The sequence below is a fragment of the Miscanthus floridulus genome, chromosome 7 (genome assembly GCF_019320115.1).
Source record: "Miscanthus floridulus cultivar M001 chromosome 7, ASM1932011v1, whole genome shotgun sequence".
NCBI lineage: Eukaryota > Viridiplantae > Streptophyta > Magnoliopsida > Poales > Poaceae > Miscanthus > Miscanthus floridulus.
In genome coordinates this window covers 114,037,070-114,108,128 of record NC_089586.1, presented here as the reverse complement: position 1 = coordinate 114,108,128, position 71,059 = coordinate 114,037,070, and the positions used below count along the sequence as shown (strand labels likewise).

General features: G+C 45.9%; 5 protein-coding genes across 5 annotated transcripts; 3 read left to right on the top strand and 2 right to left on the bottom strand.

The window, feature by feature from the left end:
* Positions 1–27,135: 27,135 nt before the first annotated feature.
* On the top strand, positions 27,136–28,161 carry LOC136467623 (uncharacterized). The gene has a single exon (XM_066466385.1). It carries the CDS (start codon positions 27,359–27,361, stop codon positions 27,947–27,949), a length of 591 nt encoding a protein of 196 aa, XP_066322482.1. The 5' UTR covers positions 27,136–27,358; the 3' UTR covers positions 27,950–28,161.
* A 2,445-nt stretch (positions 28,162–30,606) lies between these two features.
* Positions 30,607–32,527, top strand: LOC136467625 (large ribosomal subunit protein eL31-like). Its single transcript, XM_066466386.1, has 2 exons — positions 30,607–31,003; positions 32,076–32,527. Exons 1-2 carry the CDS (start codon positions 30,741–30,743, stop codon positions 32,353–32,355), a joined length of 543 nt encoding a protein of 180 aa, XP_066322483.1. The 5' UTR covers positions 30,607–30,740; the 3' UTR covers positions 32,356–32,527.
* Positions 32,528–32,636: 109 nt separating this feature from the next.
* On the bottom strand, positions 32,637–34,916 carry LOC136467626 (probable glucosamine 6-phosphate N-acetyltransferase 2). The gene is made up of 2 exons (XM_066466387.1): positions 34,273–34,916; positions 32,637–33,264 (listed from the first exon to the last, which is right to left on the bottom strand). The coding sequence occupies exon 1, from the start codon at positions 34,784–34,786 to the stop codon at positions 34,295–34,297; it is 492 nt and encodes a 163-aa protein (XP_066322484.1). The 5' UTR covers positions 34,787–34,916; the 3' UTR covers positions 32,637–33,264; positions 34,273–34,294.
* An 18,049-nt stretch (positions 34,917–52,965) lies between these two features.
* Positions 52,966–56,727, top strand: LOC136467621 (uncharacterized). Its single transcript, XM_066466383.1, has 4 exons — positions 52,966–53,683; positions 55,472–55,755; positions 55,839–56,066; positions 56,183–56,727. Exons 1-4 carry the CDS (start codon positions 53,185–53,187, stop codon positions 56,669–56,671), a joined length of 1,500 nt encoding a protein of 499 aa, XP_066322480.1. The 5' UTR covers positions 52,966–53,184; the 3' UTR covers positions 56,672–56,727.
* Positions 56,728–56,880: 153 nt separating this feature from the next.
* Positions 56,881–60,694, bottom strand: LOC136467622 (uncharacterized). Its single transcript, XM_066466384.1, has 7 exons — positions 60,416–60,694; positions 58,913–59,086; positions 58,697–58,789; positions 58,517–58,585; positions 58,031–58,237; positions 57,387–57,512; positions 56,881–57,270 (listed from the first exon to the last, which is right to left on the bottom strand). Exons 1-7 carry the CDS (start codon positions 60,668–60,670, stop codon positions 57,118–57,120), a joined length of 1,077 nt encoding a protein of 358 aa, XP_066322481.1. The 5' UTR covers positions 60,671–60,694; the 3' UTR covers positions 56,881–57,117.
* Positions 60,695–71,059: the final 10,365 nt, after the last annotated feature.

Sequence of the window (71,059 nt, the reverse complement as noted above, 5' to 3'; positions counted from 1 at the left end):
ATGTGGGTACCAACACAAGAAATGGTTTCAATGACTTTGTTAGTGACTGCTTAAAGCAAGAAAAGAACAACAATGTTTATGCTACATCCAAGACTCGCAAGAGGGCTTTTGAGTCAGGTCCGTCCCAGCCAAGGGCCCCGATGGCAAATCATTCTGCGTATCATCCACCTGCCCCTAGTGCAAGGTTTAGGCCACCCCAATGGAGGAATCAGAATGCCCAACAACCTCAAAAGAATTAGAAGCCATTCAAGATGGCGGTGCCACAAGCCAAGACCAGACAAGGCAGTTCATCTGGAGCTGCTACTCAAGTAAGAGGACCATGTTTCAACTACAATCAAACTGGGCACTTTGCGAAGTTTTGCCCATATCCCAAGAGGCAGCAGACTCAGTACCAAGCTCGTGTGCACCACACCACCATTGATGACATCTCGGAAGGAGAGCCCATGACAGCCGGTATGTTTTCTATCAACAATCATCCTGCAGTCGTTTTGTTTGATTCTGGATCATCGCATTCATTCATAAGTCAAGCATTTGCAAGAAAGTATGAGCAAAATATAGTTGAATTGGAATGTGCTTATCGGATTAGTTCAGCTGGGGCTGATCTGTTAACTAATCAGATAATCTGGGGGATAACCCTATGTATAGCAGACATGCAGTATATGCTTAACTTGATAGTTATGCCAGGACTAGTTCTGGATGTGATTATAGGAATGAACTGGATGACTAAGATGGGAGTAGTAATTGATGTGGGAGGAAGAAGCATTTCTCTCAAAGAACCTATTGGAGAAGGTACATTTCAAGTAACCTTACCTCGGAGAATAGATTTGATTAGTACAACTTGTGCAGTCCAAACTACTCCTTTAGCCAAGATTTCGGTAGTGTGTGAGTTTCCGGATGTGTTTCTAGATGAGTTACCCAGTCTTCCACCAGACAGAGATGTTGAGTTTGCCATTGAGTTAATCCCTGGAACACCACCGATCTCAAGAAGGCCTTATCGGATGCCTCCAAATGAATTAGCCGAGTTGAAGAAACAACTCCAAGATTTGTTGACTAAGGGTTTGATTCACCCAAGTTCATTAGAATGGGGATGTCCAGCACTGTTCATGAAGAAGAAGAAGGATAACTCCTTACAGATGTGCATGGACTACCGGCCACTGAATGCGGTAACAATTAAAAACAAGTATCCTCTACCTCAGATTGACATCTTGTTTAATCAATTGTCCAAAGCCAAGGTGTTCTCCAAAATAGATTTGAGATCAGGGTACCATCAGATCAAAATTAGACCACAAGATATACCCAAAACCGTGTTCTCCACCAGATATGGTTTGTATGAGTATCTTGTCATGTCCTTTGGTTTGACAAATGCTCCTGCATACTTTATGTATCTGATGAATTCGGTCTTTATGCCAGAGTTGGATAAGTTTGTGATTGTGTTCATTGATGACATTCTAGTGTACTCAGAGAACGAACAGGATCATGAAGAGCATCTAAGAATTGTCTTGACTAGACTCAGAGATCACTAGCTATATGCTAAGTTTAGCAAATGTGAGTTCTGGCTGAAGACAGTTCCTTTTCTCGGTCATGTGCTATCTGAGAATGGAATCTTAGTGGATCCTAGTAAGGTACAAGAGGTTATGGACTGGAAGGCACCAAGCACAGTTCATGAGGTTCAGAGTTTTCTTGAATTAGCTGGTTACTATCATCATTTTATACCAGACTTCTCGAAGATTTCCAAGCCAATGACAAGTTTGCTACAAAAGGATCATAAGTTCGTTTGGACAGAGGAGTGTGAGGTAGCTTTCTACACCTTACGGAATTTGCTAACCACTGCTCCTGTTCTGGCGCAACCGGATATAGAGAAGCCATTTGATGTGTTTTGCGATGCATCAAAGAATGGTTTAGGATGTGTTCTGATGCAAGATGGAAGGGTCATTGCTTATGCCTCATGTTAGTTGAGGAAGCATGAGGTTAACTATCCTATGCACGATTTAGAGCTTGCAGCTGTTGTGCAAGCTCTAAAGATTTGGAGACACTACTTGCTTGGGAATGTGTGCAATATCTTTATAGATCATAAGAGTCTCAAGTACATATTTACTCAGTCTGAGTTGAATATGCGACAAAGAAGATGGTTAGAGCTAATAAAGGATTATAATCTAAATGTGCACTATCATCCGGGAAAGGCAAATGTTGTGGCAGATGCCTTAAGTAGGAAGTCGCATTCTCTTGTTGTGCAACCATTGTTTGAAGATGGGTTCAATTTGTTGCATCCTACGGTGTTGCATAGTATCCAGGTTAGTTGTACCTTGGAAAGCAAGATCATTGAGGGTCAGAAAATAGATAAGGGAATATTCCATATCAAGGAGAAAATAAAGAAAGAACCGTCCAAGCACTTTAGAGTGGATGAACAAGGAGTGTTATGGTTTAATGACCGTCTGGTTGTACCTAAAGATCGAGAGCTCAAGAACAAATTGATGGATGAAGCTCATCACTCTAAGCTATCTATCCATCCTGGAAGTAACAAAATGTACCAAGAATTGAGACCTTGTTATTGGTGGACAAAGATGAAGAAGGAGATTGCAGCGTATGTTGCTCGTTGCAACATGTGTTGTAGAGTGAAAGCTCTTCACATGAGACCCACAGGAATGTTGCAACCTTTGTCAGTACCAGATTGGAAATGGGATGATATAAGTATGGATTTTATCACCGGTTTCCCCACCACACCAAAGGGGAATAATTTGTAATTGTAGATCGCCTTACCAAATCCGCTCACTTTTTACCAGTCAAAACAACATTTTGACCACCTCAGTATGCTGAGAAGTACATTGCAAAGATTGTCCGATTACATGGTATACCAAAGACTATCGTGTCTGACCGTGGGTCACAGTTTACCGCTCATTTTTGGGAGCATCTTCATAAAGGTTTGAGTACTAGCTTGATTCGGAGTACAACTTACCACCCACAGACAGATGGACAGATAGAGCGAGTTAATGCTATCCTAGAAGATATGCTTAGAGCCTGTGTGTTATTGTCTAAAGGTTTATGGGAATCATGGTTACCTTTGGTAGAGTTCGCTTACAACAACAGTTACCAAGAGAGTATCAAGATGGCTCCATTTGAAGCATTGTATGGCAGGAAATGTAGGACACCATTGAATTGGGTTGAGCCTGGAGAAAGAAGGTTTTACGAAATCGATTTTGTTAACGAGGCTGAGAAAAAGGTTCGTATTATCAAACAAAACATGAAAGTGGCACAGTCACGCTAGAAGAGTTATGCCGATAAGAGAAGGAGACCACTTGAGTTTGAGGTAGGTGACTACGTTTATCTGAAGGTTACTCCAATGAAGAAAGTACAATGGTTTGGAGTAAAGAGAAAACTTGCTCCTAGATTTGTAGGACCGTACAAGATCATGGAGAAGAAGGGACCCATGGCTTATAAGTTACAGTTACCAGAAGCGATGGGTTCGATCTTCCCAGTCTTCCATGTATCATAGTTGAAGAAGTGCTTGCGTGTTCCAGAGGAGAGAATAGAACCTCAGAGCAATCAGCTCAAATCAGACTTGGAATACCATGAGCAACCAGTTCAAGTTTTGGACACTAAGGACCGAGTCACTCGAAACAAAGTGGTGAGAACATATAAGATACGGTGGAGTCATCACGATGATGGTGATGCAACGTGGGAAACAGGAGAGTATCGTCAAAACGCTTATAAGGATTTTTATAACAAATGGTTCATAACTCAAAATCTCAATGAAAAATAAGGCGAGATTCCACGCTCACCTTGGCGTGACTAGGCGCTGGGCGGAGGGGTACCGCCTTGCCTAGGGGTGTAGGCGGATGTTGGGCAATGAAGGAGGAAGGGAGCAGCGAGCGGAGGTCACCGGTGGGGGAGGAGGAGCGGCGCGCGGCGGGCGAAGGTCGCCGGTGGGGGAGGAGGGGCAGGTAGCAGGCCCGTGCGTGTGCGGGCGGCGCGCCGACCAAAGAAGGCTGAGAGAGAGAGGTGCATGAGAGGATCTAGTGGCGGCGGTGGCTGTGCAGCATCAGGACTGTGGGAGAGACCGAGCAGGAGAGAAAGAAGGTTGGAAACTTTGGGCTTTGGGCTGTTTTCAGAGGAGAAAGAAGGGATAAGGTGCTAGGGGACTTGGGCTTTGGGCTGTTTTCTGTTTTAAGGGCCTTTCGCTTTAGTGAAGTCCACTTATCTCATGTTTTCTTTTTCTTTTTTTCAACATATATGTGTGTATTAGCCACCGCCTAGAAAACGCCTAGGCGCACTTAGGCATGCCTAGGCGCTAGGCAACGGGTCTCCGCCTAGAAACCGCCTAGCGCCTAGAAAAACATTGCAAAATCTCGGGACGAGATTCTTATAAGTGGGAAGGGCTATAACACCTCGGTGTTAAGCATGCATTACCATTTCATCCCATGAGCATAATCATCATCATCTCATGCATAAGCATCATTCATGCATTTCATTTCGAAAGAAATGAAGTATTATTTCATGTGGTGCTTGAATTGATTGAAATTCATTTATGTTTAAAACAAGGTGAAATGCCATGCTCATGTTTGGATGCCATGATTTCTTATTTTGATCACTAAGATAGCTTATAAATATTTAGGATACAATTTGGAGCAAAGTTCATATTTAAATTTTTGCCAAATTTTGCTTTTAAAAATAATTCTTCAAAATTATGGTTTTGAATTAATATTGATTTTTATTTTGTAATTTAAAATCTATTTGGAATTTGACTTTGGTCATAAAAGCAAAGTTGTAGATCTTGAAAAATGGAACAACTTTCATTTTTACACCAACTTTTGAAACTGCTTTGAAATTGCTCAAAATTTACATTTATTGGGATAGGAATAGAAAATAATTTAAAAAAAAAGATCAATTTCACCTTAGTGGGCCTCGCGCCTCACTTCGTGGCCCAGACCGCAAGCTGGCCCGGCCTGCCCCGCGCCGCGCCCGACCGGCGTCAGGCTGCAGCCGCCGCGTGGCCGCCGAACGCCGGCGACGGCGTACGGGTGGCACCCCGGTGGGCCCCGCCACTCCACGCGCTCGGCTTCACCTACCCGACCGCGCCGCGCTCCTCCCCACTCCTCCACTTCGCTCTCTCATCCGCCAGCACAAGCAGTAGCCTGAGCACTCACCTCCGCCATGCGCCATCGCCGGAGTTGGCAGTTTCGGCCGCTCCAGCTCGCCAGGTCTAGCTCCATCTTGCCCTGAGCATCGCCTCCACCTCGCGCACCACATGCTCACCTCGGTAAGCCATCGGAAGCTCTCCTTCCCCGAGAATCCCTTGCTGGAGTCGTGGTCGAGCTCACTAGAGTACTCTACTCCATGGACCTCGCCCCTCTGTCCTCCTTCTCGCTCTCCCTTCACGCGCATGAGCACCGCCCGAGCTCGGTGAAGCTCCCACGCCACTTCTCGCGCCACCTCTCGGCCGGAGATGGCCGGCCGATGGTGAGCCGCACCACCATGCCGCCATGGCCACCGGCTAGCTCGCTCTCGAGCTCCTTCGACCCTGTCGCTTGCACTAACGTGTCTGCCTTGGCAAGGTGGTCACGTTGGTGGTGACCTCGTCGCCGGCCACCTCACCGACGGTGAGCTCACGCCGGTCAGTGCAGCCTCCTCTGCCTTAGGGGCTAGCAGGTGGGGCTGGCTGACCCACGGGGGCCACTGTCAGCCATAGGGGTGCACGCTTGGGTAGAAATCCAGGTGGATCTAGCAGTTTTGAACATGGATTTTCAGAAAGAATTTAAGAAATGATTTTCAGATTTCTATTTAAATGCTTTGGAAATTTATAACTTGCTCAAAATGACTCCAAATTTGTTGAAACAAATTTTGTTGTGTTACTTGTCACCAGATCTACATGATAAAAATATTGCATGTCATTTTTGAGATATTTTAATGTAGAGCTTTATTTAATTCTTGATATTGCTGATATCTTGTGAAATATGTAGTAAATACTATATGTATTAGAAAAATATGATTCCAAATTGGTTAGTCTATTCTTGAGATGTACTTTCTGTGAAAAATATATGTCATGCAGGTTATGTGGAAAATATGGCTAGGTAGGTTATGTGTATTAATCGCTGATTTCTTGTAAAATTGCTAGGGCTAAAAATATGAATAATATATGTAGGTGAAACTTTTTGTACAGTGATTGTATGCTATGAAGATCATGGGAAAAATACCAAATCTGTTGTTTGACACTTTTCGTAGTACAAAGTATTTTCATGCTCAATTATCCACCATAGCTTGTCATTTTTGTGTAGGCTGTTATACTTATCTAAATATAATGAAAATTTTATGGTAGTCTACTTAGAGTAGTACTATGCTACTGTAATTTTCTCAGATTTTTATGAGCACCAAAAATATATGTTGCTGTTGTAGCCCTAGTTTAACATGAAATAAATAAATCTTCTTTAACGCGTGATTAGTTAATAATGTTGCTTTGGTGTATCTTTGAAGCATCTTAGATTGCTGTGGTGACTTGGCATGTTAGTACTGTGGTTGCAGTAGTAGTATAGTAGTACCTGTTCTTGAATGATATTGGCTACCTTGTAGAAGGGCTTTACTTCTACTATGCCCAATACAGTTGAACATGTTCATCTACATTTCATGTATCATGATCATTACATGTCATATCTTCGATGCACCTATGCATTAGCACTCATACCTCTGCATCATACAGGATCACAGGAGGAGTTGCTAGCAGTAGTTCAGGAAGAGCAGACCGGGATAGATCCATAAGAAGTCCAGGCACAGGAGGTACCAGAGGAAGAGGAGTCAGGAGAGGACTTGCCCGAGTGCGTGGATCATTAACCTAGTTTGTTCGAACAAGGAAAGCCTCCGAAGCATTCTAAGTCTCCTAATTTATAAAAGTAATTCTTTCTATGTATATGAGTTTATATATTGTTGCATTAAGTGGTAGGAGTTGATTGAAACTGTTGATGCATTTATTACTATCCTTGCCTACCTTACTACCTTGTTACCCTGTTAGGTTAGGATCGAATAATTGCTTCGTCTTGCTTAGACCAGTAGCGATCGGTGATAATCCGATCACCTACATTATAGGTGGTTACTAGAAGAATTTAGCTATGGAAAGAATGATATCCTGGAATTAACCATGTATGATGGATAATTGGAGACCAGACGGAAAAAGTTAGAGGCAACCAGATAGGGTTCTGGGGTGCTGTTAGTTTCCATCTGTGTCGATTAAGGACTGATTGTTGCTCGTCTCTGTTGTCATGTTGAATGCATGCCTCACATTTAGCTGGCCGAATAAATTACCTTTCGACCGTGAAGCTAGTGACACTATTCGAGCCAGGATAAACCCAGATTGGCAGACTGGTGCTGAAGGGGGTATGATGGGGATGCAAAGAGTGAGCCCAAGGTGCGTCCTGGCAGTCAGGCGGTCCCTGGGTAGTGTGGTCCCAGCAGTTATCCCATGGCTACTTGGAAAGTGTCATTGGTGATCTAAGCGACCCTAATGGGGGAAGCATGGTTTGTGTGAGGAATAAATCACCAGCTGGTTAGGAATCGATTCGAATCGCCATCGCTTTTGGATAGTGAGCACTTGACTCGAGCTACGGCATCGTAGTAATTATTATGGAACAAGGATGGTTATCTAGATGGTATGGGATATGCTAAATCTAAATTGGTAACTGTATGTTATTGATTAATCAAGTGATTGCTATAGTACAGGTGCTTACCTAGATGGATAGGTTATAATAAAGATGATGCAAAGTACTTAAAATGGTTTGTTCATGATAGCTTATGCTTTTCGCAAACAAGTCAGCTAGCCCACTAAAGAAAGCCTTGCATAATCCTTGGTGTCATTTTATTTTTGTTTAAGATGGGTAAGTTTGGTTAAGTACCTTCTCATACTCAGGGCATTGTTCCCATTGTTGTTGCAGATGGTCAAATGTACTATGGTTATTGCATTAACTGCCTATACCCGGCGATGGGTGACAACTAGGATCAAGGGCAATGGTCACTCTGTATCTCTCCTCTAATGCTTTTGTTAGAAATGGCTACCTACTGGCACTGTATTGGAACTAAAAGTGTGTGTGTGTGACTTGAAAACTATTTGCTTCCGCTATTTCAGATTGAACCTGGTTTGTAATAACTTTATATTCTAAACTCTAATGTATCCTACTGTCATTACGAACTTTATGTAACATGTGACGGTACTTGCTAAACTTGTACGATCTTAGTTTGTATGTCGTTTGGTTTGAAATCCTTTGTGGTTTCATGGACTACCAGGTTATACAGGCTTAAGTTTGATAAATTATCTGCTTCGGTGGATGATTTCCTTACTTAATCTCGTATAATTGGTCGGTTCTGTTACAAGTTTGTGGTTCTTCCTGTAGCATCCTGGCTATGGATGACCTCGCTAAGGGGGAAAGACATCACGACTGTCACAGGGTGTGACTCAAAGTAGTGGCGTAGCTTTCTCTTGGTGATGAGGACGGTGTAGAGGAGTTTCTAGATTTGGGAGTAACGGGCTTTGGAGTTGGATAGCACCTCGCTGATAAAATACACAGGGCCCTGTACCTTGAAGGTGTGCCCCACTTCCTCTCGCTCTACCACTAAGGCGGAGCTGACCACTTGTGTGGTGGCCGATATATACAGTAGGAGGGATTCTCCGCTGCATGGAGGAACTAGGACTGGAGGTTTAGTTAGAAATTGCTTAACCATGTCAAGCGCCTCCTGAGCCTCAGTTGTCCACTCGAAGCAGTCAGATTTCTTTAGGAGTCGATAAAGGGGGAGTCCTCGTTCGCCAAGGCGCGAAATGAATCGGCTAAGGGCGGCAAGGCACCCTGTGATCCGCTGAACCCCCTTTATGTTTTGGATTGGGCCCATCTTTGTGATCGCTGATATCTTCTCCGAGTTGGCTTCAATGCCGTGCTCAGAGATGATAAAGCCGAGCAGCATGCCCCTTGGAACCCTAAAAACACAATTTTTGGGATTGAGTTTGATGTTGTTTGCCTAGAGTTTCGCAAAGGTTTGTTCAAGGTCAGCGATAAGGTGGTCAGCTCGCTTGGACTTGACTATGATGTCATTAACGTAGGCCTCAACGGTCCGCCCGATGAGGTCCCCGAAGCAATTAAGCATGCAGCGCTGGTAAGTTGCCCCAGCGTTCTTCAGACCGAACAACATTGAAATGTAGCAGAATGATCCGAAGGGGGTGATAAAAGATGTCGCGAGCTGGTCGGACTCCTTCATCGCGATCTGGTGGTAACTAGAGTATGCGTTAAGGAAGCAGAGGGTTTTGCACCCCAAGGTGGAATCGCCTATTTGGTCTATTTGTGGCAAAGGAAACAGATCCTTTGGACACGCCTTGTTGAGGCCTGTGTAATCGACACACATTCTCCTTTTCTCACTCTTTTTTCGCACAAGAACAGGATTTGCTAACCACTCTGGGTGGTGTACTTCCCTAATGAACCCAGCGACTAACAATTTTGCTATCTCTTCACCGATGGCTCGGCGTTTTTCCTTGTCGAAGCGGCGTAGGCATTGCTTCACTGGCTTGGAGACTAGGAGGATTTGGAGGGTATGCTCAGTGACCTCCCTCGGGATGTCCAGCATATCCGAGGGTTTCCATGCAAAGATGTCTTTGTTATCGTGGAGGAAGTCGATGAGCGTGCTTTCCTATTTAGAGGAAAGTGTGGTCCCGATGCGGACTTTTTTGCCCTTGGAGTTGTTGGGGTCCAAGAGGACCTCCTTGGGTCCTTCCACTGATTCGAATGACCCGGATGACCTCTTTGCATCGGATGCTTCTTCAATGACCTCTTCCCTGAGGGTGGTGAGCTCTTTGGAGGCGACAACTACTGTGGCATGGCCGCAGCATTCAACTTCGCACTCGTAAGCATGATGGAAGGAGGTGCTGATGGTGATGACCCCATGGGGGGTGGCATTTTTAGCTTGAGGTACGTATAGTTGGGGATAGCCATGAACTTCGCATAGCATGGTCGTCCCAGGATGGCATGGAAAGTTCCCGGGAACCCCACTACGTTGAAGGTGCGGGTCTCAGTACGGTAATTGGACCGATCCCCAAAAGTGATGGGCAGATCGATCTACCCTAGTGGCATGGCCGGCCTACCAGGCACGACGCCATGGAAAGGCGCTCGAACAGGGCGGAGGTTGGTTCGGTCGATGCCCATCTCGTCGAGCGTCTTGACATACATGATGTTGAGGCCGCTGCCTCCGTCCATCAGTACTTTCGTGAGCCGCTTTGGGCCGACGATCGGATCAAGAACAAGAGGGTACCTTCCCGGGTGTGGGATGACATCTGGATGGTCGGTCCGGTTGAAGGTTATGGCAGATTCCAACCACCGGAGGAAAGCAAGCGTGGCTGGTCTGGCTGTATAGACCTCATGGCGCGTGACCTTCTAATGGCGCTTGGAGTCATAGGCCACTGATCCTCCGAAGATCATGAGTGCGCTGGTCGACGTTGGGAAGGCGTCATCCTTCTCCTCTATGTCATCTGTAGTGGGGGTAGGTTTCTTCGCCTGCTCCCCTTTATTGAGGCCCCCGGACAAGTATTTGCGTATGAGGCCGCAATCTTTGTATAGATGCTTGGCCGAGAAGGCATGGTTTGGGCATGGCCCCTCGATCATTTTCTCAAAGTGGTTCAGAGCACCCTCCATAGGCTTCTGGCCACCCTTGCGATCGGCTATGGCCATGAGCAAATTGTCGCGCTATTGCTTCTTATTCTTTCTTTTGGCGGGATGGTTGGAAGCACCCTTGCTGGCATCCTCGTCCTGCCTCACCTTGTCGTCGGAATGGTCAAAGATGGCTCCGACCGCCTCCTCTCCTGAGGTGTGGCTGGTGGCGATGTCCAAGAGCTCCTTGGTGGTCCGCGGGCCCCTACGCCCTAGCTTGTGTACCAGAGACTTGCAGGTTGTCCTAGATAGGAAGGCTCCTATCATGTTGGCATCGGCGACGTTAGGGAGCTCGTTGCACTGCCGAGAGAAGCACCAGATGTACCCATGGAGGGTTTCATCGGCCTTCTAGCGGCAGTTCTTGAGGTCCCATGGGTTTCTAGGGCATTTGTATGTGCCTTGGAAGTTTCCCACGAAGATCTCTGTCAGATACGCCCAACTTTGAATGGCGTTGGACGGTAGGTGCTCCAACCATACTCGTGCCGAATCGGCCAAGAATAGTGGGAGATTGCGAATAATGAAATCGTCATCACTCGCACCACCGGCCTGACATGCAAGCTGATAGTCTTCGAGCCAAAGCTCGAGGTTTGTTTCCCCAGAATATTTAGGGATGTTGGTAGGTGGTCGATACCTTAGCGGGAACGCAGCGTTGAGGATGTGTCGGCCGAAGGCCTGAGGGCCTGGCAGGCCGGGGCTCGGGCTTCGGTCCTCGTTGCTATCATAGCGTCTGCCACATTGGGGATGGTAACCATGGCGTGCTGCCTCTCCATCGTCGCCGTGGGCACATTTGCGAGCGTCGATGGTGCTGCATACGTCACGGTCATGGCCGAGGCGTTGATGCACCAGGATGGTGGAGGGCTGCTTGCCGCCTGGCAGTGTTTGGTGAATGGACACGTCCTTGGTGGGGCGCACTGAGGGTGTGCGCTGGCTGGTGTTGGGTTCGCATCATCGAGACAACGAACTTTTCGTCTGCTGCACCGCCGCACGCTTGAGCAATGTGCGAATTTCTCGACGGGCACGACGATCCTCGGATGTCGCCGCCTTCGGAAGGCCGTGCAGCAAGGCCATCACTGTGGCGATGTTTTGGCTTGCTCGAGCAAAGTGAGGAAGGCCCTCGTAATCAGTGAGGATCCTCTGATGTATGGTGCGGGCCATGGCGCGTGCGCGCCCACCGCCTTTGTGGCGTTCAATCTCGCGATTGATGTCCGCGTACTCCTGGATGAGCCCTTGTCCGGCCTCATTGATCTCCAGCTTATGGGCTCTCAGCTGCTCCATCCCCAAATGAGATGGGGGTGTTGCCTCCCCCTGGATCCACCGACAGGGTCGTTTGTCGGGGTAGCCTCTTCCCTAGAGACGTCCTCGACGTGCCCCTCGAGGGTCCGTGCCATGAAGCACTCTCGGGAAGGGTGATGGCTCCCCCTGCTGGAGTTTGAGCTAGAGAATGATCCTGGCTCCTCCGTGAGGAGCCTATGGAGAGTCTTCATATTAGGTTCAATTGTCCCCCATGAACTCGCTATCCGTGGGCGGCTGAACCATCCACAGTGCCAAAAGGTGGCCAGCGGTCGCCGTGGTGTTGCGGAGACCGAACAGAAACACTGTCGGGGCACTCTGTATGGGGCCTTCTGGAAATAGGGCGATGTTGTGCGAGGCCTCCCTAGATAACTGGGGTCCAAGGGAGTTGCTTAGTGGGCCCTCAAGCCTCAGACGGCTAAGGTTGATGAAAGGGAGAGACTGTGCGGCCATGTGGGTCAGCGCCAGTTCTCCTCCTAGTGTGATGATGAAATCTAGGTCGCCGAAACGCACATGTGCACTTGGGGCCCAGCTGATTGCGTGGGTGGCCATCCAAGGCCTGATTTGGAACGCACAAATTCCCCTACCTGGCGCATCAACTATCGATGTTTTGTACAAGCACCGGCAAGTAAATTTATAGTAATGCGTGTTAGGCTCGGATGGTGCGCTAAAGGACACAAGATTTATACTGGTTCGGGCTGAATATCCCTACATCTAGTTTGTTGCTGCTCGTGTTATTAGCACCGTGAATGGTTCATAGTAGGGGATACAAACGATCAAGAGAGGGATAGGTCCCAAGTCTCTAATGGAAGGGTTGAAAGGAGGCCAAGAGCTTGGTAGCAGCTTGACTCTGTGTGTGTGTCTTGTGTCGTTCAGTCTCCCTTTGTTGGAGGAAGTGCATCCCCTTTTATAGGTGAAGGGGATGGTTTTACAAGGGTGAGAGCTTAGGATGTGTGCTCTACCTAGCCTTGTGGCTCACGTCTACCCAGCTCGGTTACCCATTCTGATGGGTGTGAAAGGATGATAAGCGCCTACAATACTGTCAATGCCTCTGTAGAATGTTAGGTCTGTTATAGAATGTTGCCCTACGTAGGGTACGGGCTGTAGTATAGTGGTTTTGACTTATGAGCCTCCCCTAGCCTTGCTCCACACGCCTTCTGGTTCCTATGAGTCTCTGTTGAAGGGACACATGGTCAGGGTTCGGAGTAGCGCCGTGGGCAAGGTCTTCTGATTTGGTGGACCTGAGGGGTCAGGAAGCGGGCGTCGCTCCCTTAGGTCCATAGCGTGGTGATGGAATATCCGTCATTCATGGAGATAGCAAATCCTTTTTTGGAGCATAGCGGTTGTCCTATATCTTCATCAGGTTCTGTGTCCCAGAGCTAAAGGCGGCGCCTACAACTCTATAGGGCGAGGAGCACGCGCCTGCAATACCTTTTGGGCTCTACAGCGCCCGGAAGGGTCTAAAGCACCTGTCCAGTTGCTCCTTGGTAGTACCTTTCCTGCCAGGGTGTAGGGTATGGTCCTTGAAGCCATGGTTGACCCGAACGTCCTATCTTGCTCTGTACCCATCATCATAAGGGAACGGGAGAGAAGTTATCAGGTAAGATGAAACCAGTCTTTGGACATCAAACGGGGCGAGGTTCATCCTCGGTCATTGGGCGAGATAGAGTCCAGTCCTTATCTCTTGGGTGTGACCGAGCCCACCCCTCGGGGGTCGGGCGAGGCGGAGTCTATCCCCCAACCCTCGAGCAAGGCAGAGCTGTCCCGAACGCGTTGGGTGAGGTGGAGACAAGCCTTCAGCCCTTGGGCGAGGCAGAGCTATCCCGAAGGCGTCGAGTAGAACAGAGGCTAGCCCTTAGCCCTCGGGCGAGGCAAGGCTAGCCCAAAGATGTTGGGTGAGGCGGAGACTAGCCCTTAGCCCTCGGGCGAGGCCAGGCTAGCCCAAAGGCGTCGGACGAGATGGAACCAAACTTCCATCATTCGGGCAAGGAACATAGCGGCGCCCTTGTCCGTCCAAAAGTTTTTAACGTTCGATGGTTATTGGTTCCACCTCCTGGGGTACCCTAGTATTAGGTCCCCAACAAATAGGAAACACAAGTCGACTAGATGGCTTGGCCACTGCCGAACCCATCACTCTTACCATCGAGGTAAAACCGGTGCCCAGGTCGATCGGACGCCTCAACACCGCTGCTGAAAGATAAGCATTCTCACTTGCTTACTTTATGTATTAATTCCATTACCGAGCTTCCGACCCCAGTGATGGTAGAGGGTCAGGAATTGCTCAGGGGCTGGTGGGGTGTCTATTCACTAGACATTCTCTTTGCCCAACCCCTCCTTACATTTAAAAAACTAGAGGCACAGTGTGCGGGTACAAACTTTGAGTAAGCCTAGTTGGACCGCTAAGACCCTACGCCCCAGCTACCACGGCGTTTTTATCCACCAACACAATCAGAGCCCTTGTCTCCGCACTCCAAACCTTAACCTCCACCTTCACGAGAAGGATTTGGAGGGGCCTACCTATAGAATCTCCATTAGAAAGATGTTATTAGGTCACCCAAATTGATCAAATGGCTTGTGCTGCTGCCAAATGACAGATACGGAGGAATGGGAGTCTCATGCACTGTACACCAAACGTCGGACCCGAACCTCGCACGGACATATTTGGTAAAGAGCTCCTAGAACCCGTCACTCATGCCATCGAGGTAACATTATCACCCCCCGCTTTTTCTTAAACTATGATCATTTATACATTCATCTATTTAATCATCTCGAACATCCGAGCATTGCACATGCGATTGCCGCATCACAATGCTTCGTGTCGCGTCACGAAGTAGTAGTCATCTCATTCGATGTGAATGGCAATTGATCGAGGTTCGAAGGTTGGCTCATGAAGGGTTTGAGGCCATCTCATGTCAAACAAAGCTAGGGGAGAAAAACCAAGATGATCCCCAGTGGCCTTGCCCGACCCTGCTCAGAAGCGGACAGGGGCATCTTGACCCTTCTCGTTCGATTCTAACCTCGAGCCAACCCTTAGAATCTCCATCGAGGAGAGGCCAATAGGCCACCTGATCCTATTGAACGACTCAGGCATCTGCTGGGGGTGGGTTAAGAAGTAGTGGAACGCCACATGAGGGCTCTACTAACCCCGTCAATGGATGACGGACCCAGATTCCACTCGAACATAACCATTAGCGAGCTCATCAAGCGCAACACTCAAGCCATCGAGGCAAGTGTCGTTAGCTCAGCCCCCCCGGTTGTAGAAACTGAGGATGGGGTGATGCATGATTCATGGCCGACCCCTACCGTACCCCCACAAGGCTCGGGGGCTCGAGCCACACAATCCTAGATCGAGAGGCCAAGGTTCGAAGGCCAAATTGCAAAAGCCCTGAGGTCACCTCATGTCGAACAAAGAGCTAGTGGAAAACATAGATGAGCCTTAGCGGCCTATGCCCATCCCGCTTAGAAGCGAACAAGGCCATCTCAACCTTCTCGTTCGATCCTAGCCTCTAGCCAAGCCCATAGAATCCCCATTGAGGGAAAATCTGTTGGAAGGCAGGTTAAGGAGCAACAGAATGCCCCCTGAGGGCTTTGTCGATCCTGTCACAAGTGATGGAACCAGATCCTGTTCGAACATGCCCGCTAGCGAGCTTGCCAAGCACATCACTCGAACCATCAAGGCAGGTGGCATTAACTCAACCCCTCTGGTTGTGAAAACCGTGGATGGGGTGATAGTCACAAAAATGAGCCTACCCTTGACCGAATCCCCACCATGCGTGGGGGCTCGAGGAAGATCGGACTTACAAGGATACCTAACGCACGGTCGTAGAATAATAGCTAAGATCCTAGGGCAAGGGTACGTGCGAATAAAAGAGATGCATTCTCCTAAGTTTCGCTGTCCTCCCCTCGATTTTCAGTGACATCCAACCCCAGCAGCGGCAAAGGGGCAAATCTCACTCGGGGGCTGATAAAGGTATAAGTATACCTTTTCTGAAATAGTCACCGCATCAGACCTCTTCCTCACATTAAGCCTAGCAGCAAAGTTTGCGGAAACAAATAAACTATGCGTGCCGAGTTGAACCGCAAAAAACCTATGCCTCGACGGCTATGGTATCATTGCTCACCAGCGTGGTTCAAAGTTTTTTCCTCTTATGCCTTGAGCCCTAACAAATGGATGGGGTAGAATGCATGAGCCTTTCTTTCGCACATAAAAAGGGAAGAAAAACAAGTTCAATCAAACAAATCAAATAAAACAAGTTATGAAATTGTTTTCATGATATATAAGGATCTGCACTTGTCCACAGGTTACAAAAATGCATATCTAGCCTATTTGTCTAACTACCCCCTCTGAGGGAGAATTATATCTTCAACCTTGTCACCAGGTTCTATGCGATAGGAGCCACCGCATTCTCTATTTCATCCAACTCGGAGGCTTCATAGCCAGGCGTGAAGCCAAGGCTCATTGTCTCCAAGTCGATACTATCGGTGTAGTGGGAGCGGGCGATGGCGAAGGCTTGGGTAATCCTAGAGCAAAGAGCTTCCCTCTCGAGCTGGCGCACCCGTGCCATGATATCTATGACAGTAGAGGCCGCAAGCGAGCTAGTTCCCTCTAGTTGCGCCACCTCTAGGTCATTGAAGACCACCCCGATGGCAGTGCGCAGGAGATCATGCTCATCGCTCTCTGCTTGAAGAATCCCCCACATCTCGACAAGCTCCATGACCAGCCTGGCTGAGACACTCTCAGCCTCAAGCCTTAGGCTACCGTGGTTCTAAGATAAGCCCGGAGGGAGCTAACCCTCTGCCGTGCCTCATCATGCTCTCGGACAACCTGGTCACACTCCTCGCAGGCCGCGCCATGCTTCGAGCAGATCCTCTCTGTAGTCTAGCATAGCTCGTCTCGATCCTTACACAGCCAGGCTATCACCTTAGCATCTAGGCTCGCCCTCTACTAATGTAGACGGGGGTCCCGATCTTCCATTAGGTTCAAGATAAACAATGATTTGTTCAGAGAGCGACACACCGATCCGGCTTCAGATCACAAAGGTCCAAACCCTGCAACCTTAGCACCACGTCTCCTCTAGTTATCAACCGTGTCACAATCCGGTTGACCTCACCAAGAAGGCTAATCCCTGCTGTGAATCGAAGAACACAAGCAAGAACAAGATAAAAAGCAACTCAATTAAAGTAACAATTGCAGATGAATGATTAAGCACTCGAAGTTGGGGTCTTGCAAACCGATAACGACGACTGTTCAATGACAGATTGATCTAAAACAAAACCCAAAACCTAAAGTAGGTGGTGGCTACTGATTATATAGCCTAAGGGACATCCAAGGATCCCTCTTCATGTCCTAAAAGTGTCCCAACACATTACAAGGCCCAACAGCCCAAAAGAAGGTGTCGCAGCACCCTGGCAGATTCTAGATGCTGACTTGTTTCGACGATTCCCGTTGATTCTAAAGAGCTTTTGACATGAAACCACTTGTATTGGCTTCCTTATCAAATTATCTTTCCATCCATATATGGATCATCAAAAATGGAGTCCAGATGCGTCCTGGGTGTCCATTTTATTGTAGACTGGTCCTGACGGTCGAGGCAGACTCGAACTCGGATTGGACTGGGCCTCTGGCTTGGCTTGGACGTCCTTGCTGGCCTCCTAAGGTGGTGGCCAAGGAGGAGGACATCCAAGGGCTTTCTTGGTGGGTTCTCCAAGTCCTTGGGGTGTGCTCCCACTTGGGCTAGGGTCCTAAGAATGAATAACAAGCCCATAACGATAGTGTAGCTCCCAGCAGAAACAGCGACAGAATATATTGGTGATTTGGAGGTCTTTCCGATGTGATATTGAGATGGAACCAGATCTATTTGAAAGCTTATCAAATAAGATTTCCATCAAGTGCTCATTGACCTCGATCGCACTCCGAATGGATGAGTTATGGCCTTCCCAATGAGGCACTGTCGGGCTACCGACGAACCAAAAGTTCAACTTTGATGAACTTCCATAATGAAACACATTTGAACCTACAATCAAATAGTGACATGTACATGTGGAACCAAGGCAAATTATAACCAAAGCCACTATGCAAATGTAGGAACGAGCGCACCTTATAATCATTGTTCATATCCGAAGGTGCCATGTTCTCATCATCCTCCCCTTCTTGACAACAAACCATCCTCGGTTTGAGCTTAGCTGGTGGACAAGTTGTCGATAGTAGCCAACATTGCTCCCCTTCTTGAAATTTAACATGTTTCTTTATAACAAAACTAGGGGAACTTGACATGACAAGATTATAGCAATTGCAATCCTTTGGTTGATCATACTTTTGCACAATATAAGGAGATTTCAGATTTGAACAAATATAGACACGATGCACCATATACTCTCCTTTACAATTATATTTTCCAATAAAATGATATGTATGTCTAGAGAACCATGGCAAATCAGCATATGCATAAAGTTTCTCCTCTAAAGAACTAAGATTACACGGAACATCAAATTCAATGTAACCCAAAGTATTTAAAGAAGACAACAATTTTAGCTCATCAACTTCACTAGCATTATGAATAACAAGTCTATTTTCAGCACAAGTGCTCATTTTCAGCACACATATAGCATGATCATTCTTCAATGATTGCATGGGTATAACATAAATATCATCATGCAAGTCATCTTCGTCATAAGAAACATCAAGCAAATCATCTTGTGACAAAGGTAAATCAAGCGAATGCTCCACTAAAATTTGCTCTATCATAGCATGATTGGTGGAAAAATTTAGCACATCAAGAGAACTCTCACCTTCTATGAGTTTAGCATCATGGGCATTACCTTTGCTCTCATGTTCAGCAGGGGTAATAGTTGATGGTTCTAAATTTTCACATGAGGCTATGAGCTTCTCATTTTCTGTCACGTCATCCTTGCTCTTTTCTACATTGTCCTGCAAAAGGTTAGGCATAGTAGGAGGAATAACAACTAGACTCTTCCTCTAAATGGTGCACCTCATCATATGAAGTCAAAACAGGAGGATGGATTAACAAAGGTTTCTCGCATAAGAAGTTTCATATCATTCCAAGTTTGAGGCTTATTAGAAGGATCTAAAGACTCCCACCAAGATAAAGCAGAATGTCGCAAAACACTAACTGCATTTTTTACCTTCCTCCTTGGACACATAAGGTGAGTAGCAAATATGTTATCGATAGCAATTTCCCACTCCATATACTCATCAGCACCTATACCATCATAAGTCGGTGGATACGAACAACCTGTCATTGTTAGAAGACAGCAAAAGACAATACAAAAATATTATCCCTATCAAATGACTACGTGGTTGCAGTGGTGTCACTTTTGATAGCAAGTGGAAGCGTCTTATCAAGCTCTTACAAAGTTTTTACCAATGCAAGTAGTGGGCGGTACAACTGGTGGCTAGTTCGTGATACCTATGAGGTAGTGATACTGAGATTGCAAGGACCTTTTTTCTGTACTGATCTGAAGTATATATGTGGAGTTTGGGAGGCACGAAAAAAAACAAATATATATATGTGGCACACAAGTCAGTGACAGACAGCAATATTGAATAAATGTCCAAAGCACTTGTCCTAGTTGCTGGCCTATACGTGTTCCTATCACCAGTTATGATAAATAAGAGAGGAAACAAGGATAAAAGGAAACAAGTATTAAAGGTAGCAATGGATATGAACAAGGCAAAAGGTACCACAAACAATAGAGCTATTGAGTGTTCCTTATGTGCTCCTTTTCGATATCTTCTATTCTCTTTTACTATTTTTTTTCTTTTATTTTTTTTGTCCAATCTTTTTTTTCTTGCTTTTGCTCTTTTGATATTTTTTTCACAGCAAGGAGCACACAAGAATAAACCACAAAAAATTTGAGCTCAATTGAATAAAAGATGTGGCCTATAGAAAATTAGGACTGTACTCTAAAAAGCATACCAAAACTTGTGGGCCCAGAAACTCAATTTTCCTAATCGAATTTCACAAATCTAATTTTTGCGAACCCAGCAATGCTGGGATGAAATAGATCTAAAATTTTCTGGCGTTCTCCGTAGATATAAAATTTTTCCCGTTTCGAGTTCGGATGCAAAAGTTATGACTGTTTTAAGGAAGCTGCTCGAATCAGGGATTTAGTGGACACAAGATGCAAACCGATGGTGATACAGAATAGCGGCGGGTGAAGGGATCAACACAAACTAGAAAAGAACACAATCTAAACCAGCAACAAGACTTTGACCTAGGACACAAACTCAACAAAGCGGACTCTGAAACTGAATCATGCAAAGGCTATGGCGTGGATGGTTATAGGACAGGAAACAAATATGGCATTGGACTATGGGATAAAAGCAAAAACACTCAAACTAAGGGTAAGATATGAACTTGACGGTATACCTGAAGCTCTGATTACCACTTAATGTAGACGGGGGTCCCGATCTTCCATCAGGTTCAAGATAAACAACGATTTGTTCGGAGAGCGACACATCGATCCGGCTTCAGATCATAAAGGCCCAAACCTTGCAACCTTAGCACCACGTCTCCTCTGGTTATCAACCATGTCACAATCCGATTGACCTCGCCAAGAAAGCTAATCCCTGCTGCGAATCGAAGAACACAAGCAAGAACAAGATAAAAAGTAACTCAATTAAAGTGACAATTGCAGATGAATGATTAAGCACTCGAAGTTGGGGTCTTGCAAACCAATAACGGCGACTGTTCAATGACAGATTGATCTAAAACAAAACCCAAAAGCTAAAGTAGATAGTGGCTACTGATTATATAGCCTAAGGGACGTCCAAGGATCCCTCTTCACGTCCTAAAAGTGTCCCAACACGTTACAAGGCCCAACAGCCCAAAAGAAGGTGTCGTAGCACCCTGGCAGATTCTGGACGCTGACTTGTTTCGACAATTCCCATTGATTATGAAGAGCTTTTGATGTGAAACCACTTGGATTGGCTTCCTTATCAAATTATCTTTCCATCCATATGTGGATCATCAAAAACGGAGTCCGGATGCGTCCTGGGTGTCCATTTTATTGCAGACTGATCCTGACGGCCGAGGCAGACTCGAACTCGGATTGGACTGGGCCTCTGGCTTGGCTTGGACGTCCTTGCTGGCCTCCTAAGGTGGTGGCCAAGGAGGAGGACGTCTAAGGGCTTTCTTGGTGGGTTCTCCAAGTCCTTGAGGTGTGCTCCCACTTGGGCCAGGGTCCCAAGAATGAATAACAAGCCCATAACGACAGTGTAGCTCCCAGCAGAAACAACGACAGAATATATTAGTGATTTGAAGGTCTTTCTAATGTGATATTGAGATGGAACCAGATCTATTTGAAAGCTTATCAAATAATCTTTCCATGAAGTGCTCATTGACCTCGATCGCACTCCAGATGGATGAGTTATGGCCTTCCCAATGAGGCACTGTCGGGCTGCCGATGAACCAAAAGTTCAACTTTGATGAACTTCCATTATGAAACACATTTGAACCTACAATCAAATAGTGACATGTACATGTGGAACCAAGTGAATTATAACCAAAGCCACTATGCAAATGTAGGAACGAGCGCACCTTATAATCATTGTTCATATCTGAAGGTGCCATGTCCTCATCATCTACTGTAGGGCCATGGACCTCTCCTCGGCTGCCATCTTGAGCTCCCGCTCCTTCTCCACCTTGGCCAAGAGGTCGAGGACCCACTGGCGGGCCTCGATGTCCCTCTGGAGCAGCTCATCCTGCTCCTTTCGAACTCTAGTGGCCTCCTCCTCATCCTACCGTGCCCTCACTGATAGATCTTAGAACGCCTTCTCGGCATCCTCCGTGTCCTAATGGGCCTCGACCTCCCACTGCCAGAGCTCGGCCACCTCCTCGACCAGGGGAGTTAGCTCAGCCACCCGCTATTGGGCAACAGTAAGCTGGGTGCTCACATCTCCATGCAGCCAGGCCTCTTTGGTGAGGCAGTCCCATTTCACCTTCTGCTCATAAAGGAACTAGGATTTCTCCCGGCTACGAGCGATAAGGGACTGAAAAGAAGATCAATGTCAAAACACAAAAATACATGAAGAAAAAAGAAAGCAAGAGGAGTGATTAAGTGGATACTCGGCCAGTAGGAACGATGACATCATGTAGGATGCCCCTAGCCTAGTTTAGGACTTCCATCATGCCCGAGATCCCTTCATTGAGACTCTCCTGCTCTATGCTCTCGGTAGCATCATCGAGCGAGAAGAGTATCGACGTTGGGTCTTGAGGATCCATCCACTAGAGCAGTGACTCACCCTGCACGGGTGAGTGGCTACACCCCAATGTTAGGGCCAAGGGCAACCCCCCGCTGGTCCCCTCCACCACCGCCACAACACCCAAGGACCCTTCGGCCATGTCTCCCTTTGTCTAGCCCGTGTTGGGCGCCATCATCTAGGCTGCCGGTGGCACTGATCTCGCTGCTTCCTCGGGCACCACCATGGCTGTGTCCACCTAAGCCCTGGCTCGTCGTAGTCGCTGCCACCTCTATCTATGTTGGAGGGGCCTTGACCGGTGGTGTCACACCCACAGTGGTCGGCGCCACGAGTGCGAGCGACAGCTCCGTCCGCTCTAACGTCGACAGCGGAATTGCTTTCGTCGTTGTTTGCTCAGTGACCTCTGAGGAGGTTCCCTTAGCCCCAGTGATCGTTTGTCCCATCGAGGGCACGGGCACCACCACAGGCGGTGCCTGACCGGCTGATGAGGCTGTGACGTCGGCTTCGCTCCTGCCCAAAGTAAGAGCGACGACTGACGTCTCGCCTAGATGGCAACACTCTTCTTGGGCACCGGCACCAAAGAGTGGCCTCGTCTTAGAACGCTACAAGAAAATAGAAGGTGTGAGTCACGCTGAAAATAGAGAAAATAGAGAAGTCAATAACTTACATCGACACCGTTGGGCGCAGGATATGTTTGGGGGACGAACCCCCAGGTCCTTGCTCCACCACCTTGAGATGGGGCTGTTTGGAGCCTGCCCCCTGCTCCTAGGCTGAGGGGCTCACCTCCCTTGTGCTCGGGGGCATGGAGGCGCGGAGCCATCCCCCTCCCTCGGCACCTCGAGCGTGGTGGCAGATCCACCCACCCTCGCTAGCACCTCAGGAGCGACGGCAGATCTGCCCGCCCCCACTGACTCTTGAGGAAAAGCAGCGAGGCTGCTCCCCTCCGCTGACACCTCAGGCTCAGCGGCTGATCCACCCATCCTTACTTGTTCTAAGGATGGGCCAATGGTTCGGCCTGCCTCCACCGTCCTTACGGACTCACTCCCCCGCATGAAACAAGAAGGGTCAATGCATGGACGATGGGATACCGGTCAGTGCATCCTCGCTCTCCAGGTCACCCCACTCGATGTCGACAACTACCTTTTCTTCTTCATCATCAGTGTATCCTCCCCGCACTCCCACGCACGTAGTTTCTGCTGCTTCTTCCTCCTCTCATCCTCCTTTGCCTTCCACTACAGCTCGGATGCGATGCGGTTGGCCACCATCATGGTCGGATCCTTCGACAGCGGAGCTAGAAGATCCATAAGAATGAGCTTCTTTGGCTGGTCCCCCTATCTCAATATCAGCATCGAGGTCAGGAGTTCAATTAAAAAGGAGGCACGAGGAAGGAAAACTTTTGAAAACAATGTATCCCGGTTTTGGCCACATTGGAGGATGCCCCGCACTGGATATACAAAGTCAAGGATAGCGCCGGCATCATCCCGCGGAGGCTCCATCACCTCCTTGATACGCTGCACCACTTCAGAGGGGGAGAGTGATCCCTCGGTGAGCGACGTCCCATCGAGTGACGCCCAAGCGCCATCATGTGTAGGGGAAGCGCGTGCCTCATCAGTGGCATCACCCTCCATGCATGATAGACGCCTATGATCCCCGACCCCTTCATGCCCCTCTCCTTCAGAATTCGAACGATGGCGAGATGGTCCTAGATCTTCTTCTTGTCTTTCTTCAGGACTCCCCACCTCCTCCATGATTCTAGGACCTCTTTGATGAGGTGCCTAGTGAACTCTGGCAAGGGGGCGTCTGCGTCATTCTTGATGTAGAACCAATGCGAATGCCACCCTTTGTTGGAGGTCGATAGATGCATCGGCAGGTACTCGCTGACCTAGTTGTTGTGTAGTTGAATATTGGCTCATTCCATCGACATGTTTAGCTCCTGCTTCTTCTCTCGCTTCTTCAGGAGGGTGACGGCAAAGAAGTACCACCACAGGTCAAAGTGGGGACTAATCCCCAGAAACCCCTCACACAGGGCGACGAACGCCATAATGTGTTGGATTCCATTGGAATTAAGATGTTGCAGCTCCACCGTGTAGTAATGCAGCAAGCCCCGAAGAAACTTATGGGCGGGGGTGGCGAATCCCCGCTCGTGAAAGTGAGCGAAGGATACGACATACCCATTGGGTGGCGATGGCGTGTCCTCATCACCGGGCAGCCGCCACTCCTCGGTGGTAGTCCACGCGCAAAGAAGGCCACGATGAACAAGGCCCTCTAGGCGCTGAAGGGTGATATCGGATTTGCACCATGGCTCCATTGAATGATTGGGGTGGGTGGATGCAAACTTGACGGCGGCTGAGATGCGGATGCAGGAGGCTTAGGCGATTGGCGGCGGAGGTTGTAGATGCAAAGGCAAGGAGGCAATGTGTGAAACCCCAGGGGTGAACCCTTTGGTTTTATAGGGGCGACGGATGCGAGAAAGGCAACCGTTCGCCTGGATCTCCGTGCCTACCATGATTCACCACCACATCACCACACGGGATATGGGCCCCTAATCCCTATCATTTCCCTCCAAAACTGTGTCGGGTGTTTTGCCCCCCTAGGGTAGACCAGGACTCCTTACTGGCAAAAGGGTACAGGTCAAAAAGCGTTCCTCTAGCCCGGTTGGGCCCAGGAGTTTTAGGGCTAGCCCATCAACCGCTTCGACAGTCGTCCCAAGGCACCCTTACGACAGAAGGATGGGCCCACGATTGGCCAAAACTCAGGCGCACAAGCTTCATGAGAGTCTCGGTCCGTGATCGAGTCTCAGCCGGGCTGACTCTGAACGGATCCCCATGAACGGGATGTGAGGATCCCAATTAAGATATCCGGCTAAATTACCACCAAATCTCAGGACCATACCCACGGAGGGTTTGACCTCGGCGAAGAAGAAATTGCATCTTCAGGGCACGCCGTGGGCGATAATGGAGGGCCAGGGTTCTTGAAATCCTCTCTTTCAGAAAACCCTCCGAAGGAGTATCCTATTCCTCCATAGACTCGGGGGCTACACCCACCAGGTGCGCTCGCGCGCACCTGCTGGTAAGTCAAAAATCCCCCAGGCAATTCTACTCGAATCACCCGGGGGATCAGGGGCTACTATCGGGGATCGAATATTGGGGTACCCAAAAAGAGGAGCTAATAACCATCAAACGTTGATGCTTCTGAACATACAAGAATGCGACTACACCTCTTGCCTAACGACCGAGGGCAGACTCCATCTCGCCCGACGTCCGGGGGTTGGCTCCATCTTGCCCGACATCTGAGGGTAGACTCCGCCTCGCCCGGCATCTGAGGGTAGACTCCGCCTCGTCCGACGTCCGAGGGTTGGCTCCGCCTCGCCCGACGTCTAGGACAGGCTCCGCCTCGCCTGACGTTCGGGGACAGGCTTCGCCTCGCCCAACGTCCGGGGGCAGACTCCGCCTCGCCCAACGTCTACGCGCTGCTCCTTCATAACTACGCGCGTAGATAAGGCCGAACACTCAAGTCAACCGTAATACCAAGGACCATACCCTACACGCCTACAGGAAAGTACTGACAGGGTATGGTCCCTCTCTCTCCCGTTTGTAACCTCCTACTACGAACCTTTCAGTGCTAATAACACGAGCAGCAACCGCAAACTGGACGTACGGATATTCTGCCCGAACCAATATAAACCTTGTGTCGTTTAGCACACCATCCAGGCCCAATGCGTAATAATACAAATTTACTCGTTAGTGTTTACTCAAAATACCGACAACGGTCATCCCATCAGGTTGTGTTCACCCATTAATATGCCATGGGCAATCAACATCAGCGCAATCAACAATGTACCTCTTCTTATCTGTTTTGACTAAGTGAAATTTAAACACCTCATTTATTGCAAATTGTTTCATAGCCCATCTAAACTCCTTCATGTTTGGATACACAGTGCCAATATCCATACAAGGCTTGTTAGGATCATAAGCATAAAGTCTTTCCTTCCGGTACAAGATCATCAACAGGAATTGCAACACTAGTTGTGTCAATATCAATGTCAGCAGTTCTATTTTTAGTTGTGTTGTCCCTCTCAGCAGCAGCCTAAGCCTCAGCCTCACTAGGCCTATCATACTGATTATCACCAGTTTCTCAAACCTAGAAGACAGAACAACTGATCCTCATCAATTATATATAGCACACCCTCACCCTCTTCATTAATTGTATCAGCGATCTATAGTCTGTCCCAATCAACACCTCCATAACATTCTACAGTCTATGAACTGCCAAGGACATCATTGCTTCCTGTTCTACAGGCTTATTATTGCTACCAGCATCTCCTAATTTCTTCTGCTGCATCTACACTAACGTCAGACTCCTCATGGAGCCTGGAGAAATTAGGAAAAAATTATAGTGTTAGAAACCTATTGGACGAGGATCACTGTATTAACTTCTCCAAACCCAGTTAGGAGGAATACAAACACTGAAATAAAGAGGAATCATACCGAATGAGGTCCCTCTATCTGCAGTCTATCGGGGAAGGTCACGGTATCAGCGCTTGCAGAAGAAGCAGCAACAACAGTCTAGAACCCGAACAGATTCTACAGCTCTCCTTAAAATGAGAGAAAAAAAAACGGTCTAGAACAGGAGAGGGAGCGCGGGGAGGGGCAGCACCGTGGGGAGCTCACAGGGGGGCGTGGGGGCCTGCTTGCCGTGGGCGGCGCTCGCCGTGGGGGCTGCTCGCATCGGAGTGGGACAGGAGCACCGCGCCCCGCTCGATCCGTTCTCCGACTACCTCCGTTCCGTCCAGGCACGAGGCCAGTGAAAGAAAATATAAGGGGCAGGGGTAGAAGAGGAATAAAAAGAGCCTAAAAACATGGGATGGTATTTTAGCGGATGAGTCGCGTTCCTAATCATAAACTGACGAAGCGCCGTTGTCACCGAAGCCCACTTGCCGTGATGGTCTCTATTTCTCAAAAAGCTCCACGCTCGCCGGCAGGTTCGGGCTGCCTTCCTCCCCAATCCAGCGGCGGCCGCACGGCTCGGCCTCGGTCCTACAAAAAACCACCTCTCCTCCTCCACTTCCCCCTTTCCTACCTTCTTCTCCTCTTCCACCTCAAACCCTCGCCGCAAGAAAGAAAGAAGAGGTCAATCAAATCGAACCAAAACCTCCCGACCCCACAGGGCCAAGCCCATCGCCATGGTGGTGTACACGCAGGAGCATGTGTACAGGCACCCGTGGGACCGGGTGACGGCGGCGGCGTGGCGCAAGTTCACGGACCCGGCCTCCCGCACGGCGCTCTCCCACGTCGCCGACGTCCACACCCTCCACCGCCGCCTCGACTCCGACACGGGCCGCCTCCACGCCGCGCGCTCCATCACCGTGCGGTCCCCGCCGCTCCCTTTCATCCTCCGCCGCCTCCTCCCGTCCGCCGCGGCGTCCCCGAACGGCGCCGCGCTCTGCCACTGCGTCGAGACCTCGCTCGTGGACGCCCAGCGCCGAGCCATGGACGTCGTCGTGCGCAACGTCAGCCTCCGGGGCCTCATCGAGGTCGAGGAGCGCGCCTCCTACAGGCCACACCCGGACCGGCCCGACGACTGGACGCAGTTCAGGCAGGAGACCACGATCCGGTGCCGCCCGCTCGCGGCCCTCGCCGCCGTCGCCGAGAAGGTCGAGACCCGGTGCGCCGAGAGGTTCCTGCAGAATAGCGCCAAGGGGAGGGAGGTCGTCGAGCGTATCTGCCGGTACCTCGAGGCCGAGTCCGCCGGCGCCGCGCCCTCCGTAATCTGATCTGGTTTGCGCATCCTTACTTGATCCGAACGGATCCAAGGGTTCCTCGATCTGTGCTGTGTGCGCACGGACAAATCGAACCCCGCCTGCTAGGCGCTTGTTTTACTTTTCTTTATTTCTTGTGTATGATGAAATGATGATCTGAATTCGGAATAGAATAAAGCTTGTGGCCATAGACTTACTCCTTCTGTTGTCTGTGGAACCGTTTTAAACCCCCCTGATTTTGATCATGCACCTTGCCAAATTCTAATCTGCCAATAATTTCAAAAAGATTATATTCTGCCATGAAATCACTGGTGTTTATTGTGCTATTTTGGTTGACTGAATGGTTAATGCTCATGCTTTGATTTTGATTAGATTTAATAGGTGTCGCTATTCATAGAAAAGGCGAGGTCATTGATCTGTTGATTTTTGAAGCTGGTACCTAGTTCTGTTGTTCAGACTGTCCCCTTGGTTGATTGGTAAGAATAGTATATGACATCGTGAAATACAATGCTTTTTCTTGACAGTTGAATTGCACCATTTGAGTTCCATATCTATTTAATGGTAGATACCCCGCGTAGCTTTGTCATAGGCTTTGGTAATTCTTATGTCTGTGGAACCATTTTGGCAACCTCGTCCTCCCCCCTCCAACACTTTGTGCTTGCTCTTGTAAATTTGAGATGCTTTGATCTATTCAAGGCCGTGTCTATAGAAAACAGAAAGTCTAGCACTGTGCCATTCTTGAAGCTGGGTACGTACTGTTTAATGGTAGATACCCCGCATAGCTTTTTGTCATAGACTTCGGTAATTCTTTTATCTGTGGAACCATTTTGACAACCTCCCCCTCCCCCTCCCCCTCCAACTTTATGCTTGCTCTTGTAAATTTGAGATATTGCATAAGCTATATGAATATTGGTGCTTTGATCTATTCAAGGCCATGTCTGGAGAAACCAGAAAGTAAAGCAATGTGTCCTTCTTGAAGCTGCGCACAGTAGTTTGTCTCCTTTGTGCATTTGGTTTATTGGTAAGAATGGCATGACATATAATCTACAGTTGTAACATATTGTAACATTACAAATCTACAGTTGTAACATATCATAAGTTTCTCCATGGTTTTTCTAAGTCATGTATCTATTAACTACCATAAGATTAGCCTTCTGTTGCTTCCTGGAGCCGTGGATTCCTGGGGTTATGAACTTAGATATTATAGGCTGCTTGTGCTTGTACTATTGTGGATGAGTAGTGGGGTTCAACTACTTCAGTTAATCTACTCAGTTGGCATAAATTGAGAATTGATTTAAGCCACTATGCCAGTCATAGCTTAAGTAACTATAATAATACCTCTTCCAACTAATCCATTATGTGATGCTCTTAATTTCGAACAAATTTCATTAGGTCTGTGTTTTCAATCATGTAAAGTCTTTAATAAGTATGGAATCTCTCTGCCAGCATGGATATCACTTTGATGCCGTCTTGCAACCACATTTGTACTTCATAGACCAAGCTACTGCATCCCCATGTATGATGTATCTTTACCTGAAGCTCCAACTTTCTTCTTGCTGTTTATCTTACTCCATAGATCGTGAAGATACTTTAAATGTTTTTATTCACCATCTTTCAGAGCGTAGTTCTTTAATCTTTACTACAAAGTAACAACGTGGTTGTGGGCAACTGCTAGTTCAGAAATCTGGAATGGTTTAGGCTGCCCTTTATAATCTTATTCATTTGGCAGGAAATTGTGAAACAACATGCTGGCTTCTTACCACTGTAGTCAACTGGTTTTCACTTGTTTGTTCCCCCTGAACTTTATGGTTGCAACATCTTTCAGATTATGAAATCTGTGCAGTCTATGCGTGTTTAGAATTTATTATTAGCCATATTTGACCCTGGCTACAATTTTTCACGAGGCGGTGATCTGAAATTTGGACCACTGCTTTATTATCACAGGGACTGCTGCTTCGTTTTCACAGTGATATGTATCAACTTCTATTACATTACATGATTGGCCACTGTTATCAACATTTGTGAACTGGTTTTGTGCGATAAACAGTGGTAAAATAAAGTAATTTCTGCGGTTGTAAATTGTAATGGTCAATGCTTCAATGCTGCCTTTGGCTTGGGCGGAGTGAGGCTCTCTGGTATCTGCAGATATGAATATGTGATTAGGCTATTGCCTGAGGCTCTCTGGTATCTCCGTATGTGCTGATGTGATTAGGGTATTGCCGTTTGCGGTCATGAGCTAATCAATAACCTTTTATTTTCTGATTCTGAAGATCGTGACCTTTTATTTTTTCCGATTCTGAGGACCGAGACTTGACTTGGCTTCGATGATATTTTATAGTAGTCGTTTCGTCTGTCGAATGTTATCAGTACCTTCCAGGATCACAACACACGCTGCGCTTTCTGTTTGGCTTCGGAGGAGTCGCAATTCGGTTAGTCAGTTTGCATAGTTCCCCGTTCCAGATGATTATAATGCACAAAAATCTCATCGTGTTTGTGTTACAGTTATTGTGTTGCTCTTGCTCGTTTTTTTTTTAAAGGCCTCTTGCTCGGTTGATGGCAACTCGGCAGCTATCTGGAACTGAACTGCTTTATCAAAGCCAAACTGAAAATCTGAAAATCACGATCAACCAGCCACCGAAGCCAACGTCTCAAGAAACGAAACATATGGGACAGCCAACTCTTTACCGATAATAGCTCGCAAGTCGCAAGTAGTCAACATAACAGTAGGAGTCTAGTAGAGACGATTCGAAAAAATAAATGAAAATAGAGATCGGGACCTTACCTAAATGGGCCTAATTCAGTACACATGGGTTGGGCATGTATGTGCGCGGGGAGGCCCGAAACATTAGGTAGCCCTAACTCGCGTCGCTATAAAAGGGCGACTCTGGCGGCCGGAATTAGGGTGTATCTCCGCCGCAACCTCCCTCGAGCCCGAGCAAAGAAGAAAGGCGGACGCGGCGCCGGCGGCGGAGCGGAGATGTCGGAGAGGAAGCGCGGCGCCGGCACCCGCAAGGATGAGGTGGTGACCCGCGAGTACACCATCAACCTCCACAAGCGCCTCCACGGATGGTAATTGCCCCCAGGCTTCTCTTCCATTCCGAAGCTTTGCGGTAGCAGCAGAGTAGATCCGGTAGATCCGCGTGTTGGAGAGCATAGCGTTGTTCTATAGCTGTGCTGGGCTTGTATGTGAGATGCTGGTGCGGAGGGTTGCGGCCTGTGAGCACTATGTGGGCTTGCGAATGGTTGATACACCTGATTGGATCAAGTATCCTTTACCAGCTAGAGTACTGTCGGGATCACCTGACCGAGCGGGAATAGCTTCTAGTTGATCTTGCTCTTGTATCTGATCCCACATTTATCTCGCGTTTGACTTCTTGATTTGCTCTGTGAGTAGTGGCATGTGTCATTTTGTTTTGTGGGTGCCGTTCGATTAGGTGCTACGCGGGTATAGTCAGGTGTTGGCTGAACACAGTTACATGCCCGGGATATGTAATCTGCTCATCGTTACACATATTGCTTCTCGTAATGCTACTATGTGTTCCATTTGGGCAGTATATTTTTCTCCCATGATAGTTTCATTGGGTCATAGTATTTATTTAAAGATGTATGATACAGTAATATGTTTTGGGTTGTCCGGTCATAGTCAGGTATCTGTCTTATACAATCTTGTGGTTGATACAGTTACATGACTGGTACACAGATGCCACTCATCGTTACTCGTGTTGCCTTCACTTGCTTCATGTGTTACATCTGAGTGCTACATCCATTTAAGAGCGCTCTATATTGCTCTTGTATAATTTTGTCCACTATAGGTTAGAAATACCATGTGACCCAATAATATGGCTGCAATGTATTGTCCGGACATAGTCAGGTATCTGTCAAATGCAATGCTGTGGTTGATACAGTTACATGTCCGGTAGAAAGACGTCATTCATCGTTACACATGTTGCCTTTACATGCTGTCATGTGTTCCATTTGGGTGCTACATGCATATTGCAGAAGTACAATATCTTGATGTTTCATTTCTTATTTATTGAATTTCTTTTGGACAGTCAAAATTTTATCATATGCTGTATTGCAAATCAGGCTTAAATTGATCTGTCAGTTTAATGATCACTAATCAATCTACAATTGTATACAGCACCTTCAAGAAGAAGGCCCCAAATGCCATTAAGGAGATCAGGAAGTTCGCCCAGAAGGCCATGGGTACTACTGATGTCAGGATCGATGTGAAGCTCAACAAGCACATCTGGAGCAGTGGTATCCGGAGTGTGCCAAGGAGAGTACGTGTCAGAGTTGCCCGCAAGAGGAACGACGAGGAAGACGCGAAGGAGGAACTCTACTCTCTGGTCACAGTTGCTGAGATCCCTCCGGAGGGTCTGAAAGGTTTGGGAACTAAGGTTGTTGAGGATGAGGATTAAGTCCACGATGGATTCAATCATCTAGCACTTAATGCTTTCCGTGAGAGCAAATTTAAGAATGCTGCTTCAGATTATTGTTATCTACTGCCGATGACTTATGTGATAGAAGATTCGAGACTTTGCTCCTTTCAAGTGCTTGAAATTTTGACTACTTTGCCTGGCTGTCTGTCAATCTGTGCTTGTACAACCCCTATCGTGGCCATCTGTGTTTCGAGTTCTTGATGCACGAAAGGGTGCGTTTGTGCAATCGGTTTCATCTCCATTCGTCCTAATAACTCAACTGTTTGTTTGAGGGGGTGTTCGGTTAGCCCGTTCTCGGCCTGGAACGGCCAGGAATAATTCCCACGCAAGGGGGGTGTTTCCCGGCCTGGAACGGCTAGGAATGATTCCCACACTATGTAAATTAAAGAAGGAATTGTGTGGCTGAGAATTATTCTTAGGTAACCGAACGAAGCCTTGAAGCGCCACTGTTTGTTACAAACAAATAGTAGTGCCATAACAGGTGGCACATGCCACGGCCAGGCATATGAACATGTTGGTCACACGCTACGGCCAGGCATATTAACATCTTATTATCTGATGATCCACGGCCTGTCATATTAACATCTGATCTGATGATCCACGGCCATTCATATTAACATCTGATCTGATGATCCACGGCCAGGCATAATAACATGGCTGATGATGCAAACAGGAACAAGGGTGGGAATCATTTTTCATAATGGCTTCGTAAAAACATGATAGGAAGACGAGAAAAAAAAAGAATTGATACAGCTCTAAGGAACTTCTCAATTGTCAAAAATATCAGCCAAAAATCACGGCACATTTAAATGGGGTAATCACGGCACATTTAGATGGGGGTCTTTGAGCAGAACAAGCGCATATGCCCATCACTCCTTGGCAATGAATCTGTGACAGAAGTGAAATGAACCGTAAGATCTAAAAACTAACTGAGGCAACAAGTAACTGTAGCATAATAGAGCAGAACTTTCCATATCTCATTCTTGATTATTGAATAATGACATGAGTATGAAGTTCGTTCAAAGAAAAAAAATAATGACATGAAGATAATGTTGTCAATTCCTATTAGCGCAGAATAATGCTGTTTCTGAACCTTGCAACAACTCTAGGAAGCAGAACAGAAACACTCGTGTAACACAGCAATGCTATATATTGACACTTGAGTTTGGCAAAGGATGACAACAACTCAGTTGCTGACTCCATAGCTTGAAATAAAATCTCAAGACATCAGTCGCCATATATGACAGGATGTTGGGATGCATTTCTAGTGGTACATGAGTTACTCCCTACGGTCACAACTCACAACTCCATATATGAAAGGATGTTGGGATAATGGGATGCATGTCTAGTGGTACATGAGTTACTCCCTACGTTCATAACTGATGATATTTTGGACAGCTAGTTAGACCTGCAACCAGCTACAATTTCCTGTTGGAAACGTTAACTATATCTGACATAATGGTAAACTAGCAAGAAGCTTAGGGCTGGCCATATTTAGATATTGGTCAAAACTGTTTAACAATTATTGCCTGCAAATAAAGAGCATATATAAGAAACTACATGTGACTACTGCACCAAACATCTCAACTGGTTCGATTTGAACCCAAAACACAAGCTTGGTGCCGAAGGTCATCTTCCAACACCAACTAGTGTAGCTCTTCAGACAGAGCTACCTGCAGCAAACCAAGCTGACTACAGATAAGAAATGTTATGCCCTTACTGTTCGGAGTGTTTGTGCTTTTAGTTCAAATGCATTTGAGTTTTGTAGGCTTAAATCTTGATCCACCTAAGACACGCTACTAAAAACTATAGATGCCAGTTTATTTGCCAATGAACAACTACAGCATTTCGTTCAGCACCTAATCAGAGGAGTTATACCAATGCATAGTAATATACCTCTGGATCAGTTGATCAGAACTCAGAAGTAGACGGCCATCTGAACACCCTTCTCCACGAATCCGCACTTGGCATAGTAGGCACGCAGCTCGGGGGTGCAGTCGAGGATGACCTTGTAGCAGCCGGCGTCCCTGGCGATCTCCACGAGGCGGCGCACGATGCGGAGCCCGAGATCCCTGCCGCGCGCGGCGGCATCGACCACCACGTCCTCCACGTGCCCCACCTTGCCGCCGCCTCGCAGGAACTTACGCTCCACGAAAAGGCACCCTGTCGCGAGGATCAGCCGGTCCGAGGCGGAGGGATCCTCGGCCACGAGGATGACGTGGTCGTCGCCCTGCGCCGCGAGCTCGGCGAAGCGCGTGGCGAACTCGGATGGGGTGAGGTCCGGACAGGCGGAGAGCTGGGAGAGAAGGGCAACGAAGCCCCTCTCGTGGTCGGAAAGCTCTAGGCGACGGATACGGATGGGATCGTTCGTTTCGCCGGCGGCGGTGGGTTCCGGCGAGGTGGATGCCATTTGGGTCCGCAAGCTTGGGTGGGCCGTGGGGGACAGAGTCGTTTCGCTTCAGGTTTGAGAATCTTCTGTTTGTGTGCACCACATCGCAATACCCGTCCGTTCGCTGCCGCATGAGCGCTCAGGATTGAGTATAGCAGAAAGCGGGATGTGGATGTGCTACCTCGAACCACAAAATGGTTAAAAAAACAGTGTTTCAAATAGCAAGTTATAGCGGCAGCCATAACAATATCGTTGTACTAAATCCATCCTAAATTAGGATTACGAGACGTTTTGTATAGTACTTGTGTATAGCAAATGCAAGTATCTAGAAAAGTCAAAATGTATTATAATTTAAAACCAAGAAAGTACTAAATACCAGGCTATAGTAATACTATAGCGCCTGAGCAAACCCTTCGCTAGATGATATAACCTGCAATTTAAAACACCGATAAAACAAATGGTCCTAAAATTTTTAATTCCATGCCAATTTAGTTTGGTAGTACTAGGATCACGTATATTAAATAACAAGTTATAGCGGCTCTCGTTAGTTTATCACAACTTTCTACTAAAGGGGCCTACAGCATTTCGTGAGAAGCTCTACTCAATCGCTATAGCCTGCAATTCAAAACACTAACTAGAATATGTGTTCCAAACTAAGTAATATTGTGGTGCCTATATTTTTAATAACACTCCCTATGGTTATTTTCATTCCATTATTTCTTGTCATGGTGTTGCTTATTAGCTGATTACTTTATGGCAATCAATCCAAAGCATATCTATATACATATAAATAAAAAGGCAAAATTTTAGCCCTTTTTTTTTTGTCTAGGCCGTTTTTCGTCTAGTCCATTCTAATCTAGACCAACCGTCCAGCCCACTCGCTGGCGCCTGGCCCATTCACTTGCGTTCAGCTCTCCTGGCGCTGCTGCTGCATCCGTTCCGTCCCAGGCCGCCGTCCCGCAGGCAGCGTGGGCAGAAGGCATCCTTGGGCGATGCAGAGCGCGATGGCCTGCACTGCGAGGCCGTGGCTGACCGCGAAGCGCCGCGTGGCGGAGGATGTCAATAAGGCTTATAAGGGCACAAAGGCGGCGGCGTACGCTTTGCTGTAGGGCGCCGTGAAGAGGAGCGCGAGGTAGCCGCAGCGCAGCAGCAGGAGGGACGCGTACACGAAGTTCCCAGTGGAGAGGCCTGACCGCGCGGAGAGAGGCACGCCGAGCGCGAAGGAGAAGCGGCCCGCGGCGTCCGCGTGGGCGCACCAAAACTCGAATGCGTTTCTGTTTCCTGACCGTCTAGGCCCCGTGAAAAGCCAGAGCTTTCGCTCCGCCACGAGAAGGGCGGCAGGGCCGACTCCGAGGAGGAGCAGAGCGCCGCGTCGTCGCCGTTCTCCGTGTGCAGACCGTCTGGCCGTCCAACATGGACACAATGACCTTCTCGGCCGCCTCGTACGCGCGCTCCTCGAGATCCTCGTCGTCATAGTCCGGCGACAGGTCGGGCAATAGCGGGCGCACGCCTCCTCGACGGCCCTGGATGCGGCCGCGGCGAAGGCGGGGGTGGAGGCGGCGTCCCCAGCACCGCCGGCGGAGGCATCCATCAAGATGCGTCGCGAGGACCTCGACGACGCGAGCAGCGGGTAAGGCACGTGGTCAGCACGTGCCCGCCTCGGTTCAGGATGCCCAACGAGATTTATTTTGTTCTTGTCTGTTTCCTTTTTCTTATAAAATAAATAATAAATATGGTATTATGAGTCTTTGAAATTTTTACCTTTTCTTAATATATAAATATCCATCACTATATAATTTTGATTAAAAATAAAACTTATTCTTATTAAAATATTGATTAGTCAATAGTCCAACTAATCAAGTCGTGGACTGAAATCTTAATTAGTTTGTCATCTAATAATTTAATCAAAATAAATGTATCCCCGTGTTGCACGCATGTACGTACCAGTGTACTGCTTGATAAGGAGTGCCATGTAGAAATTAATAGAGGTCTCCATGATAATCATCAACTGATAGACCAATCTTTACAAAGACGGCTACTGACTCCTTACAAACTTTAATCAAATATTAAAATTAAATATTTTTATGGATCCTCAAATGAATTCATGAAACTAGATATCTAACTCACCAGACATTAATAGTATGACAATTAAACTTACAATATATTTACATATAAATATTTTTGTACCTTGTAACGGAAGAAAACATCTATTAAGATTTAAGGTTGTATTTTAATTCGATACAAACTTTACTAGATATTACCATATTATTGTCAATATTAACTTATTATATATTATGCATGCTTGGTCATCATAAAATAAAATATAGCTTTTCAAATTTTATATGCTGATAAAAAATATATATAGACATGTATATTTTGTTTTCGATTTACATTAACATTAACGTTTGATTTGATAGTTTTTTTCCTCTCCCGTTGCAATGCACGGGCACATTTGCTAGTACATTCTAAAATAAAAGGGGAAAGTTGGTTGTATATGGCCAAAGAAAACCATTTTGGGGACCAGTCAAATATATTTATCATGTGAAATATCATTCAAAGAATAAACATTTAACTTAAACCATTTCATCACATTTGTGGTTAACCCCATCAGTTAGTGGCTCCAATGCCTTGGTTTTATAGCTTCAATGGGTGGCCTTCCCTATTCTCCATCTCGATGCAGCACAAGAGGGGGATGGCATAATGGCCGGTGAATGTCATTAGCATGTTCTCCGCGATAAAAAAAACATCACCCATGGGGTCTTAGCTAGCGCGACCGCCATGGGAGCACTTGAGGAGGCCCTCTTCTTTGTCGTCGTGGTTGTCACATTTGCGTGCGAGGATGAGGACGATGACCTCGAGCTCCTCGTCAAGGAGGCTGAAGCTGCACCGCCACTAAGGAGGAGGATGCCATAGAGCTGGGTGTGCAGCACACATGTTGTTCATGTGGGTATCAATGAAGACAAGTGTCATGAGTGGGTGAGGTGAAAGGATCAAGATGCCAAAGAGAGGGGGTGAATTGGGCTAATTCTAAAATTCTTTGCAATAGTTAAACCCTACACTTAGTCCACTTCACCACTTGTGCCTAGAATGTGTTTCTAATGTTCTGCCGCACAAAAGTTTTACAACCTAAGTTCCAATCCCTACTCTAGCATGGCAATTCTATGAATGTAAAGACAAGAATTGAATTGCTCAAAGTAAATGCTTAAAGTAAAGAGAGAAGGAGAAAAGCGACGATATTTTGCCGAGGTATCAGAGAGTCGCCACTCCTCACTAGTCCTCGTTGGAGCACCCGCGCAAAGGTGTAGCTCCCCCTTGATCCGCGCAAGGATCAAGTGCTCTCTACGGGTTGATTCTTCGACACTCAGTCGCGGTGAATCACCCACAACCGTTCACAACTTGAGTTGGGTCATCCACAAGCTTCACTGGATGATCACCAAACTCTCAATCACCACCAAGCCGTCTAGGTGATGGCAGCGGTGGATCCAACTCATGAGATTAGGAGGGGCTCTTTCTTCTTCTCCTACCTTCCATCCCTTACCTTCTTCTTCTTCATTCTTCCTAAAAATCAAGGAGGGGCTAAGGGGGGCTCCATTGTCTGAACAGCGATAGGAGGGCTTGAGCCCGCCTGCCCCACCGCTAGATCCACCGCTAGGTGATGGCGATCACCAAGAGTAATAAGCAAAAACTCTCACTTGACCACAACAAGTCTAATGAGAAGGATGGATGCATACTTGCTACTCTCTTGTTGCTAATGAGGACTTAATCTTGGATTCTCAAATCTCAATCACCTCACTAGGTTCTTGCTCTCCTTGGCACTCTCAAAGGTATTTCTTAGCTGTTGAAATGGACAAGAGTACTCCCTTGAATGAATAGAGAAAGTATTTATACCCCCTCATTCAAAATGAACCGTTATGTGCCTCTGCGGGGTAACCGAACGCTCCGGCCAGTTCTCCCCGCCATTGAGCCATTAAGTTGTGACCGGACTAGGACCTATGTCTGGTCAGCACTGACCGGACATGTCCGGTCATGAAAACTGCTCTCTAGAACCTTACTGATGTTGACTGAACTCTGGCACCCAGCGTCCGGTCACTTTGCCGCTCAGTGTTCGGTCAGTAGCCGGAACCTGACCAGCGTCCGGTCAGCATTGACCGGACGCGTCTGATCAGGATTCTCCCTCTCTGGAACCTTACTAGAGTTAACCGAACTCTGGCACCCAGCGTCTGATCACATTTCACTCAGCATCCGGTCGCATCCAGACGACTTCACCTTGATCAAATGAACTGACCAGACTCTACGCCAATGTTCGATCACACCAGAACCAGCGTCCGATCAACATTTGACCCTCCATTCACTTCCAACTCGAAATCATATGTGAATGAAGTTTTCTCCAATTGATCTAAGGGCTATTTAGGAGCTACCTAGTGCTAGATTTGACAAGTGTGCACCACACCTAACCCACTAGACTCACCTAGGTCAAGCTACTAGTCCATACCCCCTTAATAGTATGATCAAAGGAAAAACAAAGTCCTAAACTACTCTAAGTGTCTCTTCAACACCAAACGACACTTAAAACTAGTCCATCCTTAACCTTGTCATTCATCCTTTGAAAACCGAAATGATTTCCATCGTAGAGGCATGACAACCATGATTGCCCAATCAATTGTCCTTACCATGACCTAACTTAATTGCATCTGCAAAACACACGTTAGTCATAGTAATATCGTATTATCATTAATCACCGAAACCTAACTAGGGGCCTAGATGCTTTCCATCTCTCCATTTTTAGTGATTAATGACAACACAACCTCGAGTATGTAAAAGAGATGAGGTTTTCAATATGCTTGGTTCATATAAGCTTTTGATAATAAGAGCAAAAGAGGTAGGCAAGCTTATATGACCTAAGCCAACATGGTGTACTCAATAGATATGAAATAAGCATGAGTACAAGAAATAAAGCTCATTTGTATCAGAGTAAAACGTGGAAGCAAAGCAAATGAGCATATCCAAGTGACATGACATATATAAAGATCAAAGTAGAGAGCACACATGTCACATATCACATTAATATCACTATCCCATAAATATCATGTTCTATGCATGAAACTAAACATGAATGCATAATAGTGTATCACACATAAAAAGCCAAATATAATAAATAAGCTCCCCCTAGATATATCGCTCCCCCTATGTCTATCATACTCAATCCCTCTCCTCCTTTGGCATCAAACACCAAAACCTAAGGGTCGGTCGGTGGGGCTGGAGCAGACGAGTTGGGCGTAGAGTCACGGCGAGTGATCTGAAACTAGGTAGCATCATCATCTGATCCTGAGCTCTAAGTAGTCTGACCCTCTGTCGCTGGAAGTAACACTGAAGCGGTCTTGGTTGGATCTAGGACTGGTGTGGCCTGTGACTCTGCAGATATGACTGTAGCAGGTGGCTCTGATGATGCAACTGATGATGGAAGCATCTCTATAGTCCTAGTAATAGGAGCAACTATGGAAGGACCAGGGACATATAGATCTGGCAGTGTAGGCTGCCCTGTCAACTCACTGAAGGTAGCACCAAGGCTTCTAGAAACTGGGGTGTCTGTCACAAGCAATGACGAAGTCTAAGCCGACGTGAAGCTCATATGTAGAGGTGTGAATAAAAGACCCTAGGCTGGCACTAGCGAAGGAAACCACTAGGACACCTATCCTGTAGGTGAAGCGAACATGGTAGCTGGCTATCCCTGACTCTGAAGCCCACTATGCTAAAAACCGGGAGTCACTGTAGTGGTGGCAGGCTGTTCGAGCTGAGAAGTAAGCTATGGTAGTGGAGCCCCAATAGCAGATATGACATGCTGCATGAATCCAAGTAACTGTTGCTGCATGAGGAGCTGCTGCTGCTGTTGGATAGCCTACTACTATCGCTGGAACTTGTCCTATCTAGTCTAAACCTATGCTAGAGCAGCTACGGTCTCCTAGGCCTGGCAAGCCTGATCCTGCCTCATCTGCTCAAGTATAGCAAGAAGAGCAAGGTCTGTCTGTGGTGCCTGTGGAGCTGAGCTAGAGCCACTAGCCTCACCGTCATGTCGTCGTGGAGACATCTGAGGGATATCCTGGTAGTCATCATCTAAACTGTCGCTAGGGTCGCTCTCGACCATACCCTCCTGCTGAGCATCTAGCTACTCCTCCTCTATAGCTACTACGCCCCTAATGATATCATCCTGCTAGGCTATAGTCTCTAGCACCTCTAGGCAATGGCGTGGTTGGCTAGGTGTCCTCGCTTCACTGTGGTGGAGCATCCGAGTCATATTATAAGCTGGAAACTCTGTAGTAGCTCCTGAATACTCTACCAACATCTCAGGAGGCCTCACTGTGACTGCCCTGTGAATCAGAAATGTGATCCAGTGAGCATACAATAGCTGCCTGTGACCTCGAAATCCCTCTGCAAGTGTATCCTCCATCTTAGAAAGAATGAGATCCCATATATCAAATATTGTTTACTAGATCAAGGAGTTCAATAGTCACAACTAAATGCGAGTCAATCCCTCACGATATCCCATCCTCGGTAGCAGGGTCCTCCTCATGATAGCATCAAGCAGTCTAGTTGTAGGAGTAAGATCCCTAGGTGTCCTGCTCGACCCCTTGCTGAATGGCTCTATGAAGCAAGGTCGGATGAGATCCGTGGGAGGCAAAAGACTACCGTGAGGGCGTCTAGGAGGCTCTGTGTGACCATTGCAAACCTCATGTAGCCGGATAGGTGACTCCTAAAGCCTAAGAATCTCTCTGACCCTGAAGCTCATTAGCCTATAGTCACGGCCTCTGAAAGCAAAGTGAATAAATGTGTGCCCTGGGTCAATCCAAAGTGTAGCATAGAACTCATGAACTCATGATGGTACACATCTGCCTGTCCACCCAAGTAGGCCTATCAACCCTAGCAGGTAAGAATGGTGAGGATAGATCTACTCTCCTGTAGCTGCTATAATAGCCTCAATAGAGCATACTCTCTGAGATCTAAAAGCAACCCCACTATTAAGATATGCATTATAGAAATCCTCCTATAGTGGAGTATAGAAACCCTCTGAAGCACGCTCGTCCCTCCTCGGCGGGAACCAGTCCTCGAACTAAACAAACCTAAGCTGTTGCACCTGCTTGGTCATAGCGGCCCCTAAATCTAGATGAGTCACTGGAGGCAGACCCTATGGTCTAGGAGGCAGACGAGAACCCCTCCTCTATGCCTCTGGCCTTGATGTCACCTAGGTACGGATATGACTAGAGCGGCGTAACTATAGGTGAGGTGCCTGCTCTGTCTCCTCTATCTGCACTGGTGGCTGTGACTGTTGTGGCTCCCCCTAAGGCTGAGTCTCCTCCAAAACAACATGTTGTCCCTCAAGCGTGATAGTCCCAGCTAGACTACCATGACAACGCTCAACCTGCTCAATGGTTGTCCTCTATGATGGTGAAAGCTGATCTGCAATGACAACACCACTCTGAGCACCTCCTCTCTCTACATGCTCTGCGGTGGCTGCTACTACTGCTGCTCTTGCTGTATTAGCATCTGCAAACTTCTGCTTCTTTGATGTAGTCTTCTTTGTCCCCTTGCCTTTCACCTCAGTAGGCAAGCGAGGCAGAGGCCTTGGATCCTCATCACCTGGACCACCTCTGATGTTCTTAACACATGCCATTGCTGGACCTAAAAAAGAGCAACTACCACTGACAAGAATCAACTGCTAACTATCACTTCTGAGGCTTGGCCTCAATCCGTACTCGCGAGCTTGGCCCCGAGTTAACTGATAACTACCAAAGTAACCTCAGAAACACCGACTCGCTGCACGATAGAATAGATTGGATATATAAATAATTTCAATATACATCTAGAGTTATGAAACCCTAAGAAGCAAGTAATAGATACGAAATTAGAAGCGAGGGCTTGCTACCTGATGAATCGGTGACCGACGAGAAGAGGAATGAATCATGGGCACCAAGGGAATCGACAATTAGGGTTAGGGTTCCAGCGATGGCCAATCAGCACAATGTAGGCACGGCAATGGTGATGATTGGCGCTGGACAGGCCGTGGAGATGCAGGCACGATCTAAGGCACGGGCACGGTGGTGCGGGGTGCGGTGGCATGGTGGCGTTAAGGCACGAGCGTGCGGCGGCATGGTGGCGCGGGTAGACGGCGCGGGAGCAGCGCAAGCACGGTGGACGGGCAAGGCGACTTAGGTGCGACGCGGTGGCTCGGGAAACGGCAAAGTTGGCGTGGGATGCGAGATTAGGTCATGGTGCGGCACGGTTATATGGTGGCCCCCGTGACGAATGAGAAAAGGAAATGGAAAAGAGACCGGAAACCGCACGACTTCTACTGACCGGATGCTCCGGTGGCAACGATCAGACGCTGCCACCTAGAGTCTGATCGACTCTAGAGAGGTCCAAATCCCCTCTAGTCACGACCGGACGCATTCGATCACCACTGACCAGACGCAGGATCACCTTCTGATCGAATGCAGGGAAAGAACCGTTTCAGCGTTCGGTCACTCCTTCGCAGCAACGGTTCACCTCCTGTGAACTGACCGGACGCTGGACATCAGAGTCCGGTGCAACATCCGGTTACTCTTTTTCAGTAGATCTTCAAAGTTCCTTCACGCTGCCTGTTCTCAATCAAGTCCCAACTTCAATAAGACCCAAATAAACACTAATTGAGACTAATGTGAGTGACCTCTCTCAAACCCTCAAATTTTTCGAAGTATTTTGCCTTAGGCTATAATTCTTTTTAAGAAAATAGGCAATAAAAGGGTAATTGAAGAGAAATGACAAAACAACATACATGCATATGCAATGCAATACTTGAAAGTAATTCTAGTTGCTTGTCAAGTTTGATCCAAGGTTAAGCTTCTTCACACGCTCTTCGGCGGTTATTATAACCATGTTAGACAAGCCCTAAATGCATTACTAAAAAGTAAACATGTTGTATATTACAATGCAATGCAAGGGACAACACAAGCTCATTTTATAGTGAAGTTGCTAAAATCAAGCACATTGAGCTCATTCCTCAACCGACAAAATGTAGCCTCATCTAGCGGTTTAGTGAAGATATCCGTCAATTGATTCTCGGTCCTTACACCTTCTAGTAAAATATCATTCTTAGCAACATGATCTCTAAGAAAGTGATGACGGATATCTATATGCTTGGTGCGAGAGTGTTGAACCGGATTATTAGCAAGCTTTACCACACTCTCATTGTCATACAAAAGTGGTACCTTTTCTAGAACTATACCATAGTCTAGCAAAGTTTGCTTCATGTAAAATATTTGTGCACAACAAACACCCACGGCAATGTATTCCGCTTCAGCAGTGGACTAAGCCACACTATTTTGCTTCTTGGAGGACCAAGACACAAGTGATCTACCAAGCAAATGGCATCCTCCGGATGTGCTTTTCTTATCAACTTTGCAACCGGCATAATCCAAATCGGAATAGCCAACTAATTCAAATCTAGCTCTTTTAGGATACCGAAAGTCAATGGTTGGTGTGTGCTTAAGATACCTAAGGATTCTTTTAACGGCAATCAAATGAGCTTCCATAGGATTAGCTTGAAATCTAGCACACATACACACACTAAACATGATGTCGGGCCTAGATGCGGTTAAATATAATAAGCTACCAATCATAGAGCGGTAGAGAGTTTGATCAACTATTTTACCTCCCTCATCTAGGTCGAGATGTCCATTAGATGGCATTGGTGTCTTGATTGGCTTACATTCATCCATATTGAACCTCTTGAGAAGATCCTTGGTATATTTTTCTTGAGAGATGAAAATCCCTTCTCTCATTTGCTTGACTTCAAAACCAAAAAAGAATGTAAGCTCTCCAATCATAGACATCTCGAACTCCTTCGGCATCAATTCATCAAACTCTTTGCAAGAATCTTTATTTGATGATCCAAAGATGATATCATCAACATATACTTGACAAATGAAGATCTTTCCATCAATCTTTCTTGGTGAATAGTGTAGTATCGACCTTCTCAATGAGGAAATTCCGAAGGCACTCATACCAAGCTCTTGGGGCTTGCTTAAGCCCATATAGCGCCTTGGACAACCTATAAACATGATTAGGATATCTAGGGTCTTCAAACTCGGGAGGTTGATCAACATAGACTAGTTCATTAATAAAGTCATTTAAAAATGCACTTTTAACATCCATTTGATATAGTTTCATTTTATGATGTGATGCATATGCAAGGAGGATACGAATGACTTTAAGACTTGCAACTGGTGCAAAGGTCTCTCCAAAATCCAACCCTTCAACTTGAGAGAACCCCTTTGCAACTAGTCTTGCCTTGTTCCTCACAACAACGCCTTGATCATCTTGCTTGTTGTGGAACACCCACTTTGTTCCAATGACTCTTGCACCTTGTGGTCGCTCTTCAAGAGTCCAAACTTCATTGCGGGCGAAGTTGTTCAACTCTTCATGCATGGCATTTATCCACTCGGAATCTTGAAGAGCTTCTTCTACATTCTTAGATTCAACACAAGAGACAAAAGAGTGATGTTCAATAAAAGAAGCAAGCTTTTGAGATCGAGTCATTACACCCTTTGATGGACTCCCTATGATGAGATCTTGTGGATGAGCTTGTAGTAGAGGTGAATTTCTTCTATCAACCACTTGAGGTGAAGGTTGTGGAGCATCAACATCTTATGCTTGTGCCACCATTTGATCATGGAAGATATGAGCATCTTTATTTTCTACTCTCCCATCTTTATCACTATCTTGTGGCACATTTGATGAAGAAGGTGGATCAATCACTTGTACATCATCTTCATCATCTTTAGGTTTGATGTCTTCAATCAGAATGTTTTTCATAGCCTCCCTCAATGGTTCATCACCTACATCATCAAGATTCTTATGTGCTCCTTGGGAGCCATTAGATTCATCAAATTTCACATCATATGTTTCTTCAACCAAGCCGGTGGCATGATAAAATACTCTATATGCTTTGGACTTTGATGAGTAACCAACAAGAAAACCAATATCACAACATCTTTGAAACTTCCCTAGGTGTTGCTGCTTCTTGTAGATATAGCATTTGCAACCAAACACCCTAAAGAAGGAGACGTCTGGCTTCTTCCCATTGAACAACTCATAAGGTGTCTTTCTAAGAAACTTTTGAATGAATAAGTGGTTGGATGCATAACATGCGGTGTTGATAGCTTCCGCCCACAGAGCTTTAGGTGTGTTGTACTCATCAATCATTATTCTTGCAAGTATGATTAGTGTCCAGTTCTTTCTCTCAACTACACCATTTTGTTGAGGAGTGTAGGTTGCAGAGACTTCATGCTCGATTTCAACTTCATCACAATAGGCTTCAATGTTTGTGTTGTCAAACTCTTTTCCATTATCACTTCTAATTTTCTTGAGCTTCACTTCAAACTCATTTTGTGCTCTCTTGGCAAACTTCTTGAAGCATTATGCAACTTCGGTCTTGTCATGAAGGAAGAACACCCATGTATATCTTGAGTAGTCATCAACAATCATAAGACAATAAAGATTTCCTCCCAAACTCTCGTATGTTGTTGGTCCAAATAAGTCTATGTAAAGAAGCTCTAGCACTCTTGTGGTTGATATGAAAGCTTTTGTAGGATGAGTGTTTGCAACTTGCTTGCCGGCTTGACATGCACTACACAACTTGTTCTTCTCAAATTTCACATCCTTCAACCCTCTCACCAATTTATTCTTCATAAGCTTCTTGAGTAAGCTCATCCCAACATGAGCAAGTCTTCTATGCCATAGCCACCCAAGTGATGTTTTGGTGAATAGACATGTCTTCAAGTTAGTATCTTTGGAGGTGAAATCCACTAGATATAGGTTGATGTATCTAAATCCCTTGAATATTACTTGATCATCATCTTTCTTAGATACAACCACTTCCTTCTTGATAAATAAGTATTGGAAGCCAAGATCACACAATTGTCCAACGGATAGCAAGTTGAAACTCAAAGAAGCAACATATAGCACATTTGAGATAGAATGATCATTTGATATTGTCACTTTGCCCAATCCTTTGACTTTGCCCTTTGAATTATCTCATAATGTAATTCTTTCTTGGCCATCTACTTCTTTATCTAGTGAGGTGAACATACGAGGATCACCGGTCATATATTGTGTGCAACCACTATCAATTACCCAATGACTTCCACCGGTCTTGTAGTTCACCTACACACAAGAGATCAAGCTTGTTTAGGGACCCATACTTGTTGAGGGCCCTTGACTTTCTCTACTAGTGACTTTGCAACCTAAATTTTTTTAGGCCTATTCTTGTTGGGAGGTCCTAAGAACATAACTTTCATTTTTCCATTTGAGTCCTTTCTAAGCATGTAATGAGCATTGAAAGCAAAGAGTCTAGCATGCTTGGACAAGGGTTATGGTGGTAGAGTTTGACACTCATGGGCAAAATGGACTTCTTGTCCACACTCAAAACACCTCTTTGGCTTTGGCTTTGACTTGTGTTGTTGTTGTTGTTGAGCTTGGGCCTTCTTCTCTTGATTTGCCAAGTATCCAATTCTACTTCTATTCATCTTCATGACGGTGTTCATAAGTAGCTCACTTTGAAGATGTTGTCCTCTTGTAAACTTGCTCAACCCAGTCTTGAGATGCTCTTTTTCTAGCTTGAACTTCTTGTTCTCTTCTTTGAGCTCATCATGATTCTTCTCCTTCTTGAGTCTCTTGTTTTCTTCTTTAAGCTTCTCATTTTCAAGAGCTAAATCACTATCTTAGTCAAGGATCTCTAACACAATGGTGTTGGTGGTTGATAGCTTCTCAAGATCTTTCTTTAGATTCTCATTCTCATTCTTGATCTTGACATACTCATCATAGTCATCAGACTCAGCCACTTGCTTGCCTTTGCTACTAGAACCTTGCTCCATGCTCTAAAAAATCAAGTCATCATATGATGTAGCTATATCAATCTCAACAATATGGTTAATAGCATCATGTGGCTCATTGGATAAAAGCTCTTGAGAGATAACAAGATTAACATGATTGATCTTAAGATTTGTATACTCTTCTTTTAGCATGTTATAGCTAGTGATGAGCTCGTTATGTATCCCCTCAAGTTTATCATGTTTATCTTTAAGTTCTTTCTTAGAAGATTTGAGCTCCTTGAGTTTGGATGACATAGCATCATTTGCTTCTCTAAGCTCAACACTAGCCTTTTTCGCTATGTCACATTTCACTAAAAGTGAATCATTCTTAATTTCAAGCTTTTCATTCTTAGCTCTAGTCTTTCTAATGATCTTAGTGTATTGATTTAGTAATTTAACAAGATCATCATATGAAGGTGATTCAAATTCATCATCATCACTATCACTATCATCATTGCTAGCATGTTCATCACCACTACTATCATCATTATTTGATACCTTTTGTTCACCCTTGGCCATAAAGCATAGGTGTGTAGAGGATGATGGCGGTGGTGTCGGTGAAGATGATGAAGAGTCAATCACAATGACGGCCACCTTCTCATTGTCACTATCATCATCGGATGAGCAACTTGATGAATCAATGTTCGTGAGCCAATCACCGACGATGTATGCCTTGCCATTTTTCTTCTTCTTATGGAAGTCCTTCTTGCCATCCTTCTTCTTGTATGGCTTGTTTTTTTTCTCATCTTCATCTTCATCACTTGAGTCATCTTTCTTGCCCTTGTACTTCTTCTTGTACTTGTCTTTCTTGGGCTTGGTGCATTGATGTGCTAGATGACCAAGTTCTCCACAATTATAGCAATCCATCTCGAAGATTGGCTTCCTTCTAGTGCTAGTGAAGAACTTCTTTTTCTTGCCATCAAACTTGACGCCATTCTTGTTGATCTTCTTTAGCATCTTGGCGGTTCTTCTCACCATGAGAGCAAGACTTGCATCATCAACTTCATCATCACTTGAGCTCTCATACTCAATTCTTGCTTTGCCCTTCTCTTGGCTAGTATTGAATGCTAAGTCTTTGTCTTTCTTCTTGGTAGAGGATGAACCATCTTGTGGTGTGATGTGCATGTACATCTCATGAGCGTTGATCTTTCCCAAGATTTGAGTTGGTATAGCAGTGGAAAGATCACCTTGATGAAGCACGGTCACAATGTGCCCATATTTGTCAATAGGGAGGACACTCAAGATCTTTCTTACAACATCGGATGGTTGCATTTGTATAAGTCTAAGCCCATTGACTTCCTCTATAAGAACATTCAAGTATGAGTACATTTCATTAGCACTCTCTTTAGGAAGCATCTCAAAAGAATTAAGCTTTTTCATTATGAGTTGATAGTGTTCCTCACGCTCACTCTTAGTTCCCTCATGGAGTGCACAAATGTCCGACCATAGTGCATGGGCGTCCTTGTGGTTCCTCACCCGGTTAAACACATCTTTGCAAAGGCCTCTAAAGATAGTGTTTCTAGCCTTTGCATTCCATTTTTCGTAGTTCACTTCATCGCCTTAAAGGTGCATGGGATCCCTAGATTTTGGGAAACCTTAAGGGATGGCTCTAAGAATTTTAACATCTAGAGCTTCTAAATACGCCTCCATGAGGATTTTCCAATAAGGAAAATCATCTCCCTCAAAGATAGGAGGAGGTCCATCCCTATGAGACATTTTCTCTAGGCGGTTAAGCCTAAATACATGATCACGAGGCTCCGATACCAATTGAAAGAATCAAGATGCCCAAGAGGGGGGATGAATTGGGCTAATTCTAAAATTCTTTGCAATAGTTAAACCCTACACTTAGCCTACTTCACCCCTTGTGCCTAGAATATGTTTCTAATGTTCTACCGCACAAAAGTTTTACAACCTAAGTTCCAATCCTACTCTAGCATGGCAATTCTATGAATGTAAATACAAGAATTGAATTGCTCAAAGTAAATGATTAAAGTTAAGAGAGAAGGAGGAACGCGGTGATGTTTTGCCGAGGTATCTGAGAGTCGCCACTCTCCACTAGTCCTCGTTGAAGCACCCGCGCAAGGGTGTAGCTCTCCCTTGATCCGCGCAAGGATCAAGTGCTCTCTATGGGTTGATTCTTCGACACTCCATCGCGGTGAATCACCCACAACCCCTCACAACTTGAGTTGGGTCATCCACAAGCTCCACCGAATGATCACCAAACTTCCAATCACCACCAAGCCATCTAGGTGATGGCGATCACCAAGAGTAATAAGCAAGAACTCTCACTTCACCACAACAAGCCTAATGAGAAGGGTGGATGCACACTTGCTACTCTCTTTTTGCTAATGAGGACTTAATCTTGGATTCTCAAATCTCAATCACCTCACTAGGCTTTTGCTCTCCTTGGCACTCTCAAAGGTGTTTCTTAGCTGTTGAAATGGGTAAGAGTACTTCCTTAAATGAACAGAGGAAGTATTTATACCCTCTCATTCAAAACGAACCGTTATGTGCCTCTACGGGGTGACCGAACGCTCCGGTTAGTTCTCCCCGCCACTGAGCAGTTAAGTTGTGACCGGACTTTGATCTGCGTACGGTCAGCACTGACCGGACGCGTTCGGTCACAAAAACTTTTCTCTGGAACCTTACTGATGTTGACCGGACTCTAGCATAAAGCGTCTGGTCACTTTGCTGCTCAACATCCAGTTAATAGCCGGAACCTGACCAGCATCCGGTCAGCACTGATCGGATGATTCCGATCAGGATTCTCCCTCTCTGGAACCTTACTAGAGTTTACCGGACTCTGGCACCCAGCATCCGGTCATATTTCACTCAGCGTCTGGTCGCATCCAGATGACTTTACCTTGATCAAATGAACTAAACGGACTCTGCGCCAGCGTCCGGTCAACATTTGACCCTCCATTCACTTCCAACTCGAAATCATATGTGAATGAAGTTTGCTCCAATTGATCTAAGGGCTATTTAGGAGCTACCTAGTACTAGATTTGACAAGTGTGCACCACACCTAACCCACTAGACTCACCTAGATCAAGCTACTAGTCCATACCCTCTTAATAGTATGGCCAAAGGGAAAACAAAGTCCTAAATAACTCTAAGTGTCTCTTCAACACCAAACGACACTTAGAACTAGTCCATCCTTAACCTTGTCGTCCATCCTTTGAAAACCGATGATTTCCATCGTAGGGGCATGACAATCATGATTGCCCAATCAATTGTCATTATCATGACCTAACTTAATTGCATCTGTAAAACACACGTTAGTCATAGTAATCTCGTATTGTCATTAATCACCGAAACCCAACTAGGGGTCTAGATGCTTTCAGAGGGGCTCTGCACATCCAAGCCGTAGGTGGTTCTCTTCACATCCAAGTTGAAGGGGTCGGCATCGAGCCTTCGAATGGCCTCCGCAGAGGCATTCAACTTCTCATAGAACTCCATTCGATGTAATAATATGGTATTATCATATAGCTGCTCTTCTTGTTTGTTATCGGGCCTGCTAAGCTATTCATGATTGTAGCAGCATAGTTTAGAACAAAAGGTCTTATTACGGTTGTGTGGACCTTGAGGTCAAACCTCCCTCCTAGGCCAAGCACATTGCTCCGTCCACCCAAGTAATAGATTTGCATGTTAGGTCGGTGGGATCGGAGGGGTGGCCCAATAAGTCATAAATGGAGGCAAAGGTGTCTCCTGATCTTGATAGTTAGGGCACACCACGACGAGAAAGAAATTGGCAAGGGGGCAGGGGGTAGGACCTTGGTGAGCAATGACTGGGGGATGAATGAAAAAGGAAGAAAAATGTGTGCCGTGGGAAGTGGCTGTAGGGTTGACGTTTGGATGAGTTTCTCGATATTAGTGCCAAACAATCGTAATGGCATTTCAAGTTAACGGTTCAATCTTTTAGCGATAGTTTACCCAAATAAGATATTTTAGTATTTTTTTTTAAAATCATATTCTTCCGATGCTATACAACTATTTTTTCCCAAATAAAAAGTCTATCTAGTTTTTTTTTAAGAATTAAGTCTGTCTAGATTTGTCCAACGGGAATTTAGAGTCAGAACCTAGACAATCATTTTAGGCCTGGCCCATACTCGGGTCTATTCTCGAAGTATTATGACCATGCCACTGTCGCAACTTGCTTTGAGGTCAACGATGGTGGCTAATTTATTTGTTTCTCCGTAATCAATCATTACTTCCGAACCCCTATTTCCATAGAAATGGATTTGTCATGTTCTCTCGTACAGCGCCATTATTGGCCACTGGCACATGGATGTGAAATTAGACCGGGAAATTACGTGTGGGAGCAGGGAAGTAGGAGTATGTTTCTTGGTTGTTACTTGTATGAATGGTCGCCGAGAGTAGCTAACCATTTAATTTTCTGTCATGACACACCTCTTGTAGTGCATCCATATTAGTATACACTTGGGTTGTCAAGACGATTGGCTATGATTGGTGAATGTTTTTTTTTATGGAATATGATTGGTGAAAATGTATCTATACGACATACGCCATTGAGTGGCAGCGCAAGCTAGTTCCAATACTTCAATTTGGATGGACAAGAGATGATTCACATCCATTTTGAAAATTTCTTCACAAGTGATGCCACGAAGCCGTTGGCCCGGAAAACGAATATTGAGTTGAGATTCATCAGCTCTATTCAGGAAGCTGGATTCAGTTAGCCGCACTCTATGATACTGAGAAGCTCCAGTTGTCCAATGAGAACGTGAAACGTGACAGAGAAGCTAGTCTTGACCAAGACTCTCCGATTAAGGACACCGCGAGTCTTCTCAAGAGGACAAATCGTGTTCAGAGGTCCCGGAGCATGTTGATTTTATTTTTATGAGATTATAGAACACAGACCAGCCGGTATTCCGATGTAAGCTGCTGCTTCCTTAAAACAAAATAGCTGAGGCTGATACTGATTTATTCTAAGAGAAAAAACCTGTTATTTTAATGGAACGGTACGACTCATGAGTTCAGGCCCACGGGGCCGCCGGAATCCCACGCCTGGGATCTGCCGATCAGACGTTCAGAGGCACTTGCGGCGATGGCGCCGGTCGTGGCGTCACGGTCGACGAAATTCAGGCCCAGATTCCACATCGATACCGTCAGCCAGATTTTAACAACTGTCTGGCCAGTGGCAACGGAGAGCGCGGACTCACCAGCCAAGCCGGTGCTGTGGTCCGGTCCGGCCGACGCGTGGCCATCTCGGTCGGTCAATCGCGCTCGAGCGGCTTTCCCTTCCATTTGCACCATCCTGGAAAGCGGCTTCAGGCTTCTCTTTCAACCGGCCGCCGCCGTCTCTAAAAGGGCCGAGGAATCTGCGTGAGCTGAGCCGCTCTTCTAGGTTGCGCTGCGTTGCGTTGGTGGTAGGGCGGCGTGACAGGACAGTTCCCTTCACATTCACAAGTCAACAGCGCAAGCTGCCCAGCTACCTAAGCGCTAATCCTCCGCCCTGCTCGTGAGTTGGAAGGAAGAGGCGTAGTAGAGCGAGGGGGCATGCCCATGGAGAGCAGGAGGAGGCAAGCAGGCGTGGTGGCGATCGAGTGCGTCGCGGGCGGGTCGCGGGCCGAGGAGTGGGGGCCCGGGAGCAGCGAGACGGTGCAGACGGGGGACGTCGTGGAGGAGCTCCTCATCGGGGTCGGCAGCCGGGGCGGGCCCGCATCGCACGCCGCGCCCTTCAAGGGCGGCCGCGCCGCGCTGCAGAAGCTCCTGCACGCGGCCTACAAGCGCGGGGAGACCTCCGTCGAGGTGCGCGTGCGCCGCTCCGCCTCCGCGCAGGGGCAGCAGCGGCAGCTCGTCGCCGGCGGCGACAGCAGCGGGGAGCTGGTGGACGCGGCCACCGAGGCCAGGATGCAGGCCTGCATCGTGCCGCAGGAGTCCGTCGGCGGCGGCGGGATCGGCCGCAGCCGCCAGTACGTGCTCCGCTCCATCCGCGACCCCAACTACGCCGTCGGCCTCGTCGACCGCATGGAGAGCGAGTGCATCGCCATCAGAGGTACCATACCAAGCATGCTTATCCTCTTCTTCGTGCAGATTTAAATTCTGAAAATGTTTTGGCACCATTTTTTGATCCGCTTTTAGCCCGTACATCAACTTGATTCGGTTTGCGCTAGCCCTCGGAAGAAAAGTAAAAGTCCGCGACTGAGTTTTCGTTGCATGCCGGGTTGGACTTGAGAAAAAAGGATAGGTGCATGCCTCATGCCTGTGCCCTCTGCGTGCGGACTTGCGTGCACAAAAAGTTAAGCAAGTAGGCTGGCTTGATAGGTGACATGCGCTTTATCGTTTCCTGAAATTTGGCGTGTTCACGATAGGGATTTGGGTTTGGTTGTAGGCATATGCTTGGATGTTGGATCGGTACAGACTAAGACAGTCAGAAATGGTCACTTCTAGGAGTACTTATATTACATGATGATCCCATCGTCGTATCTGTGAATATGTTCAGGACATCCTGAGTCTGATGGGATAGGATCCATGGAGGATTGTAGAAGGTGTTTACAGCATTGTTGGTCTTGTTGTGTTGAGGACCGTACCGCTTGGCCGACCAAATTATAATACGGTAGTCTATAATACAGATGGTGCATGCAAGCAATGCTCTGTAGGCAAGCTCAAGCATATTCTTGGGAACATTACAATCGAGAGAACGATGACCGAGCAGCGAGCACTAGATCTTGTATTCTAGATACGTCTTGCAAAAAATTGCAAGCTTTTGTTTACAGTAAGATGCAGATCTTGTTGTGAAATGGTGGCATGATATGATATACCTAGGAAGTCTGCATGCAGTGCTGTTCTCCTGTCAGTAAAAAAAAGTATACTAAATTTTTTTGAGGAACCTAAAAAAAAGTATATAATTGCTTAGTCTAGCTCAACTTCAAACTCATTCTACTTAATACAATGATACACAATTCTCTTGCGTATTCGAGAAAAAAAGATGCATACTTCCCGGCAACAGACATGGTGATACACATTGAATCGAATAAGCATTTAGCTTGGTTCATTATTATGCTTGGCGAACCACTTGCTGATTACTGAATATTCACCTGATTATAAAATATTGTTGCGAATTCTTAATTAATGAAACCAATAGATTCCTCCGTTGACTTTTTGTTGGTTTGATCATTCACTTTCCTTCTGAATTGGAAAAAATAATAATGCATGATTACAGAACATGGAAAAATTATTGATCTGATTCCTAACTCTTTTGTGTCTTGTATTCTTGTTACGTCTTGCATTTGCAAGCTTTTGTACCAAGTAAGATGCCAATCTTGTTATGAGATAGGAACTCGACAATTAGGTTACTCTAAATCATGTATTCATGTAGACTGTAATAACATGATAAACCTGGAAGTCTGTATAGTGAACGCACTATGCAGTGCGTTGCTCCTGTCAGTCAAAAAAAGTATATAATTGCTTATGCAAGATGGGATCGTCGGGGAGGAAAATAGCTCAAGATGCATACTTCCAGGCAACAGACACGGTGATGCACGTTGGGTCGAACTAGTGTTTAGCTAGATTCATTATTATGCTTCGCAAACCACTTGCTGATTGGCGATTGCTGAATAGTATTCTATCTGATTATAAAATCATGCCTCAAATTCTTAACGCGAGTACGCGACTAGGAGATTCCTCGGTTGACTTTTATCGGTCTGATCAGTCACTTTCCTTCTCTATTGAACCAAAAAAGTAGTGCGTGGTACAAGATCATGAAAAAATATTGATCTGAGTTTGCAAACTCTTCTGCATTCCTGATGGTATGGTCGTTGGCACCTACGGTGCTTTTCTTCAGGCTCGAGGAGCTCGAGGGTGGTGTGCGCGCTGAGTAAGGCGCAGCTGCAGGACGGCTACGTGTCCTACCCGTGGGAGAAGAAGATGCGGGAGGTGCTACCAATGCCCAACTCCAGCAGCTTCCTCTCCTTGCTCATTCTGCCCATGGCGCTCGACCGTGCCGGCTCCCGCTACAACTCCGTCGAGGACACCCTGGCCCGCGCCAACGCCTGGATCCTCTCGTCTCAGGCGTCCGGCGTGCCCATTGCATTCTTGAACGTGCAGACAGAGGCCCTTCTCACCAAGGTAGTAATGATCAAGACTGCATTGATGATGTTGCTTCAGTCGTCTGTGTGCGCCTCTCTGACGATCTGACTTTCTCGGTGCAGATCTCCGGCGAGACAGCATCTTCGACGGTCAACTCTGGCTCACTGGCCGACCTCCCGAACCTCGCCAACGCCAGCCTTTATGGCTTCGAGGACTATCACGGCGTGGACATCGGCGTGGTGAAGGCGGTGCGCGTTTGGTACACCGCCGCTGCTGGAGAGATGCCTGTGGAGATCATCCTCGAGGAGGGCGACGCCAGGCTCGGGTTCGCCATTAGCCGCACTGAAGAGGTACGTACGGCGAACACCTCCCACTGGTCGCATTTTCGCGCGCTCACTCTGTAGTGCATGTGTCTGGTGTGGTGAGTCAGAACTCATCAGGTCACTTCACTTGTGACTGTGAGCAGGGCTTCATCTACGTCTCGTCCGTGGTGGAGAACGACGTCGAGCGCCAGGCACCGTCGACGCGTTCGGGGCTCCGCGGCCTCTATCGGGAGGCGAAGCGCGCGTCCAAGCTGCTGGTCATCTCGAGGGTGTCAGGCCAAAAGGTGCTGCCGTGGATGGTGTCGACTTCCGGCGCCATCCGGTGCTTCGACACCGTGTCCCTCAGCCAGAAACTGTCCCTGCACCGCCACGCTCTGCGCCCGATCCTTCTTCACGTGCTCATGTGGGACGGCAAGTCCGACGCGCCGGCTCGACCAGGCCACGATCCCTGCCCGCTGCCGCTGCCTTTGCCGTCCCCGGAATTCGCGGAGTTGCCGCGGCAGAACTCGTTTGCGTGCGTCGAACAGCGGCTGCAGACGGAAGTGGACCCCGGGGTCATGCACGAGAGGGATACCGCTGGGGATGCATCCTTCAGGTTCCATAATTTCTCGCTGCCCAACAACTGGGTCTGATAAACGCTCGCACATGCTTGGATGCTGTACATACGTAGATTTAAGTGAGTTGCTTTGTGCTGAGAAAGGGCAGCTTGTACTGTAACTTGTCGCGTGAGAAGTATAATTTTGGTCGATGAAAATGTTCTCTGTTTCGGAACTACTTTAGACACTACAGATGACTGCATTAGGTGAATAACAGTTTCAGGATTGCACTAGGAGAATAACAGTTTTGTGTGCAAGCTATACATTTTATTTTCACAAGTGATATGTGGTAGTGGTATACAAAGAATGGTATCCACTATCTTAACAACAGCAATGAACAAGCATGTCTTCAGAACAACTTAACCACCTTCAGTACAACAGCATTTGGAAACGAAGACCCAATTGCCAGTTGGGGTAATTTAGTTTTGCATCCCTGTATCTGTCAATTCATAAGATATCCAGATCCATCTGCTGCATAGAGTCTATACTCCATCCTTTCCTTTCAGGTTAATCACTGAAAGCTCCTGTTCGACATAATCCCCAGCACAAATACGTGGATAGGAATGAGCATCAGGTGTTTCAGCAAAGTGGCCGAGTGGCTTAAGAATTGCATCCGAAGCAATGTGCGCAAACAACTGTTTAGAGAAAGAGGAAATGAGAAAGTAAAACGACTATAGAATTTAACCTCTGCCAACTTTTAGACCCTTGTCCAAACTATTGCTTACATAAATTGAGAATCAATAGTACTTACTGTTGATGAAACCCTCCACAAGCTTCTATTTTGCTCTTTCGCTAGTGCTATGGCATCTAGTGTTCTCTTGGTCACCACTACCTCATGCATTCCAGCCAAACACTCGCCACCAGTAAGCCATTCCAGCTGTTCAGAAAGGAACACATCTGATTGGTAAATAGTCATACAATACAGTTTTTTTTTTACTTTACAGCCACACACAATATTTCTAGTACTTCTGTAGTTCTGTTGAAATATTTGATACTCCAGGAAAGAACTCATATATTTGCTCCAAAACTTTAAGAAAAAATCCTATCTAGGTTTGTCCAAACTCAATTTTTTTACCTCTGAATCTATAAAACTAAGAATATATTATCTTGTACAAAAAGAGTTACTTATTATGAAATTATCTTTCATAATGAGTCTAGTAATGTCAATTTTGTGTTGTGACTCCATATAAAACATTAGATATTGATGGTCAAAGTTACAAAAGTTTGTTAAATCTGATGTACTTATATTTATGATTGGAGGAAGTATAAAAGTATAGTTCACTTTGATTTTTTTCAATCACATTGATTATAAAAACAAGTACTCCTAAAGACCAAACAAAACAAAAATATGATACCATCAAACTAAAAATGTTGATAGAGATTCGCAAGGCTGACCTGTTTTCCAGACTGAATTAGAAGGCAACCAACAGGGACTTTCACCTCCATCTTTTTACCATTCCTTAACCAGATGTTAAGGCCTGGGAATCTACTTCGGCCATGTATTGTCAGGAAATTAAGATCATAGTGGAATCCAGCAAAAACGGTGCCCTCAGAACCATGACGCTGCAGGTCACTTCCAGTTGGCGCTAGGAGATGTGGTCCCTAGTGTTCAAAGAGAAATTGAGCAATCTCAACAAAATTATTATAGAAATTGAATGTGAATACTATATAGAGACTGCTGATCTCTAACTGCATCACTACAGAAGTACAGAATCAAAGAGCTCATGCCATACTTGAGAACCCACTAAGTAACCCAGTGATGGCTTTTGACACAGAAAAAGGGAAGAATAAGATTTAAAAAACAAATTGAGTAGGAGTACAACAGAACAAGGCAAAGATTTTTCTTTTTTGAATGAGTAGCGCAGAGAATGATAATATTACCTCCTTCATCAAAGAAGTAAATGCATCATTGGACAAGCCAAAGCCAATTGCAGCCATCTCAGCAACAACCTATGCGAACATAACCATACAGGTATGGGCATACAGCACAAAAGAGTTATGTACAACACATCAAACACTGTGAATACTGTTCAGAAAAAGGTGCTATCATGATAGATATACCTCAATTGCAGAAATCATTTTAGAACCCCAGGAATCCATCGTCTCTTTCCACTCAGGTAATCCCTCAGGGATAACAGGTTCTGAGTTTAGCTCCTAAACAAGGTTAGTTACCAGCTCAGTACAAAGAAAAAAACTAAACTAGCACCATCAATAGTTAACACATTTCATATTTTAAAAATCAAAGATCGTAGAGAGACGTCACATGGAAATCATAACCTTAAAGCGGGTATTTGCAGGGCGAGGACCCACTCTCCACATGTACCGCCATTTTGGGTCCGGCCCTTTAGGCGTGGCTGGCTGAAACTCCACGGGCATGCTCCTGATCTTCTCCTGCATGTTCTTGTCGACCAAACTGCGAGGAACCTCCACCCCTTCAGGTGTGACACCAACCTTACCCGTAACAAGCATAAACGAACTGGATCAGTAATTCAGCACAGTGGGGTAAGTTGAGTTTTTTAACACGCATTAAGCAAGACCTGATCGTGCCTATTTTACAAAGGGAAAAAGTCTACTTCACCCCCTCAACTATTGGTGGTTGTCTACTTCACCCCTCACCTATAAAACCAGGTATTCTACCCCTCAAACTATTGAAAACCATCTAAATAACCCTCTGAGGCGGTTTTGAAGGTGGTTTCGCTGACTTGGCATATTAAAAAGTCTACATAACCCCCTAACATATTAATTGTCGACTACATAACCCCCTCAACTATAAAATCTAATATTACAGCCCTTAAAGTATCCAATAATATTCAAATGACCCCCTTGGATGGTTTTGTAGGTCCGTTTGGACACCGTATCCCGACACATTGGCCTAAGTACCTATGCTTGTGCGCATGCCACATTTTCTACCTCCACCTCCCAACTCTTTCTAGACTAACCCACCACCCAACGAGAAACACGTGACATCTTGTCTCTTACTCCACTTCCCAACACTCTGTTGATGACATTGAGCTCAAGCACCATGCCTACACCCTCATCATCTGGCCCCTCCCACATCCTCCATCGGGCTATCCTCGAATGACAAGGGTGTGGCATAGTGCATGAACTCAATGCCGTCGAGGAGTGCCATGAGGTGAAGCAGGAGACAGGGTGGTGCTCATCGGGCAGTGCCGTAATCCTAGAAAGAGTAGGGAGAGAGAGGCAACCAATGGGCCTACGTGCAAGTATGGTGCATAGGCCAGTGTGGTGGTATACGATGTCCAAATGGCCCTATAAGACTATCACAGGGTCATTTGAACATTATTAGATATACCAAGGGCTATAATATATGGTTTTATAGTTGAGGAAGTTATTAAGTCACCCTTGACATGTTAGGGGGTTATATAGACCTTTTAATATGCCACATCGGCGAAACCACTTTTAAAACTGGGGGCTATTTAGATGGTTTTCAATAGTTTAAGGTGGTAGAATACCTCATTTTATTGGTGAGAGGGTGAAGTAGACAACCACCAATAGTTTGTTTGAGGTGCTAAGTAGACTTTTTCCTTTTACAATGTGATCGATCACGGCAGTGATCCGGATCGTATCGTTGCTGGTTCGTGAAAAAGTACGGCTGGCTGATTGGTGTGAGAGAAAAACACTGTTTCGGCTGAAAATTTACGATAGTTTACGACCAGCCACAGCCAAACGAACAGGCTACCCACACCCGATCCATCAAACCCGCTGGCCCAATTCGACAAAGCAGACAGAGAAGAAAAGCTGCGGGCGACACCTGCCTACCTGGTAGTGGAGGTGGGGCCGTTCCTGGAGGCGCTTTGCGTCGGCGGATCGGGCGAAGTAGCGCTCGACGACGTCGAGGAAGCGGTCGTTGTCCGCGGCGGAGCAGCGCGGGTCCATCACCAGCAGCGCCCCCGTGTCCCGCAGGCTAGCGCTCACCGTGGCGCACAGCGCGCGCAGCTCCTCCTCACCCGCCGGGGCCGCGTCGCCGGCGGCGGACCGGAGATACGGCGCGAGATCCACCACCGGCAGGTCCATGGGGGCTGGGGCTGCGCGGCGCGGGAGATGCGAGTTGAAATGAAAGGGGAATCGGGGCAAGTCGAGCGGACTGGTGAAAGACTGGAAGTGGAACAGAGTTGCAGAGCGCGGTGGGATGATGCGTGAAGGTACCGAGAGGTAGAGTTGGGGCCGGAACAGCAAACCGGATGTGCACGGAACCTGTTTTTCTCTTTTGCGTTACTTTTCAGAACAATATTTTTCTCTAATAATATTTTAATATAAATATCAGCGTAAACTAAATTTCTACATAAGCGAACAGGTTCTCCCGTCCCGGCTGGCGGCAGCGGCACACTGAGTCACCGACGCACCGCGCGTGCAATTGGAAACGCGTATTCACATTCAGTGGCACGTGCAATTCAAAGGTGCTCGTATGCTCGTATCAATAATACGAGCTATCTATTTCTATTAGATAACGGTGTGTTGCAACGAACCCAGCCTGTTTAGTTGGCTAGGTCGTATTGTTATTGGTTCGTGAAGAAGTACTGCTGGTTGATTTATGTGAGAGAAAAATATTGTTCCGACTAAAAATTTACGATCGTTTACGACAAGCCACAGCCAAATGAACACGCTACCAACGAGCCTGTTTGTTTTGTCTAGAGAAGTCTGGGTATTATCAGACAGGCTAGATTGGTGTAATTTTTTTTTCGTGAATTTGTGTTGGTGCATGTTTAGTTCCTAAAATTTTGCAAAATTTTTCAAGATTTTCTGTCACATCGAATCTTTGGACGCATGCATGAAGTATTAAATATAAATAAAAAATAAAACTAATTACACAGTTTAGACGAAATTCACGAGACGAATCTTTTAAGCCTAATTAGACTATAATTGAACACTAATTGCCAAATAACAACGAAAGTGCTACAGTATTATTTTTCAAAAAAAATCACCAACTAAACAAGGCCTTTGTTGGGCTTGACTCTGTGCGATTATTATTTATTTATGTCATGTTCGTTTGGCTTATAAACTATAATTTTTCAACTAATAAATAGTATTTTTTTCTTTCAATAAATTAGCTAATAGTATGTTTAGTCATGACTTATCGAGTGAACAGGACGTTAATCACGCTGCACTGAGGGTTACACGTCAGCCACCCCCGCCAACCACCTGTGCACGCGCTGGAGCAGCGCTGGAGCCCGAGCCAGCCGTACTCCGGAGAAGTAAACCTCACTTTTGTTTCCTCGCGGCAAAGCTCTACAGTGTTTTTGAGCATCGTGCGGCACAGGCTCCCATGCGAGTCCAGTTGCACCACGCGGGCCTGTTACTGACCGCGGTCCAGATAATCAAACACGCCCAATACTCACTCCGTCCTAAATAACTGTCGCCGTTTATAGATATGTCGTAAGTTTAACTTGATTTATAAAAAATATATGTAACATTTATATCTCAAAAAATATTACAAAACTAGATTCAGAGGTCTTTCTAATGATACTAATTATGTACCATAAATATTAATATTTTTAATATATATTTAGTCAAAGTTGTTTCTCCGAAAACGAAAACGCTAGATATTTAGGGACATAATGAGTACATAGGAATAGGACTTCATGTCGCCGTTAGGTACGAGTTGTTCTACCTGATATGAATGCGGGTCCTAAGTATGATTCACATACGAGATACGTAGGGAGCATCTCAATGCGGGTCATGAATCCGATCCACATACGAGATTCGTATTCATCATCGTTAGATGCGAGTTATCGTAACTCATATATGTATAGATCATGAGTTCGGGTTATATAGAGGAAATTCTTCACTATTTGATTAAATGGGGAAGAAACTTTGCCTATTTCATATTAGATATAGTAGATATAGATTTAGTTTAGCTTATGAATGGTGAAATGCGAGCTATACGCATGCGTATGTGCTATTTGTGTGCACATGTTACGGGTTTATGAATGGTGAGATGCGAGCCATGCGCATGCGTAAAACGTGACACAGATGGTTTGGGACGGCTAGAGCATGATAGAAGTGGAGCAAAATCAATGAAAGTTTTGTGAAGACGAGTGATAGTGTAGGAGACGGAAGAGAAGTGATACACGAACAGATGAGAGTGACCAGCAAAAGAAATAAATTTCATGCATTCTTTGTTAAAGCGTCTAAAGTTTGTAAAATATTTAGATAAAAATATTAATATTAATGACACTAAATAGGTATACTAGTAATGGACATGCATGTATGTTGTAACAAGGCGTATAACTTATTCTATAATAACCCACATGACTTTTTGCTAGATTTATTCAACAATCGCTCTTATTTATCCTAGTCAACTCCGTAATGTGCTTAGAAACGGACTATTCGTATGGGTTGATCGTGCCATGTGTTCTAATTTATTATAGGCTTAGTTTTTCGACCATGTCTAGACATATTGCTCCAGCTTGTTTGGACATTTGAGAGAGTAAGGGCGTGATTGGTTGCTTTGGTGATGGGGAGCCGGGATGGAGAGGCAGCCCAGGATTATGAGATGCATGCTCAAATCGTGCATCCAGTCGTATTTGGTTGTCTTTGTTGTTAGTCCGGTACGAGATGTGATCTTGTTTGGTTGCATGCATTGATAAGCGTTTTGAGTGTGTGACACATGAGCCCTTATACCATGGGTGCATCGTGCCGTCCTGCATCGCAAGGGAAGTGAAAATTGAGAAGACGAAACCGTGCAGGATGGTGGAGGGCAGCGGAATGAAACGAAGCAGGCAAAGCATGCGAGGTGGGAAACCAAACATGACAAAGGAATGAGGTGAAGCAGGCAAAAGGCGCAAGGATGGCCTGGTTCGGGCAACCAATCATCCCCTAAAAGACCATAAAACACACTTTGATATTAGGTATATACTATCACTTCCAAAAAAAATACTTCACACTAGAGACGAATCCAAAGCACTTTCCTTGCATACCTGGAAGTAGAGATCAGACAAACAAAACTCAGATATGCTTCTCTAATCCGCGCGTCTCTTCCACACACATTGTATGTCCGTCTGTTTGCATCTCTAACTACTTACTGTTCTAGTATAGAAGGTTGGTTGATTATGTGACACTGATTGTATAATTAGTGTGAGGAGAAATAAAAGATTTTAGTGTCCCATTCCTCTTCATTGCATAGCTCTAGAAAATCAACATTAATCAATTATCTATTAACTATTTATGCATTTTTAGATGAGAAAGAGTTTAACATTAAAATAGAACTTAGATTTGATCAAAAATGAGGAGGAATTACCAAGGCCCAGATAGTGAGTCACGTAGCATGGGGTGTATTTGGTTTCCTGGCTTCCTTCTAGCCTGGCTTAACCAGGCTAGCCTTAGCCTGTCTCCAGCAAGCCAAGATGGACTTGTTTGGTTGCTTAAGCTACCTAAGCCTGGCTAACAACTAGTTTATTTGGTTGGCTGGTTTTGCTTGGACAGAGTCACCTCTTCTTTGTGCAGGTAACTTCACCACCTTTAAAGCAATTCATCGAACACATTTGAGCGAGTAAAGAGAGCAGAGGGAGCAAGCCATGGCTGACCCTTCTCCTTGTTGGCTGGCTAGAGATAGGGCGAAGCTCGGCCATGGAGAAGCAGGGGCATAGCCGGCGCTAACCACGGGTCCCTGAGTACCGATGCAGCACGGCTCCCCCGGTGCGCTGTCGCGTGCCCCTCTCCAAGCTCATGACGAGCGGACCACCGGAAGGAGGAGGGGCTGGGGCTAGCTGCTCGGCAAGGCACAAGCCACCGACGGCTCATGCTGGCCTTGTGGATCTACAGTGAAGGAGAAGACACTGCTGCTGTCCATGCAGATCTACCACGACAGCCACAGCTACTAGGACTTGGTGCTCTAGGCCACAGCTCCAGCTCCGACAGGGCCTCCACGGTGGTCACGGCTCCATGCCGCTAGTGGTGGAGGAGAGCACAGCCGACACCAGTGGAGGGGAGTAGGGCCGATGCGGTAAAGGAGAGCACGGCCGGTGCCGGTGGGCGGGAGCAGGGTCGACGCGGTGGAGGAGATTAGGGTCGCGGGTGAGGGTAAGTGTGCCAGAGGTGAGGAGAACGGGGACTGGTGCCTGGCCAAGCCAGGCTCTAGAAAAGCGATCGATTTGAGCGTTCAATCCTGGCCAGGCTAAAGGGGTACAGATGGCCAGCCCTAGCCAGGCCCCAACCCACTTCCAAGCAACCAAATAGGCCAAAATTGGCTCCAAGGAGCCAGGCTAGGGGTTGGCCACCCAACCAAACACACCCATGGCCACTTGCCTAGGTGCATGTCTGCCTGTGGCCTGCCTAGTGTGCAGAAATGTGTGGTTCCTACTCAGTGCCATGGCAAGATACGTGCCTGCCAAGCGTCGGCACTGAGTCGCCACTCAGACCTTCTCATATCATATCCATCAATTACCTAGACTTAGATCAAGCATATGCTACCCACGAGTTTCAAGTTCAGAGTAAATTCTTATATCAAAATAATCTTATTCAAAACTCGAGAGAATCCAAGGTTGAAAACTAGATACTTGAAAGGAATTACAATAGAGCAACTATTTATCATTTTCATTCAAGAGATTATCTTTAGAGTCCATATTATTTATTTAGCTCTTAAAAATCAAACTTAAAGAAAATTAGACACACGCTTTTTATTTTGCTTTCATTTCATCATTTAGATCACACATTACTAATATATAAGACAAAGACAAATTTTTATTTTATTTTTGGTTATGCAATTTTTTAGCAACCATATAGCAAACTTAGAAACAAGAGAGAAAGAAATACTTATCTAGATACACGAGGATGCACTTCCTTTAAGTTGGTTGTTGGCGTGGTTGTTCAGACTTGTACTTCTCAGAGCGGTTTCACCAGCGAATGTCATTCTCATCCATCAGGAAGTCAGATTCCTCTAGAGGGTGCTCTCCTGGTGGAATGAGATGAAGTTGACCGGGTGAACTTGCTCTTGACCTCATGTATCATCCTACGAAAATACCAACAAAAACACTAAAAACTCGTGGAACAGATTAGGATAAAAGGGTTAGTGGTCTGCCATCCGGAGATTAGTTGTTCTTGGGATTGGGAATTTTTTTGAAGTGGTAGAATTCTAACAGGATGTCTATCTCATATATTTATTTTGGATTTTCTGATATAATTCATGCATGGTATTTTTTTATTTTTATGCCACCACGATGAATATTCTTGCAGGTTTTTACACATCGTAGAATTATTCACATGGAGCTTAGGATTTCATAATGCAACATGAAATTTTTATTTTATTTTTTAAGTATAAAGCAAATGCAAAAAAGTAAATATGCTAAAGCAAAAATAATTTATGCAATGCGAAAAAGTAAATATGGATAACTACCAATTTACCTCCCGGCGAGGGTTCGGATTTTTAAGTTATCAGGACAGGACTTTTCTCTAGTCTTGCTTATTCTTTGGGTGCATCTATCGGTCCTAGAGATGGAGACCTTGATGGTTGCACTTCTTGTAACGGTGACTCTGATCATGTCACATTTTCCTTCCACGCCCGCTTGATCTGTGGACTTGATTTTGACGGAGTAGATTCATCCTTCACAACTTCTTCTTCTTCCTCATTCTTAGGAAGTTGATTCCTCTGGTGTTGGGATGCTCGACATCTCCTCTTGGAGCAGGTCTTCTTTGGTTGTTCATAAATTTTATAACTATTGAAATAGCATCATATCTTTTGTCCAGGGAATTGGAAGTGGACTTGTCCAGATCCGACGTAGATGACCATGTTGCTAGTGTTGAGGAACGATCTTCTAAGAATGATAGGTACGTCTTATCCTTCTTCTCCCATGTTAAGAATCATGAAGTCAATAGGGACATAGTGATCTTGTATTCTTACCATGATATCTTTCGATATTCCCTCTGAAAATTAGATTGATTGGTCTGCCATCTGTAATTGTATATATGTAGGGAACAAAGGTTCATCATCGAATAAGTAGTCATACGTTACCTTAGATGTTATATTGACACCCGATCCAATGTCGTAGAAGGTGTTGTGGAAAATTCTTTGTCCAATGATACACTCGATCATAGGTACACTTGAAATTTTCTTCTTGGTAAGGAAAGGTGAAGCGAGAAGGTGGTCGTACTCTGATCAGAGTGTGTTGATCATCTTGACTGGTTCTTCTCTTGGTTGCTTGGCCTTGTTCCTCCTTCTTCGGTTGTTCTTCTTCTTGGTCACTGTTGTCTCTTCAGACAAATACGCCATCTTTGGATGACTAGGAGAGTGATGTATACAATTCTTGAAAGTGAGTTTTTCCTTTTTATCCTTGATTGTGAAACAGATCTTGGTAGTGTTCGCATAGATGATGGCTTTTGTGGTGCTTAGGAAAGTTTGACCCAAGACAATGGGTGCCCTTACATCTCCTCCTGTTTCCAAAACCATGAAGTCTACGGGTACATATGACTGCCCCACTCGAAAAATAGTGTCTTCAAGAATTCCCTTGAGGTAGCAGAGTGACTGATCTGCAAGCTGCAAACACATGTTTATATACAACAAAGTATCTCCATTAATCTTATCATAAATTACCTTTGGCATAATATTCACACTTACTCTGAAGTCATAGATAGGTTCTTGGAAGACATGAGATCCAATAGCTATGGGGATGATAGGTCTTCCTAGATCTCCTTTCTTGATGGATAAGGAATAATCCTCCCATCTTCTAGTCAATTGTTCTATGTAGCATCCTACAACATTGTGAATATCAATAAAATTTGAAGTTTTGAGATCTTCTGGCTACCCTAGAATCTTACCTTTGTCGGTTGAAGGAACAGCAGACGCCAACTGAGCTATTTGTGATTATATCATTTTATTGAAGCTATGCTGATATTTAATAGCTGAGGAGAAACTATCCATTCTATTATTTATATTTTCTAAGATTTTATCATTGGAAGCTAATTTTCTAGATAAGCCCTTCATAATTTTAGCTTGGCCAGAAATTGAATATCTCAAAGATGGTTGATTATTGAAATTACTGTAATTATTACCTTAATAGTTACCATGGTAATTACCTCGGTAATTCGACCTTTATTGCTAATTCCATCCTTGATTCTGTTGAGGACGATAGTTGTTGTTGATGAAGTTCACATCCTCTTGGGTTTTAGGACAGTTGTTTCTTGAATGCCTGGTGTTTCCACATTCTTCACACGTCATGCGGGAATCATGAATGTGCATGACTTCTTGCTTCTCATTGGCTCGGTTTTCAAGCTTTTTTATCAATAGGTCCATCTTGGCAGATAACATGTCTACTTCCTTGAGTTGATGCATACCTCCACCTGTCTTGCGGGTATGAAGACGTTCTTCATGCCAACCTTGGTTGGAGACCATCTTCTCCACAAGAGCTATTGCTTGTGCGATTATGAGTGACAAAAATGCACCTCCTGTAGCGGCATCCATATTCTCACGGGTGATGTTTGTCAACCCATGGTAGAAAGTCTGCATGAGTAGCCAATCCTCTATCCCATGGTGACGAGATTCTAAAATGTAGTCTTGGAAGCATTCCTATGTCTCAGGGATAGATTCATCATGATGCTACTGAAAACTTAAAATTCTCCCATGTAGAGCATTGGTCTTGCCTGTTGAAAGCTCTAGTTTGGTTTTAGTAAATTGATGAAACGCTAAGTGCTAATCCTTTGCTCTAAGTGGTCATGAGATAGAATGGCACATTCCAAGCGATTGAGCAAGTGGTGAAGATCATGTTGATGGTGGAGGCCATGGTGATGATCAAGGGCTTGGACTTGGCAAAGAAGAAAGAGAAAAACAAAAAGCTTAAAGCAAAGGTGATATCTATAGGAGCTTTTGTGTTTTGGTGATCGAGACACTTAGCGAGTGTGATCACATTTAGGATAGATAGCCGTACTATTAAGAGGGGTGAAACTCGATGTGAAATGCGGTTATCAAAGTGCCACTAGATGTTCTAACTTATTGCATATGCATTTAGATTCTAGTGAGTGCTAACACCCTTAAAAATGTTTATGAAAATATGCTAACACACATGCACAAGGTGATACACTAGGTGGTTGGCACTTTTGAGCAAGGGTGGCAAAGTTTGGGGTCAAAAGAAGAAGTCTTGTAGTAACCAGACTCTGCCTTAGGCAGTGACCAGACCCTGACCCCACGTCCGGTTAGTGGCATGCAGTGAAGGCCACCCTCGGTCCTCTGACCAGACACTACACAATAAAAGTGATCGGACGTGCTAGGCCTATGTCCGGTTAGGTGGAGACGTACGCTTATGTGAGTGACTTTGCAAGGAAGGATCGAGCGAACGTAGGGGCACATTCAGTCATGCTTGACCTGACATGTCCAGTGGCATTTTTGCTACTCGGGAACCTTACTGGATGTGACCTGACGTTGGGTAACTATGGGGAGTAGCACGTCTAGTCATGGCGTGGCCTTGGCGCGCGCGTGTGCTCTGACTCAGATCGATGTGTCCGGTCCTCAAGACGGCGCGTTCGGTCTTAACTTAACGCATGGCGCGGGGTTAACTAGCTATTGGGATCAAACGGTGCTCATTTGAAGCAGGGATGCGTGGTAGCAATCTAGCAACCGGACACTAGGCTGGCTACGTCTAGTCAAACTAACTGGCGTATCCAGTTGCCTCATGGAGGCAGGCAGCAGGGGAGCCAATGACTCCTTTTGAAGGGGCTCCCTATTTAAGTCATGTGGCCAGTTCTAGCTTACTCTCTTGGCTATTTTCATTGACATAACAACTATATGGTCGAGATGGTGGACTAAAGGGGGGTAAATAGTCCTTTTCTATAAACAATCATGTTGGCTAACCGATACAACTACAGAATTAAAATTATTGGTCTAGCCAAGACTACACCCCTCTAGGGCTAAACTAGCGTTACCCCTTCACTGGGCGTTTTTGCAAGTTGACTGACGTGCTGGTCATAATGACCGGACGTGCTGGCCTAGCATCCAATCATGCTACACCATCGATGTGTCGCTATGTGTTCAACCGAAGCCGCTCGATCTCAATGGTAACTTCACGCTTCAATGGTCAAAGACGACTGGACGCGCTAAATCCATGACCTGACACACCCAAGCCAAGTTAGATTGCTCCTGCACACGTAGCCAACACCTGACCAGATGCACATCTGCTCCACAACCTAACACGCTATCGCCTGAGTCTGGTCATTTCTAGAGAGCTCCCCGAGCCTCTGTTGGACCGGACGTGTTAGGTGAGTCACAATCAGACGCAGCAGCTGAGTCCGTTCCTTCACCGCCTACCACGTGTCAATGCTAAGCCGGCACCACCGCATCAGCGAACATCAGATATGACCGAACGTGACCTCTACATGTCTGGTCACTCTTTGTGCTAGCTTCTGATCATAAGACTGAGACCACGCACTCTTAGCTACCACTTGACCAGACATGTAGGTCCTCCTGAGGCTAGCATTCGGTCACTCACAGTGACACTTTCTCGCCTTCGTTTCTTCACCGAGTTGATCCACAACAACTCCAACCACTTCTCCTTTGTAAATGTGCTAACACCACCAAGTGATCACCACCTTGTGCACATGTGTTAGCACTCTTTTCTGAACGCCACTCGATCCTAACATGTATGCAAAGTTAGATCGCTCAAGTGGCACTAGATGACCGATATGCAAATAAGTTTGCTCCTCTTAATAGTACGACCATCTATCCTAAACCTGGTCATCAACTTCTCTACATGCCTATGATCGGTGAAATAAAATGCCCTAGGTTATACCTTTGCCTTGCGCATTCTATTTCATCTCCTTTGATGTCGATGCAACACATGCACCAACCAATCACCAAATGATATGACCCACTTTATATCATCACGTGACCATATTGGTTCATCGATCTTGATATCATTTATTCTTCACCATTGCTTCAGTCCATCGGTGCCAAGTCATCACTCAACTTGCCCTTCACACTTGCAACCGGTCCATGAGCCAAGTCTTGTCTTGATCTTCTCCACCTTAGTCACACGACTCAATGTCATGTCTCATATGCAATAAGCTCCTTCATCACATGTGTGAGCCTTGCAACAAATCTAAGCCATCTTTATCATCATGGCATGAGTTGCTCGCACAAGTACCTATGGACTAATCACCTGTGTATCTCACATTAAACACAATTAGTCTACCTAAGGTTGTCGCTCAATTACCAAAACCAAACAAGGACCTTTCAATCTCCTCCTTTTTGGTAATTGATGACAACTCTACAAAGATATGTAAATTAAGCTCATTTCAAGCTAGCACTTCACACAAGTGTGAATTGCTAACTTGATTTGGATTTTATGCAACTTATCCAATATTTAAGCTCTATGTTAAGATTTGGATAAGCATCATAAAACCTGACTTGGTAATGATAACTCCCCCTACATGTGTGCTCAAATGGTTTGGTTTCAAGTTTGCACACATGCATAAATATGAAAT

What these genes read in the sequence shown, in the direction of transcription:
- LOC136467622 (XM_066466384.1), bottom strand. Translation starts at nt 60,670, where the DNA reads ATGGACCTGCCGGTGGTGGATCTCGCGCCGTATCTCCGGTCCGCCGCC. An exon ending in TTACTTCTTTGATGAAGGAG is followed by an intron (nt 58,238 to 58,516) that starts GTAATATTATCA and finishes TTTGAACACTAG; the next exon opens with GGACCACATCTCCTAGCGCC. An exon ending in TGTGGAGGGTTTCATCAACA is followed by an intron (nt 57,271 to 57,386) that starts GTAAGTACTATT and finishes TTCTCTAAACAG; the next exon opens with TTGTTTGCGCACATTGCTTC.
- LOC136467623 (XM_066466385.1), top strand. Translation starts at nt 27,359, where the DNA reads ATGGTGGTGTACACGCAGGAGCATGTGTACAGGCACCCGTGGGACCGG.
- LOC136467621 (XM_066466383.1), top strand. Translation starts at nt 53,185, where the DNA reads ATGCCCATGGAGAGCAGGAGGAGGCAAGCAGGCGTGGTGGCGATCGAG. An exon ending in CGAGTGCATCGCCATCAGAG is followed by an intron (nt 53,684 to 55,471) that starts GTACCATACCAA and finishes GCTTTTCTTCAG; the next exon opens with GCTCGAGGAGCTCGAGGGTG. An exon ending in CAGAGGCCCTTCTCACCAAG is followed by an intron (nt 55,756 to 55,838) that starts GTAGTAATGATC and finishes TTCTCGGTGCAG; the next exon opens with ATCTCCGGCGAGACAGCATC.
- LOC136467625 (XM_066466386.1), top strand. Translation starts at nt 30,741, where the DNA reads ATGGGTTGGGCATGTATGTGCGCGGGGAGGCCCGAAACATTAGGTAGC. An exon ending in CACAAGCGCCTCCACGGATG is followed by an intron (nt 31,004 to 32,075) that starts GTAATTGCCCCC and finishes AATTGTATACAG; the next exon opens with CACCTTCAAGAAGAAGGCCC.
- LOC136467626 (XM_066466387.1), bottom strand. Translation starts at nt 34,786, where the DNA reads ATGGCATCCACCTCGCCGGAACCCACCGCCGCCGGCGAAACGAACGAT.